The following is a 72089-nucleotide window of genomic DNA, read 5'->3' as shown; positions in this document are numbered from 1 at the left end:
CAAAATCCTCGAGAGAAGATGACATGACTTCTTCCATTTATTTAAATGAAAGGGGGTGTTGAAAATATTTGAATTTCAATTGAAAATATTTTTCCATTTCTGAAACTTTATGCAACTCAATGTTTTCACGAGAGAAGATAAAATGACTTCTTCAAAACATATGAAATAGGAGTTGGGAGTTTCAAAGGATTAAATTCAAAGTCCCATTGAAATTATTTTCCAATATTGGACTTATTTGAGTTTTATTCAAATTATTTTTCTCCAAAAAATAAAATATACAGAAAATAGGGTAACATGATTCCCTACATCAGAAAATTGGAGAAAAATAAATTTGAAATCATTTTGGTATTTTTAAAAATGATTTTTATTGGATTTTATTAAGGCAGTAGCACTGTTTGATTTATTAAAATTTGTGTGGATTTTATTTGGCGTTGGAAAAATGTTCACGTTGTAGAAAATCTTTTTCTGAAGATTTTGAAATATTATATGCCTATATAATATTTTATTTTATTTTCGTTTTTTTCCTCTGTTTAAAAAAAAACAAAAGGAAACCGCCGAACTGGGCCGGCCCAGCCAACCGGGCCAAGCCAGCCCAGCCCAGCGCGCTCGCGCTCGTCCCCAAGCTCCGCTCGCACTCCAGCCGGCGTACGTCGCCGCCGCCGCCGTGGTCGAGGAGAACTCCTCGTCCAACCCCTCCTCCACGCCTCGGAGCCCGCCCCCGCCCTCCTATAAAGCCGCAGCCCCGCCGCCCCTCCTCTCCTCCTCCCCTGCCGCGCCGCTGCCGCAGATCGCCGCGCCGCCGCCGCCGCACTCGCCAACCGCCGCCGCCACCGACGAGATCCGCCACCGCCGGTGTCGCGCCTCGCCAAGCCCGCGCCGCCCCGCGTCACTGCCGCCGCCGCCCGCGCCTGGAACCGCCGCTGCTACCTGCTGCCGCGCCGGAGCCCGCCGCACTCGTCAACCGTCGCCGGAGTCAACACCGCTGCCGGTTTTGTCGCCAAAAACCGCCGAACCACCGACGGTATAAAACCGCCCCTGTACGATTCGGTTTATTTTTCGGTTTTCAAAAAAAACCCTAGATTTTGTTTTTGTTTATTATTTAGCGAACGTTTTCTGTTTGGATAGTTTCGACGAACGTTTTCGTTCGTTAGCGTTCGGTAGCGAACGTTCGTTATTTAGTTTTTTATTTTTTTCTGTTAGTTTTATTCAGGGACTTCTTTGTAGATGTTTTATTTACAATTTTGCCCCTGGACTTCAAACCTTCACATCTTTTTACTCGTTTGTCCAAATCCAACGAAACCAACGCCCACGTCTTCGTTATGATCCCCTCTATCCAGTAAAACAACTTAAACATGTTTTTGAAAATTTAAAATTTGCTTTCAAACAGATTTGAATTTGAATCTTCTTTTGATCATAACTTGAGTTTTATAACTCCGTTTGAGTTGATTCTTTTTGCAATTCGAAGCTCTTGACCTAAACTTTCTGATAAGGCCAAATTTACATAATTTTGGTACTGTTAGAAATTGTTTTATGTCGCAAGAGTTATTTGCTTTGTTTGATGTTTTCCGAACTATCCTCTTCGCTCTTTTCGACCTTTTGAGTGATTGCTTATGTGTGGTTACTATTGCTTGCTTACGATAGATTGACCGGAGTGTGACGAGTAGATCTATCAAGAGTTTTGAGTGCGAATCATCTTCATCAACATTGCAGGCAAGTTCACACTTTGATCATACCCCTTTCATACCCAGTTTTTATGCATTAGATTCAACCCTCAAACATTGCATGAGTAGGATTGATAACATGTGGGTATTGGGAAGTAGTATATGAGGTAGTACCTATTGCCCTGTTTACTATCAAACCCTTGGGAGTTACTTCTACGTTTTCTTATATTGCTATGCTATGCTCGTAGACGTGGATTGGGTTTGAGTGAATTTTCCATGACAGATGTGAGATTGTTAATTTAATGGTTTACTTAAGGTGGCAACTTAAACACACATCTGGGTGGATTGAGGTACCTGGGTATTCCAGGATTGTCTGTTTTTCTTTTGGACCGCCACCCAGGTTCAAAGGGATCATGAGATTATTCATGCTAGAAACTTCCGTGTGCAGCCACAAGCTATTATGGGCTCTAGCATAGTTGATTAAGTCGTGTGAACTCTTACAGTGGTAGACTAGCAGATGTAGGGGATGTAGGTGTACCGGTCTACCCATCGTAAGGTGCTAACGCTTCTGAAAGACTGTGTCTCGGTCATCCGTTTCTCAAACACCTTGTAGTGCGAGAAATCCAACGGAGGAGATCGAGTCTTGTGGGGAAAAGTGCACAAACCTCTGCAGAGTGTATAAACTAATCATGATTAGCCGTGTCCCCGGTTATGGACATCTTGAGTATCTAGTTCTTGGATTATCCCGTTGATCTCATCATGTTACTTTAATTAATATTGTTGGGTTAATGATGATACTTAATTGGGATAGAGATGCTGTCAACCATCTCAATGTTTCACAACCACCATGATAGTTAAATAAAATTTATTCCTTTGCAGTAGGGAAAAACTGGCTTTTCGCAAAAACATTATAACCATAGAGCTTTTCCACCAGCCATATATGCATGTAGTGATAGCCTTTGTTCATCATTTCTCTATGGCGTGAATTTGCCAGTACATTCAATGTACTGACCCGTTTTCGGGCTGCAACGTTTCATGTTGCAGGATATCTTACGACGAGTAAGTGATTCGCTAGGGTTACGATTTCTACACTCAACTTTGTCGTTGGTGTTGATGGGAATCCACAACCTTGTTACTTCCGCTATTTGGATTGAGGTAATAGTATTTACGTAACTTTATACATGTGATTTACCTCTGTTATAAATCCTCGAGTACTGTGTGTGTCAGCATACCGATCCAGGGATGACACTTAAGCACAGAGACTTGATCCATTCGGGTCGGGTCGCTACAAGATGGTATCAGAGCACATGTTGACTGTAGGACGTGACCCTAGAAACTGGCAAGCCCATAGGAAGGATTTTCTCTAAAACTTTCTTTTTCAAAAGGATCTTTTACCTCTCTTCTCTTCTGAGTTAATTCAAATATTCCCTTTAGTGAGACCATATCCCTTTTCCCTTTTGACCACACGAAGATTCAGCGGATAAGACCACTTCAAGAAGTACAAGATATCGGACAACTAAGATCATTTTGGAATGAAGAGGATTTTACCATGCAATATAGTAATGGAAACTACAACGGTTGAAGACTCAGAAGACTAGGAGATTTTGAAGGCTCTGAAGAATTCCCAGATTTTTTATGACCTAGGAATGGCTACCCTTATGGAAGTTGGCAGACTATGGAAGCCGTCAATGCATGAGATCAAGGTGTATCGGAGAAAGACCGGAACATGGAGCATAAGAATCCAAAGTTTTGAAGGAAAACCCAAAGACAGGAGATATCAGTTATGGAATGAAAGCTCATGGCAGTAACATGGGCATAGACACGGATGACCATGGTGTTATTACCCGTTTATGCTATTGTCACCGTGCGGAGTTAAGCATGCAGATGCATGGAAGGATTGGATGGTAGAAGGCTGATGGAGCACCTATCAGCAAGATGAAGTTTTAACTTTAGACCAGTGTATCACCAGGATCTGGAGTATTACATCAAGAAGTTAAGATGGACCTGCAGGAAATTGATAAGGAAGCATTTCGTGAAGAACTCAGGATGCAGAAGCTGAAAGTAGCCAAGCTAGAGGAGCAAAACCTTGAGACATCAAAGATTCGTCAGGAACTGAAGGACAGTAGGATCATGGTTCATGTCAAGGATGTTGAAACCCAGAAGTTTGGAACGCAACTCCAGAAATATAAAGGACGTCACGAGAGACTTCGCGTCAACAGAGATGATTTGGCAAAAGAACTTGAGAAGGACAAGCATGATCGGAAGAAGCCATTGGAGGCATTAACAAGACTTCAAGAGTTTGGTGACTTTGAAGATTTATTGACCTTTAGAAGACCAAATCCCTGTTATACCTACGTTAGATGCGATGTTTGGGAGCTGTCATTTGTTTGTTGTTTTTCCGACAGCCACAATAAAAATCTGTCTTTTCAAAACTATTGTTTGTATTGTGTGCATCCCTCTCGACCTCTCTTATCCCACCCCAAACCCATGGACCCAATAGAGGATGAATGGAGATGAGCTTGTATTTTCTGGACCGATGAGTCAATTGGAGACGGACCGATGGATTCAGAACATGGAGGATCACATGAAGAATAACCCTATAGTCGGAAAGGATATGACCTGGCATGCTCTTGAATGTTTTGAAAGAGGTGCTGCTACTTGGTGGAGGATGTACCAAACCACCAATGGATGGCAAGGAGTAACCACTTGGAAAGAATTTAAGTGGACTCTACAAAGATCTCGTCTTGTGTCCCAGAAATTGAAGCCTTATGGAAAGGATATGAAGAAACCTTGTGCATACAAGCCTTGTGGAGAAATAGGACACAACCATAAGGAACACAAGGATGAATGCCCTAATTGTGAAGGAAGTCACCCAGCTGAAGAATGCCCAACTAGGCAGATCACTTGTTTCTTGTGTGAAGGGACTACCCACTACCCTGCTCAGTGTCACATCTACCCCATGGTACAAAGGACCGTCCAGCAGAAGAAAGAAGCAATGAAAAGAGCCCTCATGGAAATTTTAGAGGAATCTGTGATGAAGGAAGAGGTGGAGGACACACCCAAAGAAGAACTAATTAAACCCTGCACCAAGTCATGCTATTCATGTGGAGAAGAAGGACACATCTCCCAAAATTGTCTGAATGGGGATTTAGTAGAATTCCCGACAGAGGAAGTAGAGTATGACCCACAGGAAATAGAAGCCCTGATTGGAACGGAAAAGTCCAGGAAGAGAAGTAGATTGGATCTCAGGAACAACCCAATTTCTACAAAGAGAGACCTGAGTCATATCACATGTTTCAAGTGCTAAAATTCAGGACACTACCACAATGATTGCCCAAAAGGGAAGATGAGGACCCCAAGAGGCTATATAATCACAAGGAAACCTGGAGATATGTCAGAAGTAATATGTTTCCGTTGTGATGAAGCAGGGCACTTTCCAGAGAATGCCCCAAGGAGACGGAGACTTGTGATAAATGGTTGAGTGCAACGAGAAATATAGTAGTAGTAGTGTGGACATTTATTTTATTAGTGAGGTGTCGGATTGGGGCATGTAATGGAATGAAGGAGATTGTAATATTTGAGAATCAATAAAGTTAGCATCATTGATACTGATTTGGATTTTATGAGTTGTTACTTTATGAAGAAAGATTTTGACCATTTTCAAGGATATGAGAAATATGGTCTATGGAAGATTATGCATTTTAAAGGTGGTAGTACCCCGTGAGGAAACTTGACCCTTGGAAAAAGGTAATGATATTCCACGAAGTGGATTTAGAACAAAATAAGTATGAGTTTTATCTCGATATGTTGGATACCCCAAGAATATGAGGGTATGGAGTATTATTGGGTGTAAAGGAGGTAGTCTATAAAATTGGAGACAGAGCATGTCTTCGTGTGTGCCCCCTGCGAGGAGTTAAACTATTTGGAGTTAAGGGAAAGTTAGCCCCGAGAATTGTAGGACCATACCGAGTTTTGGAACGTATGGGAGAAGTGGCCAACAAGTTGGAGTCACCCGAAGGACTGTCATGAGTTCATGATGTGTTTCACGTTTTCTAGTTGAAGAAGTGCCATGCAGAGATGGCCAATATTCCCCTGTAAGGACGCTTGACCTTGGAAAGGATAATGATGTTCCACGAAGTGGAGTATGGACTTCATAAGTATAAGTGTTTTTTTATCTCGGTATGTGGGATATCCCACGAGGATGAAGAGTACTATGGGATATAAAGGAGGTATGATGTTGGAATTATGGATCAATGGAAATTCCATGATGAGCCTGAGTAATCATGTCCTAGTGGTGCCAATAGAAGGAAGGAAGACAGTACAATTGGATGGATTTAAGAATACCAGGAAGTTGGATGTTGGATTAAGGATCAGTTGCCCGATGATAAGTTCAAGGAACTACAAGTGATGAGATGGGCCATAACCCGCAGGCCCCAGGACCTGCCAAGAAGCAAGCACACTCTTGTTGAAGGGAAGACCCTGGAAGAAGTTACGATTTTATCGACAGACGATTTTATAGGAGTAACGCAAAACCTGAGAGTTGTGAAGGAACGATAGATGTTTGTTTGGCTTGCAGAATCCATGGATTTATCCGAACCTAGTTCGTTGACAAGAGAAATTCTGCAATGCTTGTGAGGATGACCGAGTGTTAGAATGCGAGATTCGCTAAACCATGTACAAGGTAATGATTTGGGTGCGGGATGGATTGATCACCATACCGACTTACTCTTATTGTTCGCTTTGCTATATGGGATGGTAAATCTGAGTGACTTACCTATAGTAGAGTGACGACGATTTAAACCTTGTTTGAACCTTAGAATGGTATAAGAATGTTTCCCTTGTACACGGTAGTTGATGCCAATCGTAGGTTATACGGTGAAGATCAACCAGACCCATTTTCCTGCAGGAGAAACCGTAAATTGTTGACCACCATGAGATGTCGATAGTTGTTTACTATTGGCGCCAGACCCGTCAGCTGTGAAGACCTAGTCTCGGAATAACCTTACTAAGATGAAAGACAGAAGAATTGAGGAAAAGGTTATGCCGCTACCCAAAGAGCCAGAGAAGGAATTTTTCCGAGAATCTGAGAAGACTGACACTGTCAACAACAAGGATGGAGTATACGAGTTTTGGTGGAACCGTAACAATGTTTCTAAGGGTGGTAGCACCCCAGACCCCCTGTGATGATCAATGGATTTTGAGAAGACCCCAAACCCTAACCTCTTTCTTTCTAGCCTCTCCGAATCTAGAGGACGAGATTCATTTTAAGGGTGGTAGGTTTGTAACATCCCAAAATTCTAAATTTTGGAATGTTATAATAAACAGATAGATTGGATTGATTGTTTGATTGATTGACTGAAAGTGAGTGGAATTCGAAATCTTTTGAAAGTTAAATGAGAGGGAATAAAAGGACTTCCCAAACTTTCATTATACTTTTATGATTCCCATGAATTCAAATTCTTTTCATCACAAAACCCTCGAGAGAAGATGACATGACTTCTTCCATTTATTTAAATGAAAGGGGGTGTTCAAAATATTTGAATTTCAATTGAAAATATTTTTCCATTTCTGAAACTTTATGCAACTCAATGATTTTCACGAGAGAAGATAAAATGACTTCTTCAAAACATATGAAATAGGAGTTGGGAGTTTCAAAGGATTAAATTCAAAGTCCCATTGAAATTATTTTCCAATATTGGACTTATTTGAGTTTTATTCAAATTATTTTTCTCCAAAAAATAAAATATACAGAAAATAGGGTAACATGATTCCCTACATCAGAAAATTGGAGAAAAATAAATTTGAAATCATTTTGGTATTTTTTAAAATGATTTTTATTGGATTTTATTAAGGCAGTAGCACTGTTTGATTTATTAAAATTTGTGTGGATTTTATTTGGCGTTGGAAAAATGTTCACGTTGTAGAAAATCTTTTTCTGAAGATTTTGATATATTATATGCCTATATAATATTTTATTTTATTTTCGTTTTTTTCCCTCTGTTTAAAAAAAACAAAAGGAAACCGCCGAACTGGGCCGGCCCAGCCAACCGGGCCAAGCCAGCCCAGCCCAGCGCGCTCGCGCTCGTCCCCGAGCTCCGCTCGCACTCCAGCCGGCGTACGTCGCCGCCGCCGCCGTGGTCGAGGAGGACTCCTCCTCCAACCCCTCCTCCACGCCTCGGAGCCCGCCCCGCCCTCCTATAAAGCCGCAGCCCCGCCGCCCCTCCTCTCCTCCTCCCCTGCCGCGCCGCTGCCGCAGATCGCCGCGCCGCCGCCGCCGCACTCGCCAACCGCCGCCGCCACCGACGAGATCCGCCACCGCCGCTGCCGCGCCTCGCCTAGCCCGCGTCGCCCCGCGTAGCTGCCGCCGCCGCCCGCGCCTGGAACCGCCGCTGCTACCTGCTGCCGCGCCGGAGCCCGCCGCACTCGTCAACCGTCGCCGGAATCAACACCGCTGCCGGTTTTGTCGCCAAAAACCGCCGAACCACCGACGGTATAAAACCGCCCCTGTACGATTCGGTTTATTTTTCGGTTTAAAAAAAACCCTAGATTTTGTTTTGGTTTATTATTTAGCGAACGTTTTCTGTTTAGATAGTTTCGACGAACGTTTTCGTTCGTTAGCGTTCGGTAGCGAACGTTCGTTATTTAGTTCTTTTATTTTTTTTCTGTTAGTTTTATTCAGGGACTTCTTTGTAGATGTTTTATTTACAATTTAGCCCCTGGACTTCAAACCTTCACATCTTTTTACTCGTTTGTCCAAATCCAACGAAACCAACGCCCACGTCTTCGTTATGATCCACTCTATCCGGTAAAACAACTTAAACATGTTTTTGAAAATTTAAAATTTGCTTTCAAACAGATTTGAATTTGAATCTTCTTTTGATCATAACTTGAGTTTTATAACTCCGTTTGAGTTGATTCTTTTTGCAATTCGAAGCCCTTGACCTAAACTTTCTGATAAGGCCAAATTTACATAATTTTGGTACTTTTGGAAATTTTTTTATGTCGCAAGAGTTATTTGCTTTGTTTGATGTTTTTCGAACTATCCTCTTCGCTCTTTTCGACCTTTTGAGTGATTGCTTATGTGTGGTTACTATTGCTTGCTTACGATAGATTGACTGCAGTGTGACGAGTAGATCTATCAAGAGTTTTGAGTGCGAATCATCTTCATCAACATTGCAGGCAAGTTCACACTTTGATCATACCCCTTTCATACCCAGTTTTTATGCATTAGATTCAACCCTCAAACATTGCATGAGTAGGATTGATAACATGTGGGTATTGGGAAGTAGTATATGAGGTAGTAGCTATTGCCCTGTTTACTATCAAACCCTTGGGAGTTACTTCTACGTTTTCTTATATTGCTATGCTATGCTCGTAGACGTGGATTGGGTTTGAGTGAATTTTCCATGACAGATGTGAGATTGTTAATTTAATGGTTTACTTAAGGTGGCAACTTAAACACACATCTGGGTGGATTGAGGTACCTGGGTATTCCAGGATTGTCTGTTTTTCTTTTGGACCGCCACCCAGGTTCAAAGGGATCATGAGATTATTCATGCTAGAAACTTCCGTGTGCAGCCACAAGCTATTATGGGCTCTAGCATAGTTGATTAAGTCGTGTGAACTCTTACAGTGGTAGACTAGCAGATGTAGGGGCTGTAGGTGTACCGGTCTACCCATCGTAAGGTGCTAACGCTTCTGAAAGACTGTGTCTCGGTCATCTGTTTCTCAAACACCTTGTAGTGCGAGAAATCCAACGGAGGAGATCGAGTCTTGTGGGGAAAAGTGCACAAACCTCTGCAGAGTGTATAAACTAATCATGATTAGCCGTGTCCCCGGTTATGGACATCTTGAGTATCTAGTTCTTGGATTATCCCGTTGATCTCATCATGTTACTTTAATTAATATTGTTGGGTTAATGATGATACTTAATTGGGATAGAGATGCTGTCAACCATCTCAATGTTTCACAACCACCATGATAGTTAAATAAAATTTATTCCTTTGCAGTAGGGAAAAACTGGCTTTTCGCAAAAACATTATAACCATAGAGCTTTTCCACCAGCCATATATGCATGTAGTGATAGCCTTTGTTCATCATTTCTCTATGGCGTGAATTTGCCAGTACATTCAATGTACTGACCCGTTTTCGGGCTGCAACGTTTCATGTTGCAGGATATCTTACGACGAGTAAGTGATTCGCTAGGGTTACGATTTCTACACTCAACTTTGCCGTTGGTGTTGATGGGAATCCACAACCTTGTTACTTCCGCTATTTGGATTGAGGTAATAGTATTTACGTTACTTTATACATGTGATTTACCTCTGTTATAAATCCTCGAGTACTGTGTGTGTCAGCATACCGATCCAGGGATGACACTTAAGCACAGAGACTTGATCCATTCGGGTCGGGTCGCTACACCGTTTGTCTCCAGCTCCCTGCCCTGGCTCTGTATTGCGTTGTTCATTCAATCAGGGATCTATTCCAAGCTCTCGGGTCCGCCCTCTCCATGGAGAAAGGGGATATCTATTCATTTTGCATAAGTGATTAATCAGCGAGCGTGCGTGCTGAATACGTTCTCCACTGTCAAGGATTTATTTATTGTCTTGTTAACTTCTAGCTACCTGCTGCTTGCGTTGCATTGCATTGCATTGTGTGTCAAGTGATTAATCAGCGTGCGTGCTGAATATGTTCTTCACTGTCTAGGATTTCTGCTGTGTTTTTTTACTTGTAATAAATACTGTTAAAGTAGCCAGCCACTAGGATCTGAAGCGCTCAAGACCTGTGACAGTTTTGCTTGATTTTCCTCTTCATACTAGCTAGTTTCTGAAAGGATCTTGATTCAAATACATTACAATCTGCTCATTTTTTTATCTCCAAGCAGAGGCTCTAGTAATGAACTTGCTCTAGTAATGTAATAGGCGTGGGACTGTTCTGCAAACTAGCATGTGTAGTGCAACACATTATTCAGTCACCACTTCTTTCCTGCACATTAGTAGGGTAGCTGCATAATCTGTCTATTTCTCTTTCATTTATGTAAATAGTTGACATGATGCCATATTGCAGTATTGCAAGTTAGGAGAAACAAGTTACAAAAATTGATTTCTCCACCTGCTGCTTCCATTCTTATTAATCAGTGTGCCAATAATGGCATCTGTTTTGAGGCGACTCCATCCTGTTCGTGATAGTAATTTGTTTAAAACCGCAAGGCAGCTTTGCTTTCTGCAGTATCTCCTGCCTTGTTTTGTTCTGTCGACTGAGGCCTGAGGCAGAGCAAAGGCTTGCCGATTATTGCTTACAACGCCAAGTTGCAATTAGCTGGGATGTGTAGCGTGGCTAGCTTGTGTTGATTGGTTTTGAGATATAATTGGAAACTGATTGTGTGTCAGTACAACAAGCGTGATGATTTTTTTTGAATAGCAAACATGCTGATGGAAGTGTCCTTCCATACGTGATTCTAACTTGCACTTCTCGGTCAGAGGCATCTCCAGTACGTGACACACTTTGGATGTGCAAACGAATATGTGCGTGTTTCACATATTACGTGAGAAAATTTTGTTAGTTCTCGGCCATTATAATTAGGATCCACAGCTTGTTTGCCTCGCTTTGGTAGGCTGTTTGGGAACGTATGTCATAGATAGGCGTAGTTTTCTTTTTTTTACAGGTACATTGCCGTGTAGGAATTGGACTCAACTCATTGCTTTGCATGGCAGTCTAGAAATCATATGGGGTATGGAGACATCTATACATGGTTACTTTTTAATAATATAATAGATTAGCTGTAAATGTGCCCCCCTTACCGAAGAAGATAAGAATCCATATGTGTTATGCAAAATTAACTTTGTCATCTTGTAAGCGCTCTAGGCAGTGTTTAGAGGGTGAAAAAGATGAGAACAAAAAAGAATTACTGGATTAATTTATAACATCCATCCTGTACTTCGTCCATGTCATTGTTGTTTACCCCTGGGAGTATTTTTAACTTGAAAATCTCTGGTGAACTGCCATTTAGAGTACATTTGCTTGCTCTGTTAATTTTTTTGGGTTACTCCATCTTGCTCTGTTAAGTAAAATTAGATATGTGGAGTAGCAGCAGTAAGCTAGACCCTCCATCTTGCTCTGTACATAGTCAAAGCTACTCCAAGTTAGCAGCAGTACTGTTAACTTCTCAATTTGCTTGGATTACATTTAAATTGTACTACTCCAGTACTCCAGTAATTTTGCTTAGAGTATTTAACAAGATTGAACTGTATTTGTGCGGAGTAATTTTTCTTGGAGTATTTAACAAGATTGAACATGATTTAACTTTTCAACATTTAACAGTACTTTTCAGTAAGTATTCTGAACATGCTTCTGAATATTTGCAGATTCTGAACATGCAAGCAAATATGCAGGAGTAAACAAGTTCTTGCAGTAGATATTGTAAGTGTTTGTTCTGAACATGTACTGTCACCGAAGATATTGCAAGTGGTCTGACAAGATTTTCTCAATTTGCAAGTTTAGTTACTTTTCCAGTTAATTAACTGGACATCTTGGAGTAGTTAGAAAATCATGAATTATTTGCAGAAATTCGTAGAAGTATTGTACTCCAGTGTGCATTACTTACATAAACTTGCTTGCAAGCTTATTTTCTGACTTTCATATTCTGAAACTGAAAAAGCTTAGTTAAATTCTATTAAGTTTCAGTAATATTCAGTGGAGTGGAGTGTTTACTGTAAATTTTGAACATCACAGTAATTTCCCTTGCTGTTAACTGCTGTAGCATTAGGAGTAGTTTTACTGCAGTACTTCTTGAACTACTCCAAGCATTAGGAGTACTGTAAAGCGAGTAAATGGAGGGCGAGGAATTTTTACTGCAATGTAGGATTGCATAGGGAGTTGTTAGTAGTAGATGTTGATGATCATAGTCAGGAGATGGAGGGTGACACACAGCCATGGAGAGGAGCAGCAGCTCAAGGTCCTTTCTCCTCCACGCCACCTCTTCCCCTCTCTCGTTTTGATTTGCTATGTTGGGTTCCAAGATTAGAAATATTTTTTGTTTCCATCTTTATCCATGTGCTATCATTAACTCTGAGAAAATGTTATGTTTTTGCTGATTAGTGGTAGTACATCTTTGCTTTACTATTCCTAGCAGCTGCAGTTCATCTACCATAAACATGTTGTGTACATTCTGAACACCCAAACATGACACAAGTGATATGTATATGCAGCAGGGAATTGTCAACTTGTACAGTTTGTTTACTAGAATGTAACTTGTACTATTTTTACTTGAATATGTTCAGTTATGAAGTCGTGTAGTTGTTTTTTCTCGTTAGTTCTAAATTGCAGTACTTTACTGAACTGTTGATGATGCTGAATGAATCTATATTGCTGGGTTCAGTCTCTTGTTTAGATGGAATAGCACCCCATCACCTGTTGTTGTTGTTATTCACCCTATCCTTGTTGTTCTGTTTTCTTGTTGGCAGATATTTTGAGTAAATTCAAGACGAAAGACGTTCAAAGAAGCTCCAAGACATTCTTATATAGCAAGTTATGTAATAATAGTTGGGTTATCTGGGAATTTAACGTATCTTCTCTTTGTTTGTGAATGAAATAGTAATTATGTATGTGAATTATTGTATCTTCTCTCTGTTTGTGAATTTCATGTATGTTTCAGAATTACAATTTCTGTTTCATATGAACTAGTAATTATGTATGTGATTTGAAAATGTGTGCAATGGAAACATGACTCATGCGACCCACTTATCAAAATAATTTGAGCACATTTGAAATTTCTGACGTGTGGGACCAGTGTATGATATTATGATATTTGGGACAAATGTAAAACAGTGGAAAATAAAATGGCAAAAAATAAAAGATCATACGCTATAAAAGGCCGCATCTAGAAATAAAAAGGCCGAATTGCTGGGCCAGCCCATGTAGCTAGCAAAAATTAATAGGAAAAATAAATATTAAAAGGGCCGAATTAATGGGCTCGGCCCATATAAACACCGAATTGGACCGGGCTGATTCTTGTGCCACATCAGATTGCCACGTCGGATGCCTACGTGGCCTGGGGAGGCTGCTAATGACCAAAACAAAACAGTAGGCATATTTTAGTCGTAAACGTCTACGACCTTCTCACAGAGAAGGTCGTTAATTTCAGTTTACGACTGCCAGCTTTTGACCATCTGTTTTTGGTCACAAAAAGGTCAGAAATGGAAAATAATGACCATTCAGTGACCAATAGTCAAGGTCACAATTTGACATATTTCTTGTAGTGGAAGCGACCAACTAGAGAGCGACAACAGTCATGAACATGCATTAAAATTAATAAAAATTGAGTGCAAGCATGAGTAGGATATAATCCACCATGAACATAAATATCATGAAGGCTATGTTGATTTGTTTCAACTACATGTGTGAACATGTGCCAAGTCGAGTCACTTAAATCATTCAAAGGAGGATACCACCCCACTATACCACATCACAACCATTTTAATAGCATGTTGGCACGCAAGGTAAACTATTATAACTCATAGCTAATCAAGCATGGCACGAGCAACTATGATCTCTAATTGTCATTGCAAACATGTTTATTCATAATAGGCTGAATCAGGAACGATGAACTAATCATATTTACAAAAACAAGAGAGGTCGAGTTCATACCAGCTTCTCTCATCTCAATCAGTCCATTATATATCGTCATAATTGCCTTTCACTTGCGCGACCGAACGATGTGAATAATAATAATGGTGCACATGCATTGGACTAAGCTGGAATCTGCGAGCATTCAATAAAGAGGAGAAGACAAGGCAATATGGGCTCTTGGTTAAATCAACAATAATGCATATAAGAGCCACTTCAACAATTTAGTCATGGTCTTCTCCTATCGACCCCCAAAGAAAAGAAAAGAAATAAAACTATTTACACGGGAAATCTCCCAACAAGCAAAAGAAGAACGGGAAATATTTTCGGGTTTTCTTTTTAATTATTACTACTACAGCAAGAAAGGTAAACTAACTAAAAGCTACACTAATTTTTTTTTGTTTTCTTAAGATTTATCAAACACACGAGAAGAAAGCAAGAAAAAGAAATAAACTAGCATGGATATTACAATGAAAAAGTATGAGCACCGACAACTAGCAATAAGTGTGTAAACATAAATGTAATGTCGGTGGGAAATACGTACTCCCCCAAGCTTAGGCTTTTGGCCTAAGTTGGTTTATTGCCACGGATGGCCTGGCGGATATCCAAAGTTATAACCGGGGTCGTACTGAGATGCAGCGGCTATTGCCTCCTGAGCTGCAGCGTGGCGGCGAGCTGCCTCCGCCCTCCTCTCGTACTCATCTGCCTCCTCTCTGGTAATAACATGTCTTCCTTTTACCTGATAATCAAAGAAAGTAGAAGCAGGGAGAGTAATATGGACAGCACGACAGCTGTCAAAGATTAAGCGATACTGGAGGGACTGCTCATTCCTCTCAAGAAAATGATGATGAACCATGGCATTATAATCTAAATAAACATTAGGCAGCTCAACATCATACTCACGTATAGGTACCTCAAGAAAATTAGCTAGACGGGTTGCATAAATTCCTCTAAAGAAATCTCCATTAATTTTATTATTATGCAACCTACGTGCAACAACAGCTCCCAAATTATAAGATTTATCTCCTAACACAGCACTCCTAAGAATACTAAGGTCAGGGACACACATGTGAGATGCTTCATCCTTACCATTTATGCACCTACCTATGAAGAGAGCAAAATAATGTATAGCAGGAAAATGAATACTCCCTATGGTAGCTTGTGTTATGTCTCTAGATTCACCCACAGTTATACTGGCAAGAAAATCTCTAAATTCAGATTTGCGAGGTTCACGAGGACTACCCCATTGTGGAAGTTTGCAAGCAGTGGTAAAATCCTCTAAGTCCATGGTATAAGAATTTTCATAAAGATCAAACAGGACAGTTTGAGAATTGCGTGAAGATGAATATTCAAACCTCCTCACAAAGGAACTGGTGAGATAGTGGTACTGACGGCACTTTACTGCCTCAAAGCTCACAAGATCAGCGTCACGCAAATATGCGTTAAATTCTTCCTTGATTTCTGCTCGATCCATAAAGTCTTTTGAAGGCCATTCACAAGGCTGCACTGGGGCGTCCCTTTGTGGTTCATCATCAGCATCACGCATTGCAAGCCTGGGTCCTTGCTTCCTTGAAGGACCACCTTGGTACATTTTCTTGAACATATTTCTTCCTCTGAAAAATTTCTGAAAATTTCAGTAACTTCAAATAAAAGTGAACCAAGCTCAACAAAATTGATAGCAACTACTCCTACAAGTGCCTATAGACTATATCAAGCATTAGAACTACTTGGAACCATATAAATTTGACATGCAAGCTCAAGAACATGGTCACCTAGGCAGCACAAATTTACAATGAATAAAGCACTAGAACAAAAACTAATTGGACCAATGGAGGAGTCACATACCAAGGGACAATCTCCCAAAGCAGTTTTGTGAGAGGTGCTTTGAGCAAGCAGATTGAAAACCGCAGCAAAATGAGCTAGAACTCGTGCTTGAGCTGGATGGTGATTTTTTTGGGAGGAAGAAGGAGTGTGTGGGTGCAGGAATAAGTGGAGGGGAGCCACCATGGGCCCACGAGGCAGGGGGCGCGCCCTGTAGGGGTGGGCGCGCCCTGGACCCTCGTGGCCAGGTGCTTGCTCCCCCTGCTGTGATCTCAGTGCCAGATATTCTCAAATATTCCAGAAAAAAATCATATTTTAATTTCAGGGCATTTGGAGAACTTTTATTTTCAGGGTATTTTTATATTGCATGGATAATTCAGAAAATAGACAGAAAAATACTATTTTTGCTTTATTTCAACTAAATAACAGAAAGTAGACAGAGGGTACAGAAGGTTGTGCTTTCTAATTTCATCCATCTCATGCTCATCAAAGGAATCCACTAACAAGGTTGATCAAGTCTTGTTAACAAACTCATTCCAAATAACATGGAACCGGAGAAATTCCGAATAGCACTATGTTACCTCAACGGGGATATGCACATCCCCGATAATAAGAATATCATATTTCTTCTTGACTGTAGGAAGAGGAAATTCAAAACCTCCAAAAATAATCGATGGAAATTTTCCAGTAGAATTTATACTGTGGACTTGAGGTTGTTTCCTCGGAAAGTGTACCGTATGCTCATTACCATTAACATGAAAAGTGACATTGCCTTTTTTGCAATCAATAACAGCCCCTGCAGTATTCAAAAAGGGTCTTCCAAGAATAATAGACATACTATCGTCCTTGGGAATGTCAAGAATAACAAAGTCCGTTAAAATAGTAACGTTTGCAACTACAACAGGCTCATCCTCACAAATACCGACAGGTATAGCAGTTGATTTATCAGCCATTTGCAAAGATATTTCAGTAGGTGTCAACTTATTCAAGTCAAGTCTACGATATAAAGAGAGAGGCATAACACTAACACCGGCTCCAAGATCACATAAAGCAATTTTAACATAGTTTCTTTTGATGGAGCATGGTATAGTGGATACTCCTGGATCTCCACGTTTCTTAGGTATTCCACCCTTGAAAGTATAGTTAGCAAGCATGGTGGAAATTTCAGCTTCCGGTATCTTTCTTTTATTTGTAACAATTTCTTTCATATACTTAGCATAAGGATTCATTTTGAGCATATCAGTTAATCGCATACGCAAAAAGATAGGTCTAATCATTTCAGCAAAGTGCTCAAAATCCTCATCATCCTTTTTCTTGGATGGTTTGGGAGGAAAAGGCATGGGTTTCTGAACCCATGGCTCCCTTTCTTTACCATGCTTCCTAGCAACAAAGTCTCTCTTATCATAGCGTTGATTCTTTGATTGTGGGTTATCAAGATCAACAGCAGGTTCAATTTTTACATCATTGTTATTGCTAGGTTGAGCATCATCATGAACATCATCATTAAAATTATCACTAGGTTCATGTTCATTACCAGATTGTGTTTCAGTATCAGAAATAGAAATATCATTGGGATTCTCAGGTGTGTCAACAACGGGTTCACTAGAAGCATGCAAAGTCCTATCATTTTTCTTTTTCTTCTTTTTAGAAGGACTAGGTGCATCTACATTAATTCTCTGAGAATCTTGCTAAATTCACTTAGGGTGGCCTTCAGGATACAAAGGTTCCTGAGTCATTTTACCAGTTCTAGTAGCCACTCTAACAGCATAATCATTATTCTTACTATTTAATTCATTGAGCAAATCATTCTGAGCTTTAAGTACTTGTTCTACTTGAGTGGTAACCATAGAAGCATGTTTACTAATGAGTTTAAGTTCACCTTTAACTCTAGACATATAATCACTCAAGTGTTCAATCATATAAGCATTACGTTTTAATTGTCTACCAAAATAAGCATTAAAATCTTCTTGCTTAACCATAAAATTATCAAACTCATCCAAACATTGGCTAGCAAACTTAGTAGGAGGGATTTCAGCTTTATCTTATCTATAGAGAGAATTTACCTTTACTACCTGTGTCGGGTTATCAAGACCATGTGTTTCTTCAATAAGTGATGTATTAAAACCATGTATTTCTTCAACAGGCGGTAAATTAAGACCATGTATTTCTTCAATAGGAGGTAAATTCTTAACATCTTCAGCTTTAATACCCTTTTCAATCATAGATTTCTTTGCCTCTTGCATATCTTCAGGACTGAGAAATAGAACAGCCCTCTTCTTCGGAGTTGGTTTAGGAATGGGTTCAGGAGCTGGCTCGGGAAGTGTCCAATTATTTTCATTAGTCAACATAATATTCAATAGAATTTCAGCTTCATCCGGTGTTCTTTCCCTGAAAACAGAACCAGCACAACTATCCAGATAATCTCTGGAAGCATCGGTTAGTCCGTTATAAAAGATATCAAGTATTTCATTTTTCTTAAGGGGATGATCAGGCAAAGCATTAAGTAATTGGAGAAGCCTCCCCCAAGCTTGTGGGAGACTCTCTTCTTCAATTTGCACAAAATTATATATTTCCCTTAAAGCAGCTTGTTTCTTATGAGCGGGGAAATATTTAGCAGAGAAGTAATAAATCATATCCTGGGGACTACGCACACAACCAGGATCAAGAGAATTAAACCATATCTTAGCATCATCCTTTAATAGAATGGAAATATTTTAAGAATGTAAAATTAGCGAGTCTTCTCATCATTAGTGAACAGGGTGGCTATATCATTTAATTTAGTAAGATGTGCCACAACAGTTTCAGATTCATAGCCATAAAAAGGATCAGATTCAACCAAAGTAATTATATCAGGATCAATAGAGAATTCATAGTCCTTATTAGTAACAAAGATAGGTGAAGTAGCATAAGCAGGATCATATTTCATTCTAGCATTCAAAGTTTTTTGTTTAAGCTTAGCTAGTAATTTCTTAAGATCACTTCTATCATTGCAAGCAAGAAAGTCTCTTTTAGTTTCTTCATCCATAACATAGCCCTCAGGCACAACAGGCAATTCATATTTATTAGGGGGAGAGTCTTCATCATCATTATCATCAAAATTATCAGTTTCAATAATTTCATTCTCTCTAGCCCTAGCAAGTTGTTCATCAAGAAATTCATCAAGTGGCACAGTAGTATCAAGCATAGAAGTAGTTTCATCATAAGTATCATGCATAGCAGAAGTGGCATCATCAATAACATGCGACATATCAGAATGAATAGCAGAAGCAGGTTTAGGTGTCGCAAGCTTACTCAAAATAGAAGGTGAATCAAGTGCAGAGCTAGATGGCAGTTCCTTACCTCCCCTCGTAGTTGAGGGATAAATTTTTGTTTTCTCGTCTTTCAAGTTCCTCATAGTGACCAGCAGATATAAATCCCAAGTGACTCAAAGAATAGAGCTATGCTCCCCGGCAACGGCGCCAGAAAATAGTCTTGATAACCCACAAGTATAGGGGATCGCAACAGTTTTCGAGGGTACAGTATTCAACCCAAATTTATTGATTCGACACAAGGGGAGCCAAAGAATATTCTCAAGTATTAGGAGTTTAGTTGTCAATTCAACCACACCTGGATAACTTAGTATCTGCAGCAAAGTATTTAGTAGCAAAGTAATATGGAAGTAACGATAACGGTAGCAGAAGTAATATTTTTGGGTTTTGTAGTGATTGTAACAGTAGCAACGAAAAAGTAAATAAGCGAAGAACAATATGTGAAAAGCACGTAGGCATTGGATCGGTGATGGAGAATTATGCCGGATGCGGTTCATCATGTAACAATCATAACATAGGGTGACACAGAACTAGCTCCAATTCATCAATGTAATGTAGGCATGTATTCCGAATATAGTCATACGTGCTTATGGAAAAGAACTTGCATGACATCTTTTGTCCTACCATCCTGTGGCAGCGGGGTCCTAGCGGAAACTAAGGGATATTAAGGCCTCCTTTTAATAGAGTACCGGACCAAAGCATTAACACATAGTGAATACATGAACTCCTCAAACTACGGTCATCACCGGGAGTGGTCCCGATTATTGTCACTTCGGGGTTGCTGGATCATAACACATAGTAGGTGACTATAGACTTGCAAGATAGGATCAAGAACTCACATATATTCATGAAAACATAATAGGTTTAGATCTGAAATCATGGCACTCGGGCCCTAGTGACAAGCATTAAGCATAGCAAAGTCATAGCAACATCAATCTCAGAACATAGTGGATACTAGGGATCAAAATCCTAACAAAACTAACTCGATTACATGATAAATCTCATCCAACCCATCACCGTCCAGCAAGCCTACGATGGAATTACTCACGCACGGCGGTGAGCATCATGAAATTGGTGACGGAGGATGGTTGATGATGACGATGGCGACGGATTCCCCTCTCCGGAGCCCCGAACGGACTCCAGATCAGCCCCTCCCAAGAGGTTTTAGGGCTTGGCGGCGGCTCCGTACCGTAAAACGCGATGAATCCTTCTCCTTGATTTTTTCTCCCCGAACACGAATATATGGAGTTGGAGTTGAGGTCGGTGGAGCAACAGGGGGCCCACGAGGCAGGGGGGCGCGCCCAGGGGGGCAGGCGTGCCCCCACCCTCGTGGACAGGTGGAGGCCCCCTGACGTGGATTCTTCTTCCAGTATTTTTAATATTTTCCAAATATAAGTTCCGTGGAGTTTCAGGTCATTCCGAGAACTTTTGTTTCTGCACATAAATAACACCATGGCAATTCTGCTGAAAACAGCGTCAGTCCGGGTTAGTTCCATTCAAATCATGCAAGTTAGAGTCCAAAACAAGGGCAAAAGTGTTTGGAAAAGTAGATACGACGGAGACGTATCAACGAACTTTGGCAACGGTGCATACTCAGGGAGAACACTTGTTGTGACGCCTGAATGATTAAGCTACAGTAATCCCCAGCTAATGATGCCACGTCACTTCGGTTACAGTTGTTAATCTCGTGTTAGTTCGAAACCGATCCAACTTTAAATTTGAGTAAATGGCAAACAATAAAAGTTTTCAAGCATTAAAACTAAAATGTTCGGGTTGTGCCAAATAATGCATAGGTAATTATGGTGGAGAAACCGCACTTTTATAAAATGTTTAAATGCTCTAATATAAGTAAAACAATAGCTGAAATAATTATTTAAACGTCTCTTAAATGATTAATTTATAAACTACTTTTTATAACTACAAAAATAATTGTGGCAGTGGTATAACTACTATTACTAATTTAGGTGCTAACTATATGTTTTACAAAACTAAAACAATTTGAAAGATTAAATAAACAGAAAGGAAATTGAAAAAAAAGAAAAAACAAAAATTAAAAGGATAAAACTCCCAACCCCTGGTCCAATTGGACCAGCCGACCCAACAAGCCAGCATGGCCGGCCCAAAGCCCAACCACCCCCGCTCTAACCCTAGCCCTCACCTCTCGCTCCCTTCTTTCCCTCACGTGCGCCGCCACACACACGCACGTGCGACGCACAAAACGCCTCTGCCCGATCCCCACTAACCCCCCTCTCGGTCCACTCCTCCCCCCACCCGCATGATCTCCTCGCTCCTCCCCCCCCCCCGATGAACGGATCTGGATCGGGGGCAACCGTCGCCTCGATCCCGTCGCCCCTGACCCGAGCCGCCACGACGCCGCCGTACCTCGCAGGACCGCTTCCACGCCAGACTGCCTCCCCGTCGCCGGTCGTCCCCATCTTCCTCCCCAACCCCCGCTGCTGTTTCCCTACAATCCCGCGGTGAGGCCCCCGGCCTCCTCTCTCTCCTCTGCGTCCTCGCACTCCCTCCGCTCCACACGGTCACCGTGCGCCGCGCCTGTCCCGCACGCGCTGTGCCCGCCTCCGCCTCGACCCACGCCGTCCGCGCCCATGTATGCCTCGCCACAGGCCTCCCATGCCGCAGCCCCGCTCCTCCGTCGCGCCGCACAGCTGCAGCTCTTCGTCCCGCGTCCGCATCGTCCTGCTGCTGCTTCTACTTCGCCTCGCCGTCCGCGCGCCCGGCCAGGCGCAGCCTCGCCCCGCACGTGCCCTACTCCGGCCGCCCTCTCCGCTGGCGTCCTTCGCCGCGCGCGCACGCGCCGCGTCGCCCGCTGCCCCGCTGCGTGGCCGCCCCCTTCTCCCCCCTTGGCGCGCCCACCGCGTCTGCGGCTGCGCACGCGCCCCCGCCGCCGCCTTGGGTCCGCGCGGCTCCCTCTGCCTCCGCGCCGCTCCGGCCTCCTGCCGGTGCCGTGGCCGCCGGCGCCCCGCGGCGTTGGGCGGCGCCCGCCCCTCGCCCGTGACCCAGTGCCCTCCGTCGCCTCCGTGCGGGTGCGCGGACACCCGCACCCAGCGCCCGCAAACCCACTAGGCTCCCCTATGGGCCAATGACAGGAGGGCCCCGCCTCCAGAACGTTTCAAAAAAAGGATTAATAAAATAATAATAATAATAATATATTAAATAATTAATTAATTAAGTTAATTAATCCGAATTAATTAATCTAATTAACTTGTTAGTTTAATTAAACAGTAATTAGTTAGCTAAACCTTAATTAACCTAAACAGAGAATGACAGGTGGGTCCCACTGGACCCACACGTCAGTTTGACTAGTCAACACCTCTGTTGACTGCTGACGCCATGATGACGTCAGCAAACACTATTCTGGATAACATTGAATTAAATAAATTATAAAAATGATTTAAAACTTTAGAAAATCATATAAAATAAACCGTAGCTCAGATGAAAATACTCTCTACATGAAAGTTGCTCAGAACGACGTGACAAATCCGGATACGCAGTCCGTTCATCCGCCACACATCTCTAGCATAGCGAACCTGCAACATTTCGCCTCCGGCTCATCTGTCCGAAAACGTGAAACACGGGGATACTTTTCCGGATGTTTCCCCCTTTCGCCGGTATCACCTACTACCGCGTTAGGGCACACCTAACACCGCTCATTGTCATGTCATGCATCGTCATGCTTATGTTTGCATTGCATTTACTGTTTCTTCCCCCTCTTCTCTCCGGTAGACTACGAGACCGACGCTGTTGCTGCCCAGTTCGACTACGGAGTTGACGACCCCTCCTTCTTGCTAGAGCAACCAGGCAAGCCCCCCCCCCTAATCACCAGATATCGCCTATTCCTTCTCTCTACTGCTTGCTTTAGAGTAGTGTAGCATGTTACTGCTTTCGGTTAATCCTATTCTCCTGCATAGCCTATCATTGTTGCTACAGTTGTTACCCTTACCTGCAATCCTAAATGCTTAGTATAGGATGCTAGTATTCCATCAATGGCCCTACATTCTTGTCCGTCTGCCATGCTATACTATCGGGCCATGATCACTAGGGAGGAGATCACGGGTATATACTATATACTTTATATACATGACACATGTGGTGACTAAAGTCGGGTCAGCTCGTTGAGTACCCGCAAGTGATTCTGATGAGGGGGCTGAAAGGACAGGTGGCTCCATCCTGGTAGAGGTGGGCCTGGGTTCCTGACGGCCCCGACCGTTACTTATGTGGCGGAGCGACAGGGCAGGTTGAGACCACCTAGGAGATGAGGTGGGCCTGGCCCTGTCGGCGTCCCCGGATACTTAAAATAACACGCTTAACGAGTTCTTGGTATTTGATCTGAGTCTGCCATTTGGTCTATACGCACTAACCAACTACGTGGGAAAGTTATGGGCACTCGACGTCGTGGTATCAGCCGAAGCCGTTCGTGACGTCAGCGACTGAGCGGCGCGCGCCGGATTGGAACGTAAGCCTCTCTTGGTATTAGGGGCTAGTTCTGCTTCCGGCCGCGTACGCAACGTGCAGGTGTGCAATGGGCGATGGGCCCAGACCCCTGCGCCATAGGATTTAGACCGGCGTGCTGACCTCTCTGTTGTGCCTAGGTGGGTGCGACGTGTTGATCTTCCGAGGCCGGGCATGACCCAGGAAAAGTGTGTCCGGCCAAATGGGATCGAGCGTGTTGGGTTATGTGGTGCACCCTGCAGGGAAGTTTATCTATTCGAATAGCCGTGTCCCTCGGTAAAAGGACGACCCGGAGTTGTACCTTGACCTTATGACAACTAGAACCGGATACTTAATAAAACACACCCTTCCAAGTGCCAGATATAACCCGGTGATCGCTCTCTAACAGGGCGACGAGGAGGGGATCGCCGGGTAGGATTATGCTATGCGATGCTACTTGGTGATCTTACCATCTACTCTCTTCTACATGCTGCAAGATGGAGGTGGCCAGAAGCGTAGTCTTCGACAGGATTAGCTATCCCCCTCTTATTCTGGCATTCTGCAGTTCAGTCCACCGATATGGCCCTTTACACATATACCCATGCATATGTAGTGTAGCTCCTTGCTTGCGAGTACTTTGGATGAGTACTCACGGTTGTGTTTCTCCCTCTTTTCCCCTTTCAATACCTGGTTGTCGCAACCAGATGCTGGAGTCCAGGAGCTAGAGATCCCGAGGATGATTCTACGTGGAGTTCGGCTTCGAGGAGTAGTTAGGAGATCCCAGGCAGGAGGCCTGCGCCTCTTTCGATCTGTATCCCAGTTTGTGCTAGCCTTCTTAAGGCAAACTTGTTTAACTTATGTATGTACTCAGATATTGTTGCTTCCGCTGACTCGTCTATGATCGAGCACTTGTATTCGAGCCCTCGAGGCCCCTGGCTTGTATTATGATGCGTGTATGACTTATTTATGTTTTAGAGTTGTGTTGTGATATCTTCCCGTGAGTCCCTGATATTGATCGTACACATTTGCGTGCATGATTAGTGTACAATTGAATCGGGGACGTCACAAGTTGGTATCAGAGCCGACTGCCTGTAGGAATCCCCCTTCCACACACCTTGGCCGAAGTCGAGTCTAGACATTACAAAACTTTTACTAACATGGTTGTGTGCCTTACGGGCTCATGTCGCCATTGGGTGGTAATAGGATCTTTTACTCCTCGATCTTTACTCTGGGACTCAAATCTCTCTTCTATTCGGGTTAAAATGAATTTACTAACTCTGACTCTAGGTTCTCGTAACTACTTCCTCCCAGAGATCCCTTATCACAGATGATCGCCTGCTGCACTAGAAGGTCCCGGAGTTACCCTGTGATGTTCTCTCGAGACTTTGTGCCCGTCGTTTTTGCAATTCCCTATCACCAAAATATCCCTATGGATAAATATATACATACATCTGTCGTTCTTACTTTTTTCCCAGTTGATCTTGTCATTACAAGATACCCTGAAATTCCCTCTATTGATCCATGAATACTTTGTGCCTACTGCCTTGCAGTTCTTGCCACATGAATACCCTCTACGGATAATTCCTCGCACTTACCGAGTATCCCCCGTTGTTTATATGATTTACAAGACACATTGAAATACTATCTGATCTTTTGATAATCCTCTGCCCGCTATTACTCGGCAAATACTTGTCTGCTTGCATTATGGTTGCGTTCCATATGACTAGCAATATTCATTAGTATCCTTTGTCATTATCTTTAGAGTCCCTTGATTCAATATGTTGCGAATTCTCGCAGTCCTCAATCAGATCCTAGAATTCATCCTTCCGGCTCAGACGTCATATTAAACATGAGTTGGATCTCGACCAATGAAATTGCCATCGATTGTACCCTTAAGCCTACTCAACCTATCCATCCTTGATCAGAGTGTTTGCTTCTGATCCCTTGATTTGGAGCTCATAATTCCTTTGCATTGGAGCTTTGAATTAGTCGGTTGTTTTGATAATCCGATCTCCTTGCTTTCTTTCTTCTGTTGGTTGAGTACCGATGCTCACATCAGGTCTCTTGGGGACCACCAGAACCTTTATGGGATTTTATCCGACGACGTCCTTCATATTCAATAACTTTGTGAGTCTTTTCTCGGATACATAATGCCTTTGGTAAATTGTATCCTCTGCTTTGTCAACCATGCTCTACTTTTGAGCTGGTGATAATTACTCTCGAAGCTGGTGGCATATGTTTCTAAGTTGCCCTGATGGGTTGAACCTATGCCTTCCTTCATCTGTGTGAACCCGAAAGTTTTCCAAGGTTCATACTCCTCTGGTAATTCACCAGGTAGGTCTTCGCACTCAAATTATTTTTAATAGAGCAGTGAATGAAAGGTTATGCACTGCAGAAGTGGGAGTCGACCTTGAACTTTGTGTTCATGCCCATGGACACGATGTAGATCTTATCATTAAAAGCTTCTCTTAAATTAATTATTCCCTTGGTATAAGTTCATCTTATATCTGGGATCTGGCCTTTTGCAATCGTGGTTCCGACCATGTTCTCCTTTAAATACCATTTCTCGTACAAGTTAAGCACTTGTCTTCTGCAGAGCAATACCCCAGTCCAACCTCTACTTTGGTTTGTCGTCGAGTATTACCCCCTGGTATCTCGAGATTATCACGGAACTGCATAACTTCTTATGAGTTCTCCATCAAGTGCTACATTCTCATTGATTCCAATTTTTCACGGGCTTCGTGTTTTTAAACACTCAAATCCACCGTTAACTGAATCGAGTCCGCACTGCGATTAAACAACTCTTAGTAATCTTCTTTACTTATGAGTTTGTACCCGATCACGTCGTTCCTAGCCTGATTGGCTACATCATTATCGTGCTGAATTTTAACTGTGCTACTTGGCCCTTATTCCCGGAACACAACTCTCGATGATGAGCTAAGCTTAAGTCGATCTTCCTCGTCATATCATTTCTCCTTGAACAGAAACTTGATTTCGGGTTTTTGTCGTACCCATGGTTATAATAACCTTTCGCTTCATCATTCCTTAAATTTGATGTCATCGCCGATCGATTACATCTTCATGAAATCTCTCGACAAATGTGTCGTGATCATCATCAACATTCTGAGCTTTTCCAGAATGTCAATCGAATCCATGATGAGAGATATAATCCTTTCCCCCTTGATGATTGTGTTAACATCGACAACATTCTTGCATTTTCGCAACACAAAACTTGTTCTAGTTTTGCGTTGTACCTTGAGTTCCTTGCTATCCGACTTATGTTATGCTCTACCTTGGAGTATTACCATATTTATGTCAAGAAGGTCGTGAGAATTGCTCCGCCTCTTAAAATTTCTTGGTATAGTGATACTTCTCACCATCACCATTCTTTCTTGGTCCCAATGTTGATTCTAACCGGAATACCAACAAGTGAACGGTGCTGTTTGAATTCTGCCCCTCTAGCAACCCTATTTCTTTGAAGTTTTCTTAGGCTATTGGTTATTGAAACACCATTCTACCCTCGATCATGCTACCTAAGCCCATATTTCAGGTGCACCTTTCAACCAATGTTTAATTGTGTATGTTTTCCTCGAACATACATCATTATATCCTTTGATCTGACTAATGTTATCTACTTGTTCACATGATTATGGAAATCCATCTCTTTGGAAATCTCGATGTATTGTCGCCGAGTCCATCAGCCACATCCTCTCCTTCTCCTTGGTTTAATGATGAACTCTTGTTCCAGAGCTCACTTCCATAGTTCATCTCCCGAGAATCTTACAATATCATCTTGTTTAATTTGTGTCGCACCTTTTCTTCTCAGGCATCCTGAGTCTGAGGTGTCCTGACACCAGTCAGATCTGAATCTCGGTCATCTATGATGGTTGGAACATATTCCCAAGAGTTATAGCATTGGTCTTTAACCCGATAAGGTGATGTCATCCTAACACACCTGGCCGTAGGATTTGAAGACCATGTCAATGATATCTCGAAGCATGTCTGTGCTACTCCGATTTTCAATAAGAACATTTGAAGCACAATGCTATAATTTTCTTATCAATTATCCTAACACTGTTGTTTGGGTAATGTCATGAACTTCCTCTCCCCTTACCTAAATGGTTTTCTATGATATATCCTGTCATGGATATCATGCTCTGTTTGTCCTTGGGAAGGATATACCCCTGGATAATGTGTTTAAACACATTTTCCTTTCCATTGTTCTATTCAATCTGATGATCACCTTTTCCTTTACATTGTTTTGTTTAACCTTTCTGGTGATCTATATGATCTAAGCAGTAATATTCACTGCTTATGTAAACACCTCATTGTACAACTCTGTCAGTAAGACCCTGTTACTATTTTTGATGATATTCCGGTAACCACCGATGAACGAGAACTTCGCCTATTGGTCTGCCTCGTTTCAACGAGCGGGAAAATGGTTCTCTTTGTCCCTCGCACTTGGTACCGAAGCTGTTGCCGACATAACTGACAGTCTCTTCTCTGACATGCCTTGCTATCATAACCGTGCAAGATGTCACCGCTCCTAATTTTAACCCACATGGTGGGCCCATAACCCACAGTTCCACAGGATCGAAACCTGACTCTCCTGTACACCCTGTTGTCAAAGTTATTCCTCGCGCTTGACTTCGTGGGTAATTCGCGAGCCACCTTCCTAGTGATCTATTCTGGTATCAGATGCAATATTTATTCTCGTTGCTATGGAACCCTTTCACACTTTTTTTCAAGACGTCGACCGATTGTCTATCCGTTTGATACTTCTTATTGTACCTTCTTACTTTCCTCTCGATGTGTTTTACTGGTTCAACTCGAGAGATAATCATGTGCTCATTCATGGGATAACCCCTAGATGATTAACCCTTATAGCATCCTATCGTTGCCAAGCTGCCCCCTTACCTATCCATAAGTACGATGAAGACCCCGAAGAAAAGATGGCAACTTCATCATGACGACCTCAAGCAGAGAAATGAAGACATCAATAATGGATCAATCTCTTCGAGAAGATCAACCAACACCGAGAAGACCCGTTAGAATTTCGTAGCCCGAATGATTAAGCTACAGTAATCCCTGCTAATGATGCCACGTCACTTCGGTTACAGTTGCTAATCTCGTGTTAGTTCGAAACCGATCCAACTTTAAATTTGAGTAAATGGCAAACAATAAAAGTTTTCAAGCATTAAAACTAAAATGTTTGGGTTGTGCCAAATAATGCATAGGTAATTATGGTAGAGAAACCGAACTTCTATAAAATGTTTAAATGCTCTAATATAAGTAAAACAATAGCTGAAATAATTATTTAAACGTCTCTTAAATAATTAATTTATAAACTACTTTTTATAACTACAAAAATAATTGTGGCAGTGGTATAACTACTATTACTAATTTAGGTGCTAACTATATGTTTTACAAAACTAAAACAATTTGAAAGTTTAAATAAACAGAAAGGAAATTGAAAAAAAAAAGAAAAAACAACAATGAAAAGGATAAAACTCCCACCCCCTGGTCCAATTGGACCAGCCGACCCAACAAGCAAGCATGGCCGGCCCAAAGCCCAACCACCCCCGCTCTAACCCTAGCCCTCACCTCTCGCTCCCTTCTTTCCCTCACGTGCGCCGCCACACACACGCGCGCGCGACGCACAAAACGCCTCTGCCCGATCCCCACTAACCCCCCCCTCTCGGTCCACTCCTCCCCCCACCCGCATGATCTCCTCGCTCCTCCCCCCCCCCCACGAACGGATCTGGATCGGGGGCAACCGTCGCCCCGATCCCGTCGTCCCCGACCCGAGCCGCCATGACGCCGCCGTACCTCGCCAAACCGCTTCCCCGCCGGACTGCCTCCCCGTCGCCGGTCGTCCCCATCTTCCTCCTCAACCCGTGCTGCCGTCTCCCTACAATCCCGCGGAGAGGCCCTCGGCCTCCTCTCTCCTCTACGTCCTCGCACTCCCTCCGCTCCACACGGTCACCGCGCGCCCAGGCGCCGCCCCGCACGCGCTGTGCCCGCCTCCGCCTCGACCCACGCCGGCCGCGCCCATGTATCCCTCGCCACAGGCCTCCCATGCCGCAGCCCCGCTCCTCCGTCGCGCCGCACAGCTGCAGCTCTTCGTCCCGCGTCCGCATCGTCCTGCTGCTGCTTCTACTTCGCCACGCCGTCCGCGTGCCCGGCCAGGCGCAGCCGCGCCCCGCACGTGCCCTACTCCGGCCGCCCTCTCCACTGGCGTCCTTCGCCGCGCGCGCACGGCGCCGCGTCGCCCGCTGCCCCACTGCGTGGCCGCCCCCTTCTCCCCCCTTGGCGCGCCGACCGCGTCCGCAGCTGCGCACGCGCCCCCGCCGCCGCCTTGGGCCGCGCGGCTCCCTCTGCCTCCGCGCCGCTCCGGCCTCCTGCCGGTGCCGTGGCCGCCGGCGCCCCGCGGCGCTGGGCGGCGCCCGCCCCTCGCCCGTGACCCGGTGCCCTCCGTCGCCTCCGTGCGGGTGCGCGGACGCCCGCACCCAGCGCCCGCAAACCCACTAGGCTCCCCTATGGGCCAATGACAGGAGGGCCCCGCCTCCAGAATGTTTCCAAAAAAAGAAAAAGAAGGATTAATAATAATAATAATAATAATATATTAATTAATTAATTAATCTGAATTAATTAATCTAATTAACTTGTTAGTTTAATTAAACAATAATTAGTTAGCTAAACCTTAAGTTAACCTAAACAGAGAATGACAGGTGGGTCCCACTGGACCCACACGTCAGTTTGACCAGTCAACACCTCTGTTGACTGCTGACGTCATGCTGACGCCATGATGACGTCAGCAAACACTATTCTGGATAATGTTGAATTAAATAAATTAAATAAATTCTAAAAATGATTTAAAACTTTAGAAAATCATATAAAATAAACCGTAGCTCAGATGAAAATACTTTCTACATGAAAGTTGCTCAGAACGACGAGACGAATCCGGATACGCAGTCCGTTCGTTCACCACACACCCCTAACATATTGAACACGCAACTTTCCCCCTTCGGTTCATCTCTCCGAAAACGCGAAACACCGAGGATACTTTCCCGGAAGTTTCCCCCTTTCGCCGGTATCACCTACTACCGCGTTTGGGCACACCTAGCATCACACTTCGTCATGTCATGCATCGTTATGCATCTGTATGCATTGTATTCCTTGTTTCTCCCCCCTCTTCTCTCCGGTAGACTACGAGACCGACGCCGCTGCTGGTGCCCCGACCGACTACGCTGTTGACGACCCCTCCTTCTTGCCAGAGCAACCAGGCAAGCCCCCCCCCCTTCATCACCAGATATTGCCTATTCTTCTCTATACTCTTGCATTAGAGTAGTGTAGCATGTTACTGCTTTCCGTTAATCCTATTCTACTGCATAGCCTGTCTTTGCCACTACTGTTGTTACCTTTACCTGCAATCCTACATGCTTAGTATAGGATGCTAGTATTCCATCTTTGGCCCTACCTTCTTGTCCGTTTGCTGTGCTATACTACTGGGCCGTGATCACTCCGGGAGGTGATCACGGGTATATACTATATACTTTATACATGATACATGTGGTGACTAAAGTCGGGTCGGCTCGAGGAGTACCCGCGAGTGATTCACGGATTGGGGACTGAAAGGACCTTTGTCCCGACGGCCCTCTGGGTGGATCTTTGTGGTGTAGCGACATGGCAGGTTGAGACCGCCTAGGTGAGAGGTGGGCCTGGCCCTGGACGGCGTCCGCGGTTACTTCAAAATAACACGCTTAACGAGTTCTTGGTATTTGATCTGAGTCTGGCCATTTGGTCTATACGCACTAACCAACTACGCGGGAACAGTTATGGGCACTCGACGTCGTGGTATCAGCCGAAGCCTTCATGACGTCAGCGACTGAGCGGCGCGCGCCGGATTGGACTGGAACGCCTACTAGGCTAGGTCTGCTTCCGGTCGCCCTCGCAACGTGCAGGTGTGCAATGGGCGATGGGCCCAGACCCCTGCGCCATAGGATTTAGACCGGCGTGCTGACCTCTCTGTTGTGCCTTGGTGGGGCTGCGACGTGTTGATCTTCCGCGACCGGGCATGACCCAGAAAAGCGTGTCCGGCCAAATGGGATCGAGCGTGTTGGGTTATGTGGTGCACCCCTGCATGGAAGTTTATCTATTCGAATAGCCGTGTCCCTCGGTAAAAGGATGACCCGGAGTTGTACCTTGACCTTATGACAACTAGAACCGGATACTTAATAAGACACACCCTTCCAGGTGCCAGATACAACCCGGTGATCCCTCTCTAACAGGGCGACGACCAGGGGATCGCCGGGTAGGATTATGCTATGCGATGCTACTTGGTGAACTTACCATCTACTCTCTTCTACATGCTACAAGATGGAGGTGGCCAGAAGCGTAGTCTTCGATAGGATTAGCTATCCCCCTCTTATTCTGGCATTCTGCAGTTCAGTCCACCGATATGGCCCTTTACACATATACCCATGCATATGTAGTGTAGCTCCTTGCTTGCGAGTACTTTGGATGAGTACTCACGGTTGCTTTTCTCCCTCTTTTCCCCTTTCTATACCTGGTTGTCGCAACCAGATGCTGGAGTCCAGGAGCTAGAGATCCCGAGGATGATTCTACGTGGAGTTCGGCTTCGAGGAGTAGTTAGGAGATCCCAGGCAGGAGGCATGCGCCTCTTTCGATCTGTATCCCAGTTTTTGCTAGCCTTCTTAAGGCAAACTTGTTTAACTAATGTCTGTACTCAGATATTGTTGCTTCCGCTGACTCATCTATGATCGAGCACTTGTATTCGAGCCCTCGAGGCCCCTGGCTTGTATTATGATGCTTGCATGACTTATTTATGTTTTAGAGTTGTGTTGTGATATCTTCCCGTGAGTCCCTGATCTTGATCGTACACGTTTGCATGCATGATTAGTGTACGATTGAATCGGGGGCGTCACACTTGTACCTTGAAATTTAGTGAGAGATCATCTTATAATGCTAGCATTAATCAAAGCAGAATAAGATGCATAAAAGATAAACATCACATGCAATCAATATAAGTGATGTGATATGGCCATCATCATCTTGTGCCTTTGATCTCCATCTCCAAAGCACCGTCATGACCACCATTGTCACCGGCGCGACACCTTGATCTCCATCGTAGCATCGTTGTCGTCTCACCAACTATTGCTTCTACGACTATCGCTACCGCTTAGTAATAAAGTAAAGCAATTACATGGCGATTGCATTTCATACAATAAAGCGACAACCATATGGCTCATGCCAGTTGCCGATAACTCTGTTACAAAACATGATCATCTCATATAATTTAGCATCATGTCTTGACCATATCACATCACAACATGCCCTGCAAAAACAAGTTAGACGTCCTCTACTTTGTTGTTGCAAGTTTTACGTGGCTGCTACGGGCTGAGCAAGAACCGTTCTTACCTACGCATCAAAACCACAACGATATTTCGTCAAGTTAGTAATGTTTTAACCTTCACAAGGGCCAGGCGTAGCCACACTCGATTCAACTAAAGTTGGAGAAACTGACACCCGCCAGCCACCCGTGTGCAAAACACGTCGGTAGAACCAGTCTCGCGTAAGCGTACGTGTAATGTCGGTCCGGGCCGCTTCATCCAACAATACCGACGAATCAAAGTGTGACATGCTGGTAAGCAGTATGACTTGTATCGCCCACAACTCACTTGTGTTCTACTCGTGCATATAACATCTACGCATAAACCTGGCTCGGATACCACTGTTGGGGAACGTAGTAATTTAAAAAAAATCCTACGCACACGCAAGATCATGGTGATGCATAGCAACAAGAGGGGAGAGTGTTGTCCATGTACCCTCGTAGACCGAAAGCGGAAGCGTTATATCAACGCGGTTGATGTAGTCGTACATCTTCACGATCCGACTGATCCAAGTACCGAACGCACGGCACCTCCGAGTTCAGCACACGTTCAGCTCCATGACGTCCCACGAACTCCGATCCAGCAGAGCTTTGCAGGAGAGTTTCGTCAGCACGACGGCGTGATGATGGTGATGATGTTGCTACCGACGCAGGGCTTCGCCTAAGCACCACTAGGATATGACTGAGGTGGATTATGGTGGAGGGGGGCACCGCACACGGCTTGGAACAATCAACTTGTGTGTCCTAGGGTGCCCCTGCCCCCGTATATAAAGGAGCAAGGGGGGAGGCCGGCCGGCCCTTGGGGTGCGCCAAGGAGGGGGAAGTCCTCCTCCTAGTAGGAGTAGGACTCCCCTTTCCTAGTCCAACTAGGAAGAGGGAAGGGGAAGGAAAGAGAGGGAGAGGGAGAGGGAAAGAGGGGCCGCGCCCCCCTCCCCTAGTCCAATTCGGACTCCTAATGGGAGGGGCGCGCCACCTCCTGGGCTGTTGCCCTCTCTCTCCCCTCAGGCCCACTAAGGCCCAATACTTCCCCGGGGGGTTCCGGTAACCCCTTCGGCACTCTGGTTTTCTTCGAAACCACCCGGAACACTTCTGGTGTCCGAATATAGCCGTCCAATATATCGATCTTTACATCTCGACCATTTCGAGACTCCTCGTCATGTCTGTGATCACATCCGGGACTCCGAACTATCTTCGGTATATCAAATCACATAAACTCAAAATACCGATCGTCACCGAACGTTAAGCGTGCTGACCCTACAGGTTCGAGAACTATGCAAACATGATCGAGACTCGTCTCCGGTCAATAACCAATAGCGGAACCTGGATGCTCATATTGGTTCCTGCATATTCTACGAAGATCTTTATCGGTCAAACCGCATAACAACATACGTTGTTCCCTTTGTCATCGGTATGTTTCTTGCCCGAGATTCGATCGTCGGTATCCTCATACCTAGCTCAATCTCGGTACCGGCAAGTCTCTTTACTCGTTCCATAATGTCCCGCAACTAACTCATTAGTCACATTGCTTGCAAGGCTTATAGTGATGTGCATTACCGAGAGGGCCCAGAGATACCTCTCCGACAATCGGAGTGACAAATCCTAGTCTCGATCTATGCCAACTCAACAAGTACCATCGGAGACACCTGTAGAGCACCTTTATAATCACCCAGTTATGTTGTGACGTTTGGTAGCACACAAAGTGTTCCTCCGGTAATCGGGAGTTGCATAATCTCAGTCATAGGAACATGTATAAGTCATGAAGAAAGCAATAGCAGTAAACTAAAACGATCAAGTGCTAAGCTAACGGAATGGGTCAAGTCAATCACATCATTCTCCTAATAATGTGATCCCGTTTATCAAATGACAACTCATGTCTATGGTTAGGAAACTTAACCATCTTTGATAAACGAGCTAGTCAAGTAGAGGCATACTAGTGACACTCTGTTTGTCTATGTATTCACACATGTATTATGTTTCCGGTTAATACAATTCTAGCATGAATAATAAACATTTATCATGGAAATAAGGAAATAAATAATAACTTTATTATTGCCTCTAGGCCATATTTCCTTCACTATCCACATCCCGACGACCTTCAGGTATATCTTCCTTCGGAACCGGCCTAGCCTACTTCCCGAGCTCGCTATGTCGCTGCATGTGCATCATTTTCTACCTCTCACCCCTCTCGATCGGATGGTCCAACGTCACCTATTTTTTTCTATTGTAGAGGTAAAACTACTTCATGGAGTCGAATCTTGTACTTGGTTCAAACAAGAAATAAAGGAGGGAAATTTAGTATGTACATCGGACTTGGTACAAACAGGAAGGAAAGGGGGTGAAATTAGTACAGACTGGTCATCCAACCGGTCGCTTGGTCGAAAAGGGAAATATAGGGGAAACGTTGTACACAGTGGTATGACCAGGACTAGATTTGCTATCCACACATACGAGTAGGTGGCTAGAGTGAACAAAAATGGGACCAACCCAGATATGTTTCTTGGGTGTTTGTTTCTTGGGGCAACAAACTCTGAATCACCACTTTATGCCGCGGTTTAGGTACATGGTGTTGGACTGCTGGTGCACCCACTGTCCCATGCCCTTATACCAAATATTTAGTTGTTCTTAATCTAATGCCCCTGGTAAAATGAATCCATGCCACTATTATAAGCCATGACAAGTTTAGCCAATTGTTCTTGCCAGTAATTGTTTGAGACTCTGACTGTTTCCTCTGTCGCTTTTTGTGCAAATAGGGATATCCATTTCACCTCGTTGCTATTGTGACCTTTTGGTGCACTGCACGAAACACTTCTTAAAATAAGTGACTTTGTGCTGTTTAACTGAAATGTCAGAATGTAACCGTTGGTTAATTTTGGTGGAACTGCACAAAGGGAGATCTGTGTTCCAATCCTCATCATCCATATTGGCACCATAACCTTCCTTTACGAGGTTGTCGAAAGATTCCATGCGGGCAGCCACAAGATCGTCTACGAGGTTGTCGAAAGATTCCTCCAGAGCCTTGAGGTACTCAACAACCATCTCGATGGCTTCATCTCGCTCTCCCCGATGGCAGGCGAATGCATAGTGACAAGTATATGGCACATGGCATGGGAGATAGCGGTAGCGACGAGTCTTCATCATAGGAAGGATGTCCCGAAGGCGAGCTATTGCATCACGGACAGCCATCTGCATGGCATGCCTCTCCGTAGGCATGGCCCTTCCCACAAAACGGAAGTGGCGAGATGCAGAACGTCCTCCCTTGAATTGCACCACGGCCTGGTGCATAGACACGTCATCGCTGAGCTTGTGCTGATAAAGCGTGAACTCCGGACGAGTCGCTGGCCCAATCGCGAGCTTGGTGATGGAGACGAGGAGTTTGACAAACCCCTCGGGCACGTTCGTGAACACTCGAGTCTCATAGTTGCTGCCAGCCATCTACAAAAGTAGGCAAAAATTCTAAGTAGTCATGTCATAAATTTATGATGACCAACAGAAAATAGCTACATTTGCAAAAATGCTGAAAAAGCACAAAAGACGCTAATAACCGATTAGCGATCGCACCTAGTGGCTTCCTACAGTCAACCTGGCTCTGATACCAAGCTTGTCACGACCGGTTTTTCAATAAAACATTTATTGAGAGACCAATCCCTTTTATGGACCAGTAAAGAAGAATTCCTTCTCACTGGTAGACAATATCTTGTTCACAGAAGAAAAATACCAGGAGTACTGAATATAATACAAGGTTGAGCGGAGACTGCTCAACAATTTATTACAAACACGCCGATAAAACATAACGGCGGATAGGGTGGCATAACTACTAACTCACGATAACAACGGTGGTGGAAATATCACAGCGGAGTGGGTGATATGACTCCTGAAAACTACAGCTCTTCGAGCGTCGGAGTGAGGCTCGAGGAGACTTATTGCGGGTGGCGGAAGCGTATATAAAACAAGTGACCAAAATCCAGGATCGCACGGGACTGACTGGGACTCCTCTAGGCGTCGGACTCACTATCAAACTCTTCATCCATGAGATCGCCTTCGTCAACATCTGGCCAAATCAACAAGCCAGGTGAGTACTATGAAAGTACTCGCAAGACAGTTCGGACATAAGATATAACAGATGTAAACATGAAGCATATGAACAGATTAACAAGTCCGTTCAGACATAGAGATCATAATGCATGGGAAAATAACCGAGAAGTCGGGCGGTAGTCCTCCCGAAATCCCAAAATAAATACTGGGTGCCAAACGAGGGTCTGAATGACTCCTCGAGAGGAAACTGCAAGAATAATAATGCCGCGGGTGCCAAACGAGGGTCTGAATGACTCCTCGAGAGGAAACTGCAAGAATAATAATGCCGCAGTCGGGCGTCGGGGCGACACCACATAAAGGGCTTATAATAGGAAATAAAAAGACGGTGCGTGCCACAGTCGGACGTCTGAGCGACATCACATAAAGGGCTTATATTGAAAGTAAAGACAAACATGCCACAGTCGGACGTCTGAGCGACATCACATAAAGGGCTTATATTCATAACTTAATAGCTCATGAATTTAAATCATATCAAGAGAATAATCAGACATGAGGTAAACAACAGGGTTAGTCCATCCACAGGAATAACGTTCAGCCAAGTTTACTACTCATGCATGCTTACCGGAAAGAAATATAACGCGAGGGTTTAACATAGACATGGATCCACTGATCACGTTACTTGACCATGGATACGATGACTCGGAAGGATTTGACTCTGCAGAGTTTGTACTTTAACCACAGCCAACGGATTTCAGTAGTCACGGGGACTAGTTCCGTTTACGGTGTTTTGGAAGAAACACATCTAACCAGTACACACCCATTCAACAATCCGAAGCCAGGAATCACCCTCGGCAACGTTCAAGAAAAACCTTGAGACGGGGAGGCTACAACCTCGCGTAGCATGGGATCAAATTTCTATACGCGCGCTCTAAGGGGTGCCCCCTCTCGGTCCCAACCGGAAACACCCATGCCCCCTGACCGGATGACTGGCTTTAATCCAGGGCCATGGAACCATCATCCCGGCCCCTTTGTTTGGTGTGTACACGGAAAGAGGTTACCAACTTACTAAACCGCATTCTGGCAGAAAACAAGTGGTAGCACGGAAGGGGAAAGAACGATAACGTGACTCCGTCCACGTTAACTTCGGAATTTGTCGGATGACGCAAGGCTGGCATGCTACAACAGTACCACCTTGCTGCCCTTCATGTCACCACATGATTAGGCCATCTCTCATCAGAGATCATCGCAACTTTGGAACACGCGGGTAGTTGCCTTACAAGCAACGAGGTACTCACCGATACTCATATGTCACGCACAACCTCTCACGCAAACATGCAAAACACCTATCATATCAAAGGTTCAAACATGCTTGCCTGGTTCGGAGAAGTCGGAGTCTAGCTCGGCGAAGTTCGCAGCTCCGTCACCTCTTCCGGAACCTACGGTATAGCGAAAAAGCATACTAACGTGAAAACCAACGCGTGCATAAAAGTTGTTCCAAAAATTTTCCAAATAAATCCCATAAAAAACTAGACAAAATTATAAGATTGTCAGAAAAAGAATCACTCAAAAATCACTTTTTATTAAAAAGTTATAAGGGTTTCTGTCCAGGGACTCATCTGTAATGAAACAGAAAAGTTCCAGGGGTTTAACTGAGAAAACAGAAAACGCTTCGGAAAGAAACGCGCCAGCTCAAAGGGAAAACGTATTTGCCCGAAGGCGCCAACAGAAAACGTTTCGAGGGAGAAGAGAATAGAGGCTGACAGGGGGGGTCCACATGTCAGGTTTAAAAAGTTCGCCGGCGCCCGAAGACTGCGGTGGTCGCCGGCGTCGAACCACGGCGAGACAGGGAGATCGGAGTGTACCAAGAGCTTCAGCGTGTCCTTCCGCGTCGGTGGGTGGTGGACTCGACCGACGGAGAGCACCACGTCGACGGCGACACTTTCTCCGGCGGACGGCGGCTCGGGTCATGGTGGAGAACTCCAGTGGGTGCTGCAAACTCCGAATTGATGCGCGGGTCAGGAGAGTGGATGCATAGGGAGGCTACTGGCAAGAGATGGGAGGCAGAGGTGCACGCACGGGAGCGAATCGAGCTGGATCCCGTGGCGGGTCGCGGCGGCCGGAGTCGGGGAAGAAAGCTCCCTCGGGGCTCTTCTAGTGGCTTGGTGTGGTCTAGGTGGAGTGCAGAGGTGGTGTGGGTTCGAGTTGAAGCTCGGGGCCTCTATTTATAGGAGGATCGAGGGGGTGGCCGTGAACGGGGTTGCTCCGGCGAGCAATTACGGCGAGGCAGTGGCTTGGCAGGGAGTTTAGGTGGCCAGGCAGCATCAGTGAGATGTACTGGTGCCGTTCCCCCGCTAATCCCGGTTGGTCTTGGCGTAATGGCGCCGGTCCACGATGGAGTGGCCGCACGGGCACGACGGCGGCAGAGGGCGCGCTCCGCGCCCAGCGGTTCACGACGAGGGTGGCAGCGCGCACGGGGGAGTGGGTGGCCACGCGGCGGCCTCCGGTGGCTTGGGCGGCGCTGGGTGGCGCCGTCTACGCTGCGCCTCTCTCTGGCGGCCGCAAAGCCGCCGCTGGCGTCGGTCACGGGGCGGCGCACCTCCTCCAGCTCGTCGCCGACGTCCGCAAGGCTCCAGGCGCTCGTGCGGTGCAGAGGACAAGGGGGAGGGGACAGGGAACACGGCGACGCCGAGGTACTGGCGAGATCGACTACGGACACTGAAGAAACGACAGCAACACTGAACTGTTCTCTGAATTTGACTGAACCTGATTTTGACAATGCCCTGCAGGTGTTCGACAGAATGATTTGGCAAGGAGAAATTTTTCCTGGGGCTGGGACTTGGTGAGGTGACCTCTCAATGCACCCAGAGGCTGCCTGATTTTTCTCAAAATTTTTGGAGAAGGATTTGAATGAATTTCATCAAATTTGACAAATCTGGTCCAAACTTGCAGCAAGTATAGTTTGAAATATTTGAACTGAAGACCAGTGGATCTTCATGGATCTTGGTTGAGGGTTCAAAGGACTAGGAAGGGAAATTGGTTTGGGGGCAAAAATCAAAACAGAAATGGTAGCTCCTTTGTAAATCTCCAAGGGCTAGAATAGAAGACAGAAATTGTTTTGATAAGATTTAAATGGAAAATAATCATATGGGGAGGTCCAACTTGCTGGATTTGATGCAAATCATGATCCAAAGATGAGGGAAGGTTTAGGAGAGTGGATTTGCACTAAGGCCATGGCAAGAGAGATTTGTTGAAAGTGGTAAAGGATTATTCCAAAAGCTATAGAGTATTTTCAAAGAAATCTTCAAAAGACATTTTTCTCAAGTGAAAAGCATTTTGGTTTGAGTCCAAATAAAAAGCAAGAACCTCCAAAACCAAAAACAAGTCTTGGGTGAATCCAAATAAAACTCTTGCCATAAAAAAATATTTTGAAAGGGAGGGTTCTTTTGAAGAAAAATTTAAATCACCTCCCTCAAGTCAAATTAAAATTTTTGAAAAATCCAAATAAAATTTTGGGTGTCACAACACCTACCCCCTTAGGAAAAATCTCGTCCTCGAGATTACTGCTGATCCTCAAATAGATATGGGTACTCTGCCTGAAGAAAATCTTCCCTTTCCCATGTAGCTTCATCCTCGGTGTGGTTGCTCCACTGAACTTTGAAAAATTTAGTTGTTTTCTGTCGGGTCCTCCGTTCAGACTCTCCCAATATCTTTACTGGCCGCTCTCTGTAGGTGAGATCCGGTTGTACATCAATGTCCTCATGAGATACATGCTTCTCCGGGTTACTCACACATTTTCTCAATTGGGAGACGTGGAATACGTCATGGACGTCTGACAACTCCTTGGGTAAGTCTAGTTTGTAGGCCACTGTGCCTCTTCGTGCCTCTACACAAAATGGTCCGATAAATCTCGGGGCTAGCTTCCCCTTAATTTTGAACTGTTGCAGGCCCCTCATAGGAGACACTCGTAGGTATACGGAATCACCGGGTTCAAAGCTGACCTCACGATGTTTTTGATCGTAGTAGCTCTTTTGTCGGCTCTGCGCTGTCTTGAGTCTGTCCCTCATCTGCTTAACTTTCTCCTCGGCCTCTTTAAGCATGTCTGGGCCGAAGATACGGCTGTCACCTGTTTCTGACCAATTTAGTGGGGTACGACACCTCCGCCCGTACAATGCTTCAAAGGGTGCCATTTGCAAGCTGGCTTGGTAACTGTTGTTGTAAGCAAACTCGGCATACGGCAAACTCTCTTCCCAACTGGACCCATAGGTGAGCACACAGGCTCTCAGCATATCCTCTAGGATTTGGTTCACACGTTCCGTTTGTCCATCAGTCTGAGGGTGGTACGCTGTACTGAAAGCTAGCTGCGTGCCCAGAGCTTGTTGCAGGTGATCCCAAAATTTGGAGACAAATTGTGTGCCTCGGTCGGATATTATAGTCTTTGGGACTCCATGCAAACAAACTATGCGGGAGAGATAAAGTTTGGCCAGTCTTTGTGTGGAGTAGGTAGTCTTCACGGGAATGAAATGAGCAACCTTGGTTAGTCGGTCTGTGATGACCCATATGGCGTCATTTCCGCGTTGTGATCGGGGTAGTCCGACGATGAAGTCCATTCCTATTTCATCCCATTTCCACTCCGGTATCCTGTTTGGCTGGAGTAGCCCTGCTGGCTTTTGATGCTCGGCCTTGATGCGCTGACATGAATCGCAACAAGCAATAAATGCGGCTATATCCCTTTTCATACCGTGCCACCAAAATCTTTCCTGAATGTCTTTGTACATTTTGGTTCCTCCAGGATGGATCGAGTATGGTGCGGTGTGGCTTTCGGTTAGGATTTGTTGCTTGAGTTCCTCAATGTTAGGTACGCAAAGTCTGTCTCCGTACCATAATATTCCTTCACTGTCTGTGACGAACTCTGAAGCCTTACCAAGGTTCATTTTCTTCTTTATACCTTCGATGCTGGGATGTCCCTGTTGAGCCTTCTTAATTTGTTCCACTAGGGTGGGTTGTATCTCCAGATTTGATACGGTGCCCTCAGAGACTAACACCATGTTGAGCCTAGCGAACTCTTGCTGAAACTCAGGCCTCAAGTTTTGCGGACCGTCGTTGTCCGGGCTGGGGTTTCGACTAAGGGCATCAGCCACTACATTTGCTTTCCCTGGATGGTAGTGAATGCCGACATCATAGTCCTTGACCAATTCCAACCAGCGTCGTTGGCGTAAATTTAGCTCTGGCTGTGTGAAAATATATTTGAGGCTCTTATGGTCCGTATATATTTCACAGCGATTTCCCAACAGAAAGTGCCTCCACTCCTTGAGTGCATGTATGACTGCTGCTAGCTCCAAGTCATGTGTTGGGTAATTTTCCTCATGTTTTCGCAGCTGCCTGGAGGCATACGCGACAACTTTGCCATCCTGCATTAGTACACATCCGAGGCCTTTTCGGGACGCGTCACAATATACTTCAAAACTCTTGTGTATGTCTGGCACAGTTAAGACCGGTGCGGTTGTTAGTTTCTTCTTGAGTTCTTGGAAGCTTTTCTCGCATGCCTCCGTCCATACAAATTTCTTGTCTTTCTTGAGCAACTGTGTTATTGGTTTTGCCACAGTGGAGAATCCTTCAATAAATCTTCTGTAATATCCGGCCATTCCCAGGAAACTCCGCACATCTGTAACGTTGGCGGGTGGCTTCCAGTCAAGTATGGCTTTGACTTTTTCTGGGTCTACGGCCACGCCTTCTTGGTTCAATATATGGCCTAGGAAACCAACTTGCCTTAGCCAAAATTCACACTTGCTAAATTTGGCGTACAACTGATGTTTCCTTAATTCTCCCAAAACAATTCTGAGATGCTCAGCATGCTCTTCTGGTGTCCTTGAGTAAACCAGAATATCGTCAATGAATACCACAACAAATTTGTCCATGAATTTCATAAACACTTTGTTCATGAGGTGGACGAAATATGCGGGGGCGTTCGTTAGTCCAAAAGGCATCACTGTGAACTCATATAACCCATATCTGGAAGTGAATGCTGTCTTGGGGATATCTTCTGTCCGTACTTTCAATTGGTGATATCCCGATCTCAAATCAATCTTTGAGAACACCTTGGCTTGTGCGAGCTGGTCAAACAAATCATTTATCCGTGGCATCGGATATTTGTTTTTGATGGTGACCATATTGAGAGCTCGATAGTCTATACACAGTCTCAGTGTCCCATCCTTTTTCTTGGCGAATAATACTGGCGAACCCCATGGTGAGGAGCTGGCTCGAATAAAACCTTTGTCCAATAATTCCTTTATCTGCTTCTTCAACTCTACCAATTCTGAGGGTGCCATTCTATAAGGTTTCTTATAGATGGGAGCGGTGCCAGGTGCTAGTTCGATGCTGAATTCTATCTCTCGGTCTGGTGGCATGCCTGGCAGTTCTTCAGGAAATACGTCAGGAAACTCGCATACCACTGGAACTTTTCTCAGTTCTGAAATGTCCACTCTGTTCAATTTTGGTTGCCGTGACCGTGTTCTTTCTTGAGCTGTAACCTTTATTGTCTTCCCATGATGGTGAGTGAGAATCACGGTCCGATTGAAATAGTCAATGAATCCTTTGTTGGTGGTTAACCAGTCCATCCCTAAAATGACATCCAGTCCTTTATTTTCCAACACGATGAGATTTGCTTGGAACTGTAGTCCTTCGAACTCAATGATTACTCCTTGGCAGTAACTCTGAGCGATTTGCTTATTTCCGGGGGACTTGATGATCATAGATTTTTCCAAGGGAAGTATCGGAAAACCATGTTGCAAAACAAAACTCTTCGAAACGAACGAATGGGAAGCTCCAGAATCAAACAAAACCGTGGCAGGTACTGTGTTGACAGGGAACGTACCGAGCACGATGTCTGGGGCATTCTGCGCTTCTTCCCTGGTCACATGGTTCAGGTGACCCTTCCTGTGGTTGTTGCTGGGGTTGAAATTGTTGCGCTTGGGGGCTGGATTGTTCCCACCATTGTTTGGCTTGGGGGCCGCGTTCCTCGGCTTTGGGCATTGTTTAGCATAGTGCCCTTCTTCACCGCAAGCATAGCAGGTGACCCCTGGATGGTACGTGAACTCCTTGTCCCTGGCATGAAACTGCCTGACGGGCCTTAGATCAGTAGTCGTGGATTTCCTTGCTCCTGTCCTTGGAACCTCAGTCTTGCTTCGGTTGTTGTGAGCAAGAGTCGTCTTGTCCCTCTTTCGCTTACGGATATCTTCCAGGCTGCGGCGCTCATTCTCCAAGGTAATGGCCTTGTCAACCAGAGTTTTAAAATCCGGGAAAGTGTGTACAACCAGTTGGCATTTTAGTGCCGGTGCCAGGCCGTCCAGGAATTTTTCCATCTTCTTGTTCTCTGTCATGTGCTCGTCGTAGGCATAACGAGATAGCTGGGTAAACTGACCATTGTATTCTGTCACTGACATGCCTCTCTGCTTCAGGTCATCAAATTCTCTCTTCTTGATTTTTATGATGCTCCTGGGGATGTGTGCCCCACGGAAGCCTTCCTTGAACTCCTCCCAGGTGATGTTGTGTTCACTGGGGTGCATGTGTAGGAAGTTTTCCCACCATGCTGCAGCTGCTCCAGTAAGGTAGTGTGGTGCATAAAGCACCTTCTCATGATCTGAACACTGAGCAATAATCAGCTTCCTTTCGATGTTGCGAAGCCAATCGTCGGCTTCTAGCGGCCTATCGGTGTGAGCAAACGTTGAAGGGCGAGTTTTCTGTAACTCAGATAACTTGGAATGAGGCTGATAGGGTTCACGGTGGTTTCCCATATTGATGACGTGATTCATCATCTCTTGGTGCTGTTGCTGGCTTTGTTCGAAGAGACGGCATACTTGAGACAGGGCTGCTTCGCTGTCCTGCTGACTGGACTGACCCTGAGTGAAATTGTTGCTAGTCTGTGTCCCATAAACTTCTTCTGGCTGATTGGGCATGGAGCGAGTCCACGGGCGAGACATTTTTCCAGTCTGGGGTATTATTTTGCAAAACCCATGAGAAGACCTGTGTGGCACAAGAAAAATCTTGCAAAGGCAACAATTTAAAAGACCTCAAGGTCTTCAAGAAAACATAAACGATTTTGCACGGAGAAATGACTGCTTATCACAAATCTTACACGCGAAAAGCAACACACGGTACAGCACTCAGGATGTGCGTACACAATCCTGACATGTTATTTAGACTAGCGTACTCCTCCGGAAAGCAGCAAACACACTAATACAAACTAGCGTACAGAGAAAACACATCATACAAGCAGACATAACGCGCGGCTACTCGGCGCTCTCAGTCGGAGATGGTGACGATGTCCTTCCCCTTGCCGAGGGCAAGACTCAGCGGTGCAGGAGAATCAACCTCCACCTCCTCTCTAGCTGGCTCCTGGCGCGTAACACTGCGCTGCGGTGACGGTGCGGGGGCGACAGGTGGCAGAGCGGGTGCGGCAGGCGGTGCAGCTCTGACTGGAGTAGGGGCGATGACTCGGTCGAACTCCTCAGTGGTAGGCAGACGGCGAGCAGTGGCCAAAATGGCCGGTGCATAAGAGGCTGAAGACGAGACGAATGTCAGAGGCGGTGCCGTGTGGAGAAGCTCCTTCCTGCTGGCAGGACCGCCCCGGACTAAGTCCATGCGGGCAGCCACAAGATCGTCTACGAGGTTGTCGAAAGATTCCTCCAGAGCCTTGAGGTACTCAACAACCATCTCGATGGCTTCATCTCGCTCTCCCCGATGGCAGGCGAATGCATAGTGACAAGTATATGGCACATGGCATGGGAGATAGCGGTAGCGACGAGTCTTCATCATAGGAAGGATGTCCCGAAGGCGAGCTATTGCCTCACGGGCAGCCATCTGCATGGCATGCCTCTCCGTAGGCATGGCCCTTCCCACAAAACGGAAGTGGCGAGATGCAGAACGTCCTCCCTTGAATTGCACCACGGCCTGGTGCATAGACACGTCGTCGCTGAGCTTGTGCTGATAAAGCGTGAACTCCGGACGAGTCGCTGGCCCGATCGCGAGCTTGGTGATGGAGACGAGGAGTTTGACAAACCCCTCGGGCACGTTCGTGAACACTCGAGTCTCGCAGTTGCTGCCAGCCATCTACAAAAGTAGGCAAAAATTCTGAGTAGTCATGTCATAAATTTATGATGACCAACAGAAAATAGCTACATTTGCAAAAATGCTGAAAAAGCACAAAAGACGCTAATAACCGATTAGCGATCGCACCTAGTGGCTTCCTACAGTCAGCCTGGCTCTGATACCAAGCTTGTCACGACCGGTTTTTCAATAAAACATTTATTGAGAGACCAATCCCTTTTATGGACCAGTAAAGAAGAATTCCTTCTCACTGGTAGACAATATCTTGGTCACAGAAGAAAAATACCAGGAGTACTGAATATAATACAAGGTTGAGCGGAGACTGCTCAACAATTTATTACAAACACGCCGATAAAACATAACGGCGGATAGGGTGGCATAACTACTAACTCACGATAACAACGGTGGTGGAAATATCACAGCGGAGTGGGTGATATGACTCCTGAAAACTACAGCTCTTCGAGCATCGGAGTGAGGCTCGAGGAGACTTATTGCGGGTGGCGGAAGCGTATATAAAACAAGTGACCAATATCCAGGATCGCACGGGACTGACTGGGACTCCTCTAGGCGTCGGACTCACTATCAAACTCTTCATCCAAGAGATCGCCTTCGTCAACATCTGGCCAAATCAACAAGCCAGGTGAGTACTATGAAAGTACTCGCAAGACAGCTCGGACATAAGATATAACAAATGTAAACATGAAGCATATGAACAGATTAACAAGTGCGTTCAGACATAGAGATCATAATGCATGGGAAATTAACCGAGAAGTCGGGCGGTAGTCCTCCCGAAATCCCAAAATGAATTACTGGGTGCCAAACGAGGGTCTGAATGACTCCTCGAGAGGAAACTGCAAGAATAATAATACCGCGGGTGCCAAACGAGGGTCTGAATGACTCCTCGAGAGGAAACTGCAAGAATAATAATGCCGCAGTCGGGCGTCGGGGCGACACCACATAAAGGGCTTATAACAGGAAATAAAAGACAGTGCGTGCCACAGTCGGACGTCTGAGCGACATCACATAAAGGGCTTATATTGAAAGTAAAAGACAAACATGCCACAGTCGGACGTCTGAGCGACATCACATAAAGGGCTTATATTCATAACTTAATAGCTCATGAATTTAAATCATATCAAGAGAATAATCAGACATGAGGTAAACAACAGGGTTAGTCCATCCACAGGAATAACATTCAGCCAAGTTTACTACTCACGCATGCTTACCGGAAAGAAATATAACGCGAGGGTTTAACATAGACATGGATCCACTGATCGCGTTACTTGACCATGGATACGATGACTCGGAAGGATTTGACTGTGCAGAGTTTGTACTTTAACCACAGCCAACGGATTTCAGTAGTCACGGGGACTAGTTCCGTTTACGGTGTTTTGGAAGAAACACATCTAACCAGTACACACCCATTCAACAATCCGAAGCCAGGAATCACCCTCGGCAACGTTCAAGAAAAACCTTGAGACGGGGAGGCTACAACCTCGCGTAGCATGGGATCAAATTTCTATACGCGCGCTCTAAGGGGTGCCCCCCTCTCGGTCCCAACCGGAAACACCCATGCCCCCTGACCGGATGACTGGCTTTAATCCAGGGCCATGGAACCATCATCCCGGCCCCTCTGTTTGGTGTGTACACGGAAAGAGGTTACCAACTTACTAAACCGCATTCTGGCAGAAAACAAGTGGTAGCACGGAAGGGGAAAGAACGATAACGTGACTCCGTCCACGTTAACGTCGGAATTTGTCGGATGACGCAAGGCTGGCATGCTACAACAGTACCACCTTGCTGCCCTTCATGTCACCACATGATTAGGCCATCTCTCATCAGAGATCATCGCAACTTTGGAACACGCGGGTAGTTGCCTTACAAGCAACGAGGTACTCACCGATACTCATATGTCACGCACAACCTCTCACGCAAACATGCAAAACACCTTTCATATCAAAGGTTCAAACATGCTTGCCTGGTTCGGAGAAGTCGGAGTCTAGCTTGGCGAAGTTCGCAGCTCCGTCATCTCTTCCGGAACCTACGGTATAGCGAAAAAGCATACTAACGTGAAAACCAACGCGTGCATAAAAGTTGTTCCAAAAAATTTCCAAATAAATCCCATAAAAAACTAGACAAAATTATAAGATTGTCAGAAAAAGAATCACTCAAAAATCACTTTTTATTAAAAATTTATAAGGGTTTCTGTCCAGGGACTCATCTGTAATGAAACAGAAAAGTTCCAGGGGTTTAACTGAGAAAACAGAAAACGCTTCGGAAAGAAACGCGCCAGCTAAAAAGGGAAAACGTATTTGCCCGAAGGCGCCAACAGAAAACGTTTCGAGGGAGAAGAGAATAGAGGCTGACAGGGGGGTCCACATGTCAGGTTTAAAAAAAGTTCGCCGGCGCCCGAAGACTGCGGTGGTCGCCGGCGTCGAACCACGGCGAGACAGGGAGATCGGAGTGTACCAAGAGCTTCAGCGTGTCCTTCTGCGTCGGTGGGTGGTGGACTCGACCGACGGAGAGCACCACGTCGACGGCGACACTTTCTCCGGCGGACGGCGGCTCGGGTGATGGTGGAGAACTCCGGTGGGTGCTGCAAACTCCGAATTGAAGCGCGGGTCAGGAGAGTGGATGCATAGGGAAGCTACTGGCAAGAGTTGGGGGTTAGAGGTGCACGCACGGGAGCGAATCGAGCTGGATCCCGTGGCGGGTCGCGGCGGCCGGAGTCGGGGAAGAAAGCTCCCTCGGGGCTCTTCCAGTGGCTTGGTGTGGTCTAGGTGGAGTGCAGAGGTGGTGTGGGTTCGAGTTGAAGCTCGGGGCCTCTATTTATAGGCGGATCGAGGGGGTGGCCGTGAACGGGGTTGCTCCGGCGAGCAATTACGGCGAGGCAGTGTCTTGGCAGGGAGCTTAAGTGGCCAGGCAGCATCAGTGAGGTGTACTGGTGCCGTTCCCCCGCTAATCCCGGTTGGTCTTGGCGTAATGGCGCCGGTCCACGGTGGGGTGGCCGCACGGGCACGACGGCGGCAGAGAGCGCGCTCCGCGCCCAGCGGTTCACGACGAGGGTGGCAGCGCGCATGGGGGAGTGGGTGGCCACGCGGCGGCCTCCGGTGGCTTGGGCGGCGCTAGGTGGCGCCGTCTACGCTGCGCCTCTCTCTGGCGGCCGCAAAGCCGCCGCTGGCGTCGGTCACGGGGCGGCGCACCTCCTCCAGCTCGTCGCCGATGTCCGCAAGGCTCCAGGCGCTTGTGCGGTGCAGAGGACAAGGGGGAGGGGACAGGGAACACGGCGACGCCGAGGTACTGGCGAGATCGACTACGGACACTGAAGAAACGACAGCAACACTGAACTGTTCTCTGAATTTGACTGAACCTGATTTTGACAATGCCCTGCAGGTGTTCGATAGAATGATTTGGCAAGGAGAAAAAATTTCCTGGGGCTGGGACTTGGTGAGGTGACCTCTCAATGCACCCAGAGGCTGCCTGATTTTTCTCAAAAATTTTGGAGAAGGATTTGAATGAATTTCATCAAATTTGACAAATCTGGTCCAAACTTGCAGCAAGTATAGTTTGAAATATTTGAACTGAAGACCAGTGGATCTTCATGGATCTTGGTTGAGGGTTCAAAGGACTAGGAAGGGAAATTGGTTTGGGGGCAAATATCAAAACAGAAATGGTAGCTCCTTTGTAAATCTCCAAGGGCTAGAATAGAAGACAGAAATTGTTTGATAAGATTTAAATGGAAAATAATCATACGGGGAGGTCCAACTTGCTGGATTTGATGCAAATCATGATCCAAAGATGAGGGGAGGTTTAGGAGAGTGGATTTGCACTAAGGCCATGGCAAGAGAGATTTGTTGAAAGTGGTAAAGGATTATTCCAAAAGCTATAGAGTATTTTCAAAGAAATCTTCAAAAGACATTTTTCTCAAGTGAAAAGCATTTTGGTTTGAGTCCAAATAAAAAGCAAGAACCTCCAAAACCAAAAACAAGTCTTGGGTGAATGCAAATAAAACTCTTGCCATAAAAAAATATTTTGAAAGGGAGGGTTCTTTTGAAGAAAAATTTAAATCACGTCCCTCAAGTCAAATTAAAATTTTTGAAAAAATCCAAATAAAATTTTGGGTGTCACACATCTTGCTAGTGGTATTGTATTGCTGTGTTGCTACTAGTCTTAATTTACTTGGAAGACTAGCAAGATGCTCGTGCGTTGCACGTAACATCAAGATACATTTGTATGTGTAGTTTATCTTGTGAGAGAAAAGGATGAACGAGGGAAGGCCTTATTTGCAAATGTGGAGAGGGGTGTGGGTACCCTTTTGCAAAATTGCCATAGTTTCCTTCCTATCCGTCAGATATAAATCGGACGGCCTATATTGTAGGATGGCAGGCACACCATCACGACCAACTCTGTTTTTTTATAAGAGTAGAGTAGATAAGAGTAGAGTAGAGATAGATAGAGAAATGCAGCAGAGTAGTACTTGGGTTGACGACACATCATACTAATTAACTGGATTCTGGATGCATCTGTGACCCAGCTCTACACGATCAAGAGTGCCAAGGTGATCTTGCCGACGCCAAGGCCTCAGTCGAGGCCATTCAAGGGCTCCGGCAACGTTTACCTTACATGTGAGACGATCCTCCAGGGAGCCCTTCCACTTCTGCTGTCTCTCCTGCAAGGTCACTTAATTAATTATGAGTACTTAAGTAGCACTAATTTATTGCTGCCTAATTTTCCTGTCGGAGTTAAACAAATCTTTAGTAGCACCCTATGCTGAATCATGTACGTGTGTATGTGTGTCTATAGAGGTGAATCATGTGGTGGAGCAGGGAGGGAATTTTGGTAGTGTCATGACATAATAGTGCTATTGTTTTGCATGTCAATTTATTGCCACTGGTTCAATGAGGCAATGTTTTGCGTATTGCCCATCATGAATTTGATGCTACTATTAGAGTAATATGCTAATTTCTTTCTATCCTTTCTCACTAAGCTAATGAAGGTTTCACCTTGTTCCTACTTGTACAAACAGGGATCATGTTGTGCCAATTATACATTTTAGTGGAACTACACAAGATAATACAATGAACTGTATCCCAGCCAGTGCTTTAACTTTGCTGGAAGTTCTTGATAATCTTTCAATATAATCTCACCACTGGTAAACAAGAGTGATTTCAACCATACAATTGAAGTGCACAAAAATATATAATGTTGAGTGATTCCAGTGAGTGCTTTATCATCTCTTCCGGGACTACATGAATAAGCTTTTTTGCTCAGGTTGGTACCGGCCTAAGGCCTTCATCCATATTAGTTTGCTGTCATCTCTATTTGTATCGTGCTACTGTCATGAGAAACTCCTTTATCTTTGCACGTTAAAGTTTTGCAACCTATGATACATGGCAATGCTTTGAGTGTTGAGCTAATTGGCACTCATTAAATAAACTAATACCTCTCTTTAAGCAAGACTACTATGTTGCTAACTTTACCCATTAAGATAATGAGGGTGCTTCTATTTGTTAGTGTATGTTTCATCGACTAGTCCCACTATTACAGTAATCTCACACTCTCAATATATGTGCCAACAGGGATGCTCGATTTTGGTGGAACTGCACAAAAACTTCGGGTGCTTCATTGCCTCGACTGCTTCCTTCCTTTCCTGTCAGACACTTATCTCGGCTTGCTTCCTTCCTTTCCTGTCAGTCGCTTCGCTTATCTCGGCTTCCAGTCAAAGAAAATAGTAATTGATATGCTACCTCACACAGGTTGGTACCGGTCTTTATCCTGATTATTGTGCTTGTCATATGTATTGGTAATTTGGTATTGTGCTACTGTTTCCCGATTTCATAAAGGAGTAACTTGGAGCCTGAACTCGCAGGCAAATCATTACATCTGGCGATTTCAGTAGAACTGCACAAAAAGATCAGATGGACAGATACTTATGCTGCTGCTATGCACTCCAAAGTTCACTCAGACAAGCATCAATGTTGACAAGAAGAAGTGCTTATATTCATTCGAGTATCAACCGGCGTCAACTAGTTGTCAAACTCCAAGTATTAGGAGAGTGAACGCTAAAAATATTGCTTGGCGCATAGCCCAGAAAAACGCAGTCCAGTCTTTGGTCCCAACTTGTGCCTTTTGGCTATCGGCACATATGGTAGATAACTGTATGGCATGGAGTCTAAAGATTCCAGATAAGTTGGTTGACGCATATATTCATCTGACACTTAATCAGTCTGCACGCCAGGGATGCTCCATTTCAGTTGAAATGCATAAAAAATTTGGGTGGTTCATTTTATCAACCGCCTCCTTTCTTGTCTGCAATGTAGAATTTTGGCGAGCTACAAGACCAAGATGAGCCAGTAAACTCGTTGGATGAAAGTAGTGGCCAAGTTGCTCAAACCTCCCTCGGCACGAGGCCACTATTTCGAGGATAAACCTATGAGTAAAGTTCAGATTGTCTATGGTGCCTCTTATGTACTCGAAAGTTTACTCGTACAAGCATTAATTTTAGCAAGAAGTACCTCCGACTGAACACCATTTACCAGTCTGTACCCTAGGTAATTAAAGTTTGTCCATGGATGATATTGGCTGTGATCTCCATCATTTGGATGCATAAACATACTGAACATGTGTATATCTGAATCTTTTTGTGAATTATCTATGAATATTGTCTTGTGATCTATCAATCATTTGGATGCATAGACATGCTGAACTTATGTATATATGAATCTTTTGAGTTGTTGATCATGAATGCTGGCTATGAATATCAACGTGTCCTGTGAACCTGAGTTTGATACGAGTGTTTACCTTTTCTGTTGTACTTGTGTGAACTTGTTAGTATGTCTAATGTCCGGTTCTTTCCCGTCCGTGTGCGCTCGCTGTGGCGCCGCCGTATGCCGTTGTCAACATGCTCAATAAACAAGAGGAATCCGGAGAGGACTGTACGCCGAGAGACTGACAGTGGGGACCCACCAGGTCCAAGCCGTGGGGCCCACGGGTTTGTCAACCTTAGTCAATAAACGAAATAAATTTCCAATGATGACTGTCATCGCGGAGCTTTTTTCAGGGGTATCGGGGATCTTCATTTTTGTTTTGAGCAATAACTCCCTAATTTGTTAATTTTTTATATATAAAATGTGTCGCTCCAGTTTATTTTTTGATATTAATTGCTCCTTCTAACCTAACATTATATATAGAACGAGCCTAGCTAATTTGTGTATTTCAAGAAAGTGCAAATGGGCCGGGATTTTTTAAAAATATTAAATGAGCCGCATTGATGCGAAATTATTTGTTCACCCTGCCCAACAAATGGACTTTAATTCTAGAAAACATAGGTTAAATACATGCCACATTTTTGCAGGCTGACATGTGGACCAATAGGTCAAAGCCTACGCAAGGCGTTGTCAACTTGGTCAACAAATGATTATGACATCCACAACCATTGGATATATATCCAACGGCCGGCATGCACCTTCAATCTCTCGTCTTCTTCCTCCAGCTTCGTCGGGGCCGCCTGCTCTGGCCTCCGGCGGCTAGCGGCTCTGCTTAGCACGCATCGCTGCGAAGCACTACCCCACCGCCCGCCAGGCTATCCCTCCACACCTCCTATTATTCTCCACCGATCGCAGCCCCACGCCACACCAGAACCAGTTATAACCCTTGTACTCCTCTCAATCTGCGACTCCACTGCCGCGTATTCCCATCTCCGGATCGTTCCCGTCTGAGGCCTCGCCGTCGTCTACTGCCTCGCTGCGCTCGGCGCGGCGTGGTCAACAAACGAGAGTCATCGGAAGAGGACTGTACGTGGAGAGCCTGACGGCTGGGACCCACGAGATCCATGGTCGCACGCAAGGAAAGTTCCTCCTTATTAAGCTGAAAAAATGTGTCCTCCCCCTTTCAGCTGGGACCCACCGGCTGTATCTTCACACGGAAGGAAGTGCCTCCTTGTTATGCAAAAAAAACTATTCCTCCCGATGACAGCTCGGACCCGGCAGATTTGGTGGCTGACTTGTGGGCCTACTAAGCTGACGTGTATGCAGGGCTTTGTCAACTTAATCAACAAATGATTCTAGCAGCTGGATCGTTGGATGCTAATCCAACAGCCGTGCTCCTTCTTGAACCTCTGTTCTTGCTCCTGTCTCCCGTGGGCGGCAGTGCTGCCGCGCACCCGAACCAGTCAAGTTTCCCAGTCCTCTCCATCTGTGACTCCACTGTCGCGTCTTCCCCATCTCCGGGTCGTTCCAGTCTGGGGCCTCGCCATCGTCCACCGGCCTTGGTGCGCTCGGCACGGTGTGGTCAATGTGGTCAACAAACGAGAGTCATCGGAAGATGACTGTATGAAAGAACATGCGGTGCCCCCATGTTTGGTTTTGGTAATTTATGACAATCTCTATGGACTAATGGTTGCCTTGAGTTATATTTGAAGGATTTGTCCATCGGCATTTCTTGAAGTCCATGTGTTGGTTTCAAGGAGTTTATGTGGTGACCAAGGTGTTATTAAGGAATTATCCAAAGATTAGTCATGTGAGAGTTGAGCTTATTGCAAGCATGTCTTGAAGAAGAAGATTGTGTGATCATTCATGTTTACCTTCAAGACATCATCCAAATGAAGAGAGTTGGAAAGAGTCAAGGTTGATCAAGACTAAGTCAAGAGTGAATCAAGTTGATCAACACACAAAGCGCACAGGATGTACCGAGGGATCAAGCGATCCCATGGTATGGTAAGCATTGTCAATTATGCATTGTGTACTAACCCATGGTCTTCGTGAGAGTTCTTTGTGGGGTTAGGTTGCGGTGTGCAAGTTCAAGTGAAGCGGGCAAGTTAAAGTAAAGCATCACGGAGAGATCAAATGCTTGAAGCCATTGTGGTGACAAAGGACTTGTGAAGATGTGCGGAAGGGTGGCTCACCCATAGTGGAGTATGGGGGAGCAATCAACTAGTCTTCATCGAGCCAACGCAATCAAGAAAGGTGGTCCATCTTGAGGGAGTCAAGATCGTCATCATCTAGCTCAAGTGGACCATGTGCAAGGCAAAGGTTTGCTTTTGATAGGTTTTCTATTTTACCGGTCTCATGGTGGTAGTTGGGAGACCGGGTTATAGGATCGATTGTCGTACTATCAAGGGGGCTCTCGATGAGTAGCTTGATCGTATCGTTCATAGAGAGCTCAAACAACTACATCCTTGCATCATCTTTATTGGTTCTTGTTTGCTTCTCTTTGTGAGTTTTGGAGCTTTTGGTCATCTTGTTGACAAGCTCGAGTTCATCGAAAACGGACTTCACTTGCATCTTCTATGATGTTTTCGATGTTGGAGGTTATGTCCGTTCTTCTCTGTTGGAGGTTTCACTCCTCCATTTGTTAGGCATACCTCCCCTGCCTCTTCTTACTCGTCGTCTTGTTTCCAACAAGCTTGAGTTTGCTCAATTCAGAGCTCATATGCAGAAGTTATGGCAGTTTTGGTTTCCCGTGGAGTATACTTGTTTTTGTGGAGGTGGCTTTAGGATGGCGCCAGCGGTAGTACCGCGGTACCCAGCGGTAGTACCGCTTAGGAGTCACAGGCGGCAGTACCGCTCCGCAGCGGTAGTACCGCCGGTGGGTCCTCAGCAGTAGTACCGCTACGGTACCAGGCCCCTACCGCATCGACTCGAGGGGTCATTTTTCGTGTCGGATTGTGCGGTACTTCGCAGCGGCAGTGCCGCTCATGAGCGGTAGTACCGCCCTACCACCGTGGCAGTACCGCTCGAGTCCGTATCTGTTGTGGAATAGTCATGGCAGATACCCTTACTGTCAGGACTTAGTCGCGAGGCCAGCACATCTATGTGGTAGCTTGAGAGGGGTTGGGCGGAATCGAGAAACGCAACGCAAGAAAAGGATTTTTAGACAGCTTCGGGCCCCGGGAAACATCATCCGGTAATAACCCTACATGTTGTTTGAGGCTAGATCTCATTACGCTCATGAGGGAGTCGCCGTAAACCGGCTCTCCTCTAATTGTGTCTAGCCCTAGAGATTATTGATTGTTGCTTGTCCCTCTTTGGGGTGCCCTGCCCCTCCTTATATAAGTTAGAGGGGCGGGTTACATGCGGAGTCCTAGTAGGACTAGGACTAGTCTATCTTTTCTTACAAGTTGAATACAAGTCCGGGTCTTGCTAACTCGTAAAGCAAATATTCGTCATCCCTTTTTCCATAAGCCGGCCCACCAGAGTATAAGCTAGCCTGCTGGGCCTTGTGCCTTGTCGTCCGTCTGATCCGCCCGCCGGGTCTCCATTGAGTCACAATGTCCAGGCGGGTTACCTGTGAATTGCCATGTTCGGGCGGATCACCAGTGAGTCGCCAAGCTCTAGCCAGGTCTCTGGTGAGTCGCCAAGTCTGGCCGGGTCATACCCCGGGGTATATCCCCGACATTAGCCCCCAGTTTAATTTGGATTTATCCATGTTGAACTGATCCTGCAAAATAACTCAAGAACAAATTTGACAGGTTGTGCTCCGGTTTAAATATTCTTGTAAGCCGGCACCTGATCATCCCTCAGTCCTTGACATTTTCTCCTGGAATATCCGGGTCAATAGGCCAGCTTCATAATCCGTTTGCTGACATTGGCTCTTGTAAAGAAATGTTATAAGAAATAATCCATTTGAGTCGGCCTTCAATGCTCTGATTTGACAAAAATATTGGTCTTGAAATATTCAACTGATATTCAGCCAGCTTAAAGATGTAGATCTGGCCGATTTATGATCGCCAAGATTGCCGGGTTATAAATAAATGATGCCGGATCATGATTGTTGCAGACACCGGGTTAATCTGGTCTGCTCCAAACTGAGAATTTGAAGATTTTTTTCTCCCTTACATGCATATCACCTGTAGCCCCCAAGTGCCGGGTTGTCATGCTTGCAGCAACCTGGGACTTGTAATTGCCTTATGCTCATGAAAACTTCAACCAGTGTAGCCCCCAAGGGTCGGGTCATTATGCAATAATGATCAGGGACTTTGTAGATATAACCATGTAAACTTGAACAGCAACATGTAGGCCCCAAGGGCCGGGTCAGTAAGATAATACTGAGCTGGGACTTTGTATATAATGTATTGATAATAACATCATATAATATAATCTCCACCATGGGGCTTGAACCCACGTCCACAAGGTTAAGAGCTTTGTACTCTACCAACTGAGTAGTGGACCGTTCAATATAATGGAATAATGCTTGTGTACCTTGAATGTTTGACAGGAGCAATTGGTAGCCCCCAAGGGCCGGCTCATTACAATGTGATGACTCGGGTCTTCAATAAGTTGAGCAAAAAATGACTTTGCATTAGCCCCCAAGTGCCATGGTGCATGCTGGCAGTGACATGGGACTTGCCTATTTGATGTAACCTCAACTTGAATAATATAGCCTCCAAGTACCGGGTCGTAAGCCTGCAGCGACTCAGGACTATTCCCTCCATTGTAAAATAAATCATATACCTTGATAAAATAATAGCCATTGCGCTGAAGCGACTTTAAAGACCTCCATCATAATATTGATAATCATAATAAAAATCTAGCCATGTTGGCTATTCAAGATTTGAATAATATAATCTTATCGGTGACAAGTAGATCCGGAGCTCAAATATTCGGTGGCTCTTGGCCGATGGCGACTTAATGCGCATTCGTTGTAAGCCGGAATTTCATAACCCGGCGGCTTATAGCCTTTGAGAAAATCAAGAATTGATAACCCTTTTGAGACACCAATTTCAATCTTTGATGATGGGCTTGAACTTAATCATTTATGTAAGTCATAGCTCTGTAAATCCTGCACAGAGCTTAAACAACATATACCCTGGCGACTTAACGTCAAAAGCCAGGGCGGGTAACCATCCAAATGTAGTCTTATCCTGCACACAAGTAGATCACAAGAACCCTGTGATATTGAATTTTCACTGCCGGTTTATGTGACTTGTGCAGTAAGGGTGATAACCCAATCTTTAGAAATCAAGACTTCCAAATGTTTATGATGGTCATATGATGGCGACTTATCATCCAAAGTCAAGCCGGGTTAATCGAAGCCACATATATGCTTCAGATATGAACAAAAAGGGTCTCAAGACAAAATCAAAGATCGCTTTCAAAAAACATAAGCCAAATAGAAAGAAAAATTGAGGCTTCTGATTCGAATACGATCAGTAAACCGTTCCAAAGGGGTTAAACTAGGATTCGAATACGATCATGTAGCCCCCAGTGGCTTTGGCGTTGCGCCGATCAAGAAGGTACCGACAGCTATGTTCTCTTTGGTTCGAATACGACCTATGTTTGAACAGGAAGCCCCCTAATGATCTTGAGAGTTTTTTAACGACTCTGATTCGAATACGATCAAAGTCGGTTCCCAAAAGGGGTTGAGCTATGATTCGAATACGATCAAGAAGCCCCCTAGTGAGCTCGGCAGTGTGCCGATCAAGAGGGTACCGACAGCTATGTTGTCTTTGGTTCGAATACGACCTATGTTTGAACAGGAAGGCCCCTAGTGATCATGAGAATATTTAACGACTCTGATTCGAATACGATCAGGGTCACATCAAAAGGGTTAAGCTAAATTCGTATACGATCAGCTCCCAATGGTCATTAAAGCAGGGTACCTATGTTTGGGTTGTGCTTTGTAATAGACTCTTTTTGGTCCCTTTAATTTTTCCTGAGAACTCGAACTTTTGCGAGAGATAAATTCTTTTTGAACCGGAAAAAACCGGATATTGAGAGTTTTAAAGTTTTGTGATAAACAAATTTACCTTGAACCGGATTTTGAACCGGATTTGAGAGCTTCAAAACTTTGTGGCAGATAAATTTCCCTTGAACCGGATTTTAAACCGGATATTTAAGAGCTTCAGTGCCTTGTGGGAGATGTCAAGTCTCTTGAGCTGGATCTAAACCGGAATCCTTCTTTTTAAGCCGGAAATTTTCTGACGGCCTTTAAACTTTTCACCAATATGGCGGTAGCCTCCGGGACCGGGTTATTTTTCCCTCCAATGACCCGGAGTTCTTGAATGCATTGAAACCGGCCAATGCTGCCGAGTCATATCGTTGTAGCCCCCGAGTCTCAAGACGACTCGAGGAGTTGGCTTTGAGATTCTCCATATTGACCATAGCATAAGGTGTATATCATTGGTGTTGATAGCGCGATGTGAATCCACAGAAGGTTGAAGTGACTGCGGCGGGTTATAAATGATCCTGTATGAGCCGTGCCAGCAACTCAGCCAATGGTTCCTTCCAACTGGCGATTTAAAGTTAACAAAACTGTAGTGGCGGCGACTTGTGCGCCTGCTCATTGAGCCACCCAGTGCAAACGTCGGTTGATGATAATTTGCCTCCAATTTGAAAGAAAACCGGGCTACCCAAGCTGTGACTTGCTCATACCCAATAAACAGCTCATTCAGACAGGTGCAGCCCGGTATGCTGATGTAGACCAGGCAACGAGAGATGGACGACAAGGACGACCACAACATCAGAGGCGGCACAGACAGATGAATCGGCCGCGGCATTGTAAGCCGACGCAGACGGGAGAGTTAGCCACATCATGTTAATGTAGTGAACAATTGTCCTGCCTCAAAAACATCACAGGCCAGAGTGATTGCTCTTTTAAAGAAAAAATATATAATATATATATATATATGCTGGATTGATTTCACCTGACATGTCAGGCCAGAAATTATCCACCGCGGAGTTGATGATCACCACGGTGAAGCTGAAATCAATCACGGCCAAGTCAACCGCTGGAGCAAACAGATGAGTCGGCCGCGGCGTTGTAAACCGGCGCGGACGGGCGAGTCAATCGCAGGAGCGGTAAGCCCCGCGGACGCCGAGCCAATCATGGGCGTGGTTCCAGCGAGTTAATGTAGATCGAGCTACACGGGCGGCGGCTTGCGCACACCCGTTTAACAGCAAACGGGCGCAGATGCCAATGCATGATGATGCTACCGCACACTCCATAGGCATAGCATGGCACCACCTTGATAATGAATCATTGTCCTGCATAAAATATATTGCGGACCAGAATAATTTGTTCTTGGAAAAAACAATATATGCGCTAATAAAATAATCCTTAGATAGATATGGCCTGATTGTAGCAGAAAAAACTCCACCGGGCGGCGGCTCAACGCGGCCCCAGCGGATCAACACAGCAGAGGCGACTCAACGGCGGCTTAGAATGGCCCTGACGGCTCAAGATGGCCTCCATAGACTCAAACGCGGCACAGACGCGGGTGAATCGGCCGCTGGAGCCTGCAGGTAATTCAGCCGTGGCCTCACAAACTGGCATGGACGGGAGAGCCAGCAGCGGTGTCGTAAGCCGGTGCGGCGAGGCCAAGAATCGCAGGCACAGTAAGCCGCGCGGACGAGCGAGTGGATGTAGACCGGGCTGCAAGGGCGGCGACTTGCGCACGCTCTGTATCCATGGCATGAAACCACTTTTATAATGAACAATTGTCCAGCATAAAATATATTATGGGCAAGAGTAATTATTCTCGGATAAATGATATATACTTAAAAATAGACAGAAAGAATAGCACCTGATATTTTCGTCGGATGAACGCGGACACTGATCCTGAATTACGGTGAGTACTAGCACTGTCCGTACGAAATCATCCGTACTAGTGCTAGTACGTGACTACTGAATGCCTTTGATGTTCATATGGTGACACACAGCATGTGAGGGAGCTCAATCCATTGAGCTTTGGAACTCGTGCAGATTAATTAATGGTACTTGGTCACGTGGCCGCCTAATTTTAATTTGGTACTTGGTCTAGGTGATGTTGCCCTCCACTTCCTTGCTTGGAATTGTTGCGTCAGGTTCAAATCGCCACATGCATGGGCGGCGGCTTGACTCACGGTGCGGGTGGCCTAGAGGCGAGGTCGCTGTTGGGGAACGTAGCAGAAATTCAAAATTTTCTACGCATCACCAAGATCAATCTATGGAGTAATCTAGCAACAAGGGGAAGGGGAGTGAATCTACATACCCTTGTAGATTGCGATGCGGAAGCGTTGCAAGAACGCGGATGAGGGAGTCGTACTCGTAGCGATTCAGATCGCGGTTGATTCCGATCTAAGCACCGAAAGTACGGTGCCTCCGCGTTCAACACACGTGCAGCCCGGTGACGTCTCCCACGCTTTGATCCAGCAAGGAGAGAGGGAGAGGTTGGGAAAGACTCCATCCAGCAGCAACACGACGGCATGGTGGTGGTGGAGGAGCGTGGAAATCCCGCAGGGCTTCGCCAAGCACCGCGGGAGAGGAGGAGGAGGGAGAGGGGTAGGGCTGCACCAAAAGGAGACGTTCTCATGTCTATGGCAGCCCAAAACCTCAATATATATAGGGGAGGGGGAGGGCTGCGCCCCCATCTAGGGTTTCCCCCCTCAAGGGGTGCGGCTAGCCCTAGATGGGGCTTGGGGGGTGGCCAAAGGGGGGAGGAGTGCCTCCCAAGTCAAGTGGAGGCCCTCCCCCTTAGGGTTTCCCCTCTCCCATGCGCATGGGCCTTGGGGGGCTGGTTCCCCTGGCCCATTAAGGCTAGGGCGCCCCCTTACAGCCCATGCTACTGTATTGGACGTGGTGGAACATTTTCCGGACCTCCGGACCCCTCCGGAATCCTCCGGAATCTTCTGGAAGCTTCCCGGTACAATACCGAAAAAACCCGAACTTTTCCCGGAACCCGAACAACAACTTTCCATATATAAATCTTTACCTCCGGACCATTCCGAAACTCCTCGTGACGTCCGGGATCTCATCCGGGACTCCGAACAACATTCGGTAACCACGTACATGCTTTCCCTATAACCCTAGCGTCATCGAACCTTAAGTGTGTAGACCCTACGGGTTCGGGAACCATGCAGACATGACCGAGACGTTCTCCGGTCAATAACCAACAGCGGGATCTGGATACCCATGTTGGCTCCCACATGTTCCACGATGATCTCATCGGATGAACCACGATGTCGGGGATTCAATCAATCCCGTATTCAATTCCCTTTGTCCATCGGTATGTTACTTGCCCGAGATTCGATCGTCGGTATCCCTATACCTTGTTCAATCTCGTTACCGGCAAGTCTCTTTACTCGTTCCGTAACTCACATCATCCCGTGATCAACTCCTTGGTCACATTGTGCACATAATGATGATGTCCTACCGAGTGGGCCCAGAGATACCTCTCCGTTTACACGGAGTGACAAATCCCAGTCTCGATTCGTGCCAACCCAACAGACACTTTCGGAGATACCCGTAGTGCACCTTTATAGCCACCCAGTTACGTTGTGACATTTGGCACACCCAAAGCATTCCTACGGTATCCGGGAGTTGCACAATCTCATGGTCTAAGGAAGTGATACTTGACATTAGAAAAGCTTTGAGCAAACGAACTACACGATCTTGTGCTAGGCTTAGGATTGGGTCTTGTCCATCACATCATTCTCCTAATGATGTGATCCCGTTATCAACGACATCCAATGTCCATGGTCAGGAAACCGTAACCATCTATTGATCAACGAGCTAGTCTCCTAGAGGCTTACTAGGGACATGGTGTTGTCTATGTATCCACACATGTATCTGAGTTTCCTATCAATACAATTCTAGCATGGATAATAAACGATTATCATGAACAAGGAAATATAATAATAACCTATTTATTATTGCCTCTAGGGCATATTTCCAACAGTCTCCCACTTGCACTAGAGTCAATAATCTAGTTCACATCACCATGTGATTAACACTGACAGGTCACATCACCATGTGACCAACACCCAAGAGTTTACTAGAGTCAACAATCTAGTTCACATCTCTATGTGATTAACACTCAATGAGTTCTGGTTTGATCATGTTATGCTTGTGAGAGAGGTTATTTAGTCAACGGGTCTGAACCTTTCAGATCCGTGTGTGCTTTACGAATATCTATGTCATCTTTGTGGATGCTACCACGCGCTATTTGGAGCCATTTCAAATAATTGCTCTACTATACGAATCCGGTTTACTACTCAGAGTCATCCGGATTAGTGTCAAAGTTCGCATCGACGTAACCCTTTACGACGAACTCCTTTCCACCTCCATAATCGAGAAAATTCCTTAGTCCACTAGGTACTAAGGATATGTTCGACCGCTGTCATGTGATCCATTCCCGGATCACTATTGTACCCCTTGACCAACTCATGGCAAGGCACACTTCATGTGTGGTACACAGCATAGCATACTGTAGAGCCTACGTCTAAAGCATAGGGGACGACCTTCGTCCTTTCTCTCTCTTCTGCTGTGGTCAGGTCTTGAGTCTTACTCAATACTCACACCTTGTAACACAGCCAAGAACTCCTTCTTTGCTGATCTATTTTGAACTCTTTCAAAATCATGTCAAGGTGTGCGTTCTTTGAAAGTATCATCGGGCGTCTTGATCTATCTCTATAGATCTTGATGCCCAATATGTAAGTAGCTTTTATCCAGGTCTTCCTTTGAAAAACTCCTTTCAAACAACCCTTTATGCTTTCCAGAAATTTTACATCATTTCGGATCAACAATATGTCATTCACATATACTTATCAGAAATGTTGTAGCGCTCCCACTCACTTTATTGGAAATACAAATTTCTCATAAACTTTGTATAAATCCAAAATCTTTGATCATCTCATCAAAGCGTACATTCCAACTCCGAGATGCTTACTCCAGTCCTTAGAAGGATCGCTGGAGCTAGCATACCTTTTAGCATCCTTAGGATCGACAAAACCTTTCTGATTGTATCACATACAACCTTTCCTTACGAAAACTGGTAAGGAAACTTGTTTTGACATCCATCTGCCAGATTTCATAAATGCAGCTAATGCCTACATGATTCCGACGGACCTAAGCATCGCTGCGGATGAGCAAATCTCATCGTAGTCAACTCCTTGAACTTGTGGAAATACTCTTTGCCACAAGTCGAGCTTCATAGACGGTAACATTACCGTCCACGTCCGTCTTCTTCTCAAAGTTCCATTTATCTCGGATTTCATGGCTTCTAACCATTTGTCGGAATATGGGCCCACCATCGCTTCTCCATAGCTCATAGGTTCATCGTTGTCCAACAACATGACTTCCAAGACAGGATCACGTACTACTCTGAAGTATTACGCATCCTCGTCGTCCTACGAGGTTTGGTAGTGACTTGATCCGAAGTTTCATGATCACCATCATAAGCTTCCACTTCAATTGGTGTAGGTGCCACAGGAACAACTTCCTGTGCCCTGCTACACACTAGTTGAAGTGACGGTTCAATAACCTTATCAAGTCTCCACCATCCTCCCACTCAATTCTTTTGAGAGAAACTTTTCCTCGAGAAAGGACTCATTTCTAGAAACAATTACTTTTGCTTCCAGATCTGAAATAGGAGGTACACCCAACTGTTTTGGGTTTTCTATGAAGATGTATTTATCCGCTTTGGGTTCGAGCTTATCAGCTTGAAACTTTTTCACATAAGCTGCGCAGCCCCAAACTTTTAAGAAACGACAACTTAGGTTTCTCTAAACGGTGTCGTCTCAACGGAATTGCGTGGTGCCCCTTTTAAAGTGAATGCGGTTGTCTCTAATGCCTAACCCATAAACGATAGTGGTAATTTGATAAGAAACATCATGGTATGCACCATATCCAATAGGGTGCAGTTATGATGTTCGGACACACCATCACACTATGGTGTTCCAGGCGGTATTAATTGTGAAACACTTTCCACAATGTCTTAATTGTGTGCCAAACTCGTAACTCAGATATCTCTATGATCATATCATAGACATTTTATCCTCTTGTCACGACAATCTTCGACTTCACTCTGAAATTACTTGAACCTTTCAATAATTCAGACTTGTGTTTCATCAAGTAAATATTCTCAGCATCTACTCAAATCATCTGTGAAGTAAGAACATAATGATATCCACTGCATGCCTCAGAACTCATTGGACTGCATACATCAAAATGTATTACTTCCAATAAGTTGCTCTCTTGTTCCATCTTACTGAAAACGAGGACTTTCAGTCATCTCGCCCATGTGGTATGATTTGCATGTCTCAAGTGATTCGAAATCAAGTGAGTCCAAGCGATCCATCTGCATGGAGTTTCTTCATGCATATATACCAATAGACATGGTTCGCATGTCTCAATCTTTTCAAAAACGATTGAGTCCAAAGATCCATCTACATGGAGCTTCTTCATGCGTTCTATACCAATATGACTCAAATTGCAGTGCCATAAGTATCTGGAACTATCATTACTATTTTACATCTTTTGGCACGAACATGTGTATCACTACAATCGAGATTCATTTTAGGTGCAAGACCATTGAAAGTATTATTCAAATAAGCAGAGTAACCATTATTCTCCTTAAATGAATAACCGTATTGCGATAAACATAATCCAATCATGCTCAACGCAAACACCAAATCTCGATGGTAGAGGGAGCATGCGATGCTTGATCACATCAACCTTGGAAACATTTCCAACACATATCGTCATCTCACCTTTAGCTAGTCTCCATTTATTCCACAGCTTTTATTTCGAGTTACTAACACTTAGCAACCGAACCAGTATCTAATACCCTGGTGCTACTAGGAGTACTAGTAAAGTACACATTCATATAACGTATATCCAATATACTTCTGTCGACCTTGCCTGCCTTCTCATCTACCAAGTACCTAGGGTAGTACTGCTTCAGTGACCGTTCCTCTTATTACAGAAGCACTTAGTCTCGGGTTTGGGTTCAACCTTGGGATTCTTCACTAGAGCAGCAAACGACTTGTTGTTTCATGAAGTATCCCTTTTTCCCTTGCCCTTCTTAAACTAGTGGTTTTATTAACCATCAACAATTGATGCTCCTTCTTGATTTCTACTTTCGCGGTGTCAAACATCGCGAGTTGCTCAAGGATCATCATCTATCCTTGATATGTTATAGTTCATCACGAAGCTCTAATAGCTTGGTGGCAGTGACTATGGAGAACCATCACTATCTCATCTGGAAGATAAACTCCCACTCGATTCAAGCGATTGTGGCACTCAGACAATCTGAGCACATGCTCAACGATTGAGCTTTTCTCCCTTAGTCTTCAGGCTTAAGAAACTTGTCAGAGGTCTCATACCTCTTGACGTGGGCACTAGTCTGAAATCCCAATTTCAGTCTTCGGAACATCTCATATGTTCTGCGACGTTTCAAAACGTCTTTGGTGCCACAATTCTAAACCGTTAGCATTACGCACTGAACTATCACGTAGTTATCAAAACGTGTATGTCAGATGTTCCGCAACATCTACAGACGACGCTGAGGTTCAGCACACCGAGCGGTGCATTAAGGACATAAGCCTTCTGTGCAGCAATGAGGACAATCCTCAGTTTACGGACCCAGTCCGCATAATTGCTACTACCAACTTTCAACTAAATTTTTCTCTAGGAACATATCTAAACCAGTAGAACTTAAAGCGCAAGCTATGACATAATTTGCAAATACCTTTTTGACTATGTTCATGATAATGAAGTTCATCTGATTATGAACTCCCACTCAGATAGACATCCCTCTAGTCATCTAAGTGAAACATGATCCGAGTTCAACTAGGCCGTGTCCGATCATCACGTGAGACGGACTAGTCAAGATCGGTGAACATCTCCATGTTGATCGTATCTTCTATACGACTCATGCTCGACCTTTCGGTCCTCCGTGTTCCGAGGCCATGTCTGTACATGCTAGGCTCGTCAAGTCAACCTAAGTGTATTGCGTGTGTGCCGAGGCCATGTCTGTACATGCTAGGCTCGTCAACACCCGTTGTATTCGAACGTAAGAATCTATCACACCCGATCATCACGTGGTGCTTCGAAACGACGAACCTTCGCAACGGTGCACAGTTAGGGTGAACACTTTCTTGAAATTATTATAAGGGATCATCCTACTTGCTACCGTCGTTCTAAGCAAATAAGATGCAAAAACATGATAAACATCACATGCAATCAAATAGTGACATGATATGGCCAATATCATTATGCTCCTTTGATCTCCATCTTCGGGGCACCATGATCATCTTTGTCACCGGCATGACACCATGATCTCCATCATCATGATCTCCATCATTGTGTCTTCTTGAAGTTGTCACGCCAATGGTTACTTCTACTTCTATGGCTAACGCGCTTAGCAATAAAGTAAAGTAACTTACATGGCGTTATTCAATGACACGCAGGTCATACAAAATAATAAAGACAACTCCTATGGCTCCTGCCGGTTGTCATTCTCATCGACATGCAAGTCGTGATTCTTATTACAAGAATATGATCAATCTCATACATCACATATATCATTCATCACATCTTCTGGCCATATCACATCACAAGGCACATGCTGCAAAAACAAGTTAGACGTCCTCTAATTGTTGTTGCAAGTTTTTACGTGGTTTGTAGGTTTCTAGCAAGAACGTTTCTTACCTACGTATGACCACAACGTGATTTGCCAATTTCCATTTACCCTTCATAAGGACCCTTTTCATCGAATCCGTTCCGACTAAAGTGGGAGAGACAGACACCCGCTAGCCACCTTATGCAACTAGTGCATGTCAGTCGGTGGAACCTGTCTCACGTAAGCGTACGTGTAAGGTCGGTCCGGGCCGCTTCATCCCACAATGCCGCCGAAACAAGATAAGACTAGTAGCGGCAAGAAGAATTGACAACATCGACGCCCACAACTACTTTGTGTTCTACTCGTGCATAGAAACTACGCATAGACCTAGCTCATGATGCCACTGTTGGGGAACGTAGCAGAAATTCAAAATTTTCTACGCATCACCAAGATCAATCTATGGAGTAATCTAGCAACAAGGGGAAGGGGAGTGAATCTACATACCCTTGTAGATCGCGATGCGGAAGCGTTGCAAGAACGCGGATGAGGGAGTCGTACTCGTAGCGATTCAGATCGCGGTTGATTCCGATCTAAGCACCGAAAGTACGGTGCCTCCGCGTTCAACACACGTGCAGCCCGGTGACGTCTCCCACGCCTTGATCCAGCAAGGAGAGAGGGAGAGGTTGGGAAGACTCCATCCAGCAGCAACACGACGGCATGGTGGTGGTGGAGGAGCGTGGCAATCCCGCAGGGCTTCGCCAAGCACCGCGGGAGAGGAGGAGGAGGGAGAGGGGTAGGGCTGCACCAAAAGGAGACGTTCTCATGTCTATGGCAGCCCAAAACCTCAATATATATAGGGGAGGGGGAGGGCTGCGCCCCCATCTAGGGTTTCCCCCCTCAAGGGGTGCGGCTAGCCCTAGATGGGGCTTGGGGGGTGGCCAAAGGGGGGAGGAGTGCCTCCCAAGTCAAGTGGAGGCCCTCCCCCTTAGGGTTTCCCCTCTCCCATGCGCATGGGCCTTGGGGGGGCTGGTTCCCCTGGCCCATTAAGGCTAGGGCGCCCCCTTACAGCCCATGCTACTGTATTGGACGTGGTGGAACATTTTCCGGACCTCCGGACCCCTCCGGAATCCTCCGGAATCTTCTGGAAGCTTCCCGGTACAATACCGAAAAAACCCGAACTTTTCCCGGAACCCGAACAACAACTTTCCATATATAAATCTTTACCTCCGGACCATTCCGGAACTCCTCGTGACGTCCGGGATCTCATCCGGGACTCCGAACAACATTCGGTAACCACGTACATGCTTTCCCTATAACCCTAGCGTCATCGAACCTTAAGTGTGTAGACCCTACGGGTTCGGGAACCATGCAGACATGACCGAGACGTTCTCCGGTCAATAACCAACAGCGGGATCTGGATACCCATGTTGGCTCCCACATGTTCCACGATGATCTCATCGGATGAACCACGATGTCGGGGATTCAATCAATCCCGTATTCAATTCCCTTTGTCCATCGGTATGTTACTTGCCCGAGATTCGATCGTCGGTATCCCTATACCTTGTTCAATCTCGTTACCGGCAAGTCTCTTTACTCGTTCCGTAACTCACATCATCCCGTGATCAACTCCTTGGTCACATTGTGCACATAATGATGATGTCCTACCGAGTGGGCCCAGAGATACCTCTCCGTTTACACGGAGTGACAAATCCCAGTCTCGATTCGTGCCAACCCAACAGACACTTTCGGAGATACCCGTAGTGCACCTTTATAGCCACCCAGTTACGTTGTGACGTTTGGCACACCCAAAGCATTCCTACGGTATCCGGGAGTTGCACAATCTCATGGTCTAAGGAAGTGATACTTGACATTAGAAAAGCTTTGAGCAAACGAACTACACGATCTTGTGCTAGGCTTAGGATTGGGTCTTGTCCATCACATCATTCTCCTAATGATGTGATCCCGTTATCAACGACATCCAATGTCCATGGTCAGGAAACCGTAACCATCTATTGATCAACGAGCTAGTCTCCTAGAGGCTTACTAGGGACATGGTGTTGTCTATGTATCCACACATGTATCTGAGTTTCCTATCAATACAATTCTAGCATGGATAATAAACGATTATCATGAACAAGGAAATATAATAATAACCTATTTATTATTGCCTCTAGGGCATATTTCCAACAGTCTCCCACTTGCACTAGAGTCAATAATCTAGTTCACATCACCATGTGATTAACACTGACAGGTCACATCACCATGTGACCAACACCCAAGAGTTTACTAGAGTCAACAATCTAGTTCACATCTCTATGTGATTAACACTCAATGAGTTCTGGTTTGATCATGTTATGCTTGTGAGAGAGGTTATTTAGTCAACGGGTCTGAACCTTTCAGATCCGTGTGTGCTTTACGAATATCTATGTCATCTTTGTGGATGCTACCACGCGCTATTTGGAGCCATTTCAAATAATTGCTCTACTACACGAATCCGGTTTACTACTCAGAGTCATCCGGATTAGTGTCAAAGTTCGCATCGACGTAACCCTTTACGACGAACTCCTTTCCACCTCCATAATCGAGAAAATTCCTTAGTCCACTAGGTACTAAGGATATGTTCGACCGCTGTCATGTGATCCATTCCCGGATCACTATTGTACCCCTTGACCAACTCATGGCAAGGCACACTTCATGTGTGGTACACAGCATAGCATACTGTAGAGCCTACGTCTAAAGCATAGGGGACGACCTTCGTCCTTTCTCTCTCTTCTGCTGTGGTCAGGTCTTGAGTCTTACTCAATACTCACACCTTGTAACACAGCCAAGAACTCCTTCTTTGCTGATCTATTTTGAACTCTTTCAAAATCATGTCAAGGTGTGCGTTCTTTGAAAGTATCATCGGGCGTCTTGATCTATCTCTATAGATCTTGATGCCCAATATGTAAGTAGCTTTTATCCAGGTCTTCCTTTGAAAAACTCCTTTCAAACAACCCTTTATGCTTTCCAGAAATTTTACATCATTTCGGATCAACAATATGTCATTCACATATACTTATCAGAAATGTTGTAGCGCTCCCACTCACTTTATTGGAAATACAAATTTCTCATAAACTTTGTATAAATCCAAAATCTTTGATCATCTCATCAAAGCGTACATTCCAACTCCGAGATGCTTACTCCAGTCCTTAGAAGGATCGCTGGAGCTAGCATACCTTTTAGCATCCTTAGGATCGACAAAACCTTTCTGATTGTATCACATACAACCTTTCCTTACGAAAACTGGTAAGGAAACTTGTTTTGACATCCATCTGCCAGATTTCATAAATGCAGCTAATGCCTACATGATTCCGACGGACCTAAGCATCGCTGCGGATGAGCAAATCTCATCGTAGTCAACTCCTTGAACTTGTGGAAATACTCTTTGCCACAAGTCGAGCTTCATAGACGGTAACATTACCGTCCACGTCCGTCTTCTTCTCAAAGTTCCATTTATCTCGGATTTCATGGCTTCTAACCATTTGTCGGAATATGGGCCCACCATTGCTTCTCCATAGCTCATAGGTTCATCGTTGTCCAACAACATGACTTCCAAGACAGGATCACGTACTACTCTGAAGTATTACGCATCCTCGTCGTCCTACGAGGTTTGGTAGTGACTTGATCCGAAGTTTCATGATCACCATCATAAGCTTCCACTTCAATTGGTGTAGGTGCCACAGGAACAACTTCCTGTGCCCTGCTACACACTAGTTGAAGTGACGGTTCAATAACCTTATCAAGTCTCCACCATCCTCCCACTCAATTCTTTTGAGAGAAACTTTTCCTCGAGAAAGGACTCATTTCTAGAAACAATTACTTTTGCTTCCAGATCTGAAATAGGAGGTACACCCAACTGTTTTGGGTTTTCTATGAAGATGTATTTATCCGCTTTGGGGTTAAAATAGGAGGTACACCCAACTGTTTTGGGTTTTCTATGAATACGATCAGTAAACCGTTCCAAAGGGGTTAAACTAGGATTCGAATACGATCGTGTAGCCCCCAGTGGCTTTGGCGTTGCGCCGATCAAGAAGGTACCGACAGCTATGTTCTCTTTGGTTCGAATACGACCTATGGTTGAACAGGAAGCCCCCTAATGATCTTGAGAGTTTTTTAACGACTCTGATTCGAATACGATCAAAGTCGGTTCCCAAAAGGGGTTGAGCTATGATTCGAATACGATCAAGAAGCCCCCTAGTGAGCTCGGCAGTGTGCCGATCAAGAGGGTACCGACAGCTATGTTGTCTTTGGTTCGAATACGACCTATGTTTGAACAGGAAGGCCCCTAGTGATCATGAGAATATTTAACGACTCTGATTCGA

Source organism: Triticum aestivum, chromosome 1D (genome assembly GCF_018294505.1).
Source record: "Triticum aestivum cultivar Chinese Spring chromosome 1D, IWGSC CS RefSeq v2.1, whole genome shotgun sequence".
Classification (NCBI taxonomy): Eukaryota; Viridiplantae; Streptophyta; class Magnoliopsida; order Poales; family Poaceae; genus Triticum; species Triticum aestivum.
Note: the sequence above shows the minus strand (reverse complement) of the source record.